Source organism: Podarcis gaigeae (genome assembly GCF_964106915.1).
Source record: "Podarcis gaigeae genome assembly, chromosome: 16".
Lineage (NCBI taxonomy): Eukaryota > Metazoa > Chordata > Lepidosauria > Squamata > Lacertidae > Podarcis > Podarcis gaigeae.
In genome coordinates, this window is record NC_139693.1 from 9914630 (window position 1) to 9975577 (window position 60948).

A 60948-nucleotide genomic window follows, 5' to 3' on the forward strand; every position below is an offset into this window, starting at 1 on the left:
TGCTAGGTTGGCAGGAGCAGGGACCAAGCAACGGGAGCCCACCCCGTCGCAGGGATTCAAACCGCTGACCTTCTGATCAGCAAGCCCTAGGCTCTGTGGTTTAAACCACAGCGCCACCTGCATCCCAATCCAGGAAAGCCTCTGCCAGTCAGTGTAAGCAACAGTGAATTAGGAGGACCGAAAAAGCTTCCCCACCCTGGATTAAACAAACCAGGGAAGTCTGATTTTGCAAACATTAAAAAAAAGAACACAATTTCAAGAGGGTATCGCTGAAAAGAATGACTTGAGTGCACTTCATCTTCCTGGTGTTGAGTGCCTCAGCCCTTTGTATGTTTTTTTGAGTGTCGAGAGAGGCAGGCACTCGTGGCTGGTTTGATTCTTGAGTGGGTGCAGCAAGGCTTGTTGCTAAGGTTGTTTATACACACACACACACACACACACACACACACAAACACATTTATTGTTTTTTTTAACATCATTGCCAACAATAATTTAACGTAACTTCTTATTTTATACAATGTTTTAGACTTCCGTCAACACCTCTGATGATTTCCCCTTCTTTATCACTTATTCTGCATTTCTTAATTTCTCTATTACTCTTAATTATCCTTAACTAATAATTCTCCTCATAGTCTTTCTTGCCATATTTCAGATAACAATAACAATAACAATAACAATAACAATAACAATAATAATAATAATAATAATAATAATAATAATAAATTTTATTTATATCCCGCCCTCCCCAGCCGAAGCCGGGCTCAAGGCGGCTAACAACAATAAACAGTACAAAAGTATAGCACAAACAACACTCTAAAATCATTCATTATAAAATTGATTCAAATCAAGCCACTGGCAACCATTGTGCCAGAGCTCCACGAAGATTGCCGAGGGAGGGAGTCAGGCTGTGCCCTGGCCAAAGGCCTGGTGGAACAGCTCTGTCTTGCAGGCCCTGCGGAAAGATGTCAAGTCCCGCAGGGCCCTAGTCTCTAGTGACAGAGCGTTCCACCAGATCAGAGCCACAGCCGAAAAAGCCCTGGCTCTAGTTGAGGCCAGCCTAACTTCTCTGTGGCCTGGGACCTTCAAGATGTTTTTATTTGAAGACCGTAAGTTTCTCTGTGGGGCATACCAGGAGAGGCGGTCCCGTAGGTACGAGGGTCCTAGGCCGTATAGGGCTTTAAAGGTTAAAACTAGCACCTTAAACCTGATCCTGCACCCCACTGGGAGCCAGTGCAGCTGGTATAGCACCGGGTGAATGTGATCTCGCAGCGAGGACCCCGTAAGGAGTCTCGCCGCAGCATTCTGCACCCGCTGGAGTTTCCGGGTCAGTCTCAAGGGCAGCCCCACGTAGAGCGAGTTACAATAATCCAATCTGGAGGTGACCGTCGCATGGATCACAGTGGCTAGGTCAGGGCGAGAGAGGTAAGGAGCCAACTGCTTAGCTTGGCGGAGATGAAAAAATGCTGCCTTTGTTATAGCTGCAATCTGCGCCTCCATGGAAAGGGAGGTGTCGAAGATTACACCCAAACTCTTAATGGATGGTGCTGGCACTAATTGCACCCCCGCAAGAGATGGGAGTTGCCCCCTCAATCCCATATCGTCCCGGCCCAGCCACAGGACCTCTGTCTTTGAAGGATTTAGCTTCAACCGGCTCCCACGTAACCATCCAGCCACAGCTTCCAAACATCTGGTCAGTGTGTCTGGGGCCGAGTCAGGATGGCCATCCATCAACAGATAGAGTTGGGTGTCATCAGCATACTGATGGCAGCCCAGCCAAAAACTCCGGACAAGCTGGGCGAGGGGGCGCATAAAGATGTTAAAAAGCATCGGGGAGAGTATCGCACCCTGAGGCACTCCACACACCAAGGAGTGGCGCGATGACAATTCCCCCCAAGCGCCACCCTCTGTCCCCGACCAGAGAGAAACGAGCGCAGCCAATGAAGGACTGTGCCCTGGATCCCCACGTCGGCAAGGCGGTGGTCCAGGAGTTCGTGATCGACCATGTCGAAGGCTGCTGACAGATCTAGAAGAATCAGCAGCCCCGACCCGCCTCGATCCAGCCGTCTACGAAGATCATCTGTTAGGGCGACCAGAGCCGTCTCGGTCCCATGACCCGTGCGGAAGCCAGACTGGAATGCATAGTCCTCCTTACAAAACTTCTTGCAGTCCTACTAGCGTAATCTGTTCTTTACAATTACTTTTCAAAGAGTTTGTATCTTTACTCCAGTCTTCCAAGAATCTCTGGTCCCGCAGGTTTCGAATCCTTCCTGTTAATTGGCTTGTTGCTAAGGTTGCAGGTGTTGGAAATATAACAGCAGGGATCCTGCGGCCAGCAACTAAAGGGTTAATTCTGTTGACAGACAGTTAGCCAAGAGGGGTGGTGAAGGAGGAGGAGGTGTTTCCTAACAACCAGCCAGAATGCAGTGCTCAAGCTACTAACCCTGCCCTGGACTAGGCCTGAACCCTAAGAAAGAATACCCCTCCTGCATATTTATATACTGTTTTGTTCACTTTACTTCAGTAAAGTGTGATCCGTTTTCTTTCTCTCTTGACTCCCATCTGCTTTATTCCAGTCACTCTGTTAACAGCAAGATCAAGGCCAGGGGGGTGAGGGAAGAACTGAGGCAGCTGCTTTGTACCAGGTTTAACCAATTGCCCATCAAGCCCAGTATTGCTTACACTGACTGGCAGCACCTCTGCAGAGTGATGGGCAGAAAGAAGTCTGCCCTATCCTTTTTAAAACTGGGGATGTCGGCGGTTGAGCCTGGAACTCCCTACATGCAAAACTGGTTCTCTGCCACGGAGCTTCAAAGTGAGAAATAAAGTCAGGTTCTAGTCCTCATGATTCTGGATTAAAGGGCTGGCCGAAACAGGAAGCTGCCTTATACCTAGCCACAATATGTCAGGATTTGAACCTGGGACCGTCTGCATGCCAAGTAGATGTTCCGCTGCTCAGCTGCAGTCCTTCCCATCAAAGAATTCAAGAAGTCAGTTGCTTGCTTTTTCCCCTTGACCCTAATCAACCACCGGTCGATTTAATGCATCAGCGCTCATGCCAAATAAGCAAATTGGCAACCCTATTGTTCATTATTATTTACTTTACACAAATATACTTTCCTACTGCCAAACCGCTGCCCCCGCCCCCATTGCTTACATAATTAAAAAAAAGGGAATGTTTGCTTTCATTGTTGCCTTGGGAAACTGTGGAACGAAAGCCAGCCAGCCCCGGATCTCGCTTCTTCCCACCCTGAGCATTTTTCGTTCCCGTTTCCTTGTCTATACAATACTGGCTACTGTGTTTTCTTATCCCTGAACACTGCTTTAAGGAAGAAATAAAAATATCGCCCAATTAGGAAGCGCAGGACGTCTTAGCAGGTTGTTGACCCAAGAACCTCCAGCAACAGAGACAGTCTACCTTGCAAGTAAAATTGGAGGGGGCAGAATGAACAAACGACAGAGGGAGGGCTGTGGCCTTCATGTAGCCTGGAAGCATCCAGCTGTCCTCTGTTGGAAACAGGGAGCATGGCTTGATGAAGCATAGCTCTGCCTTTCCTATGGCTGTTGCAACTCCCATCATCGCTGACCATGGCCATGCTGGCTGGGACTGATGGGATCTGGAGTCCAACGGCATTGGAAGAAGGTTTAATATATACCGTATTTTTCACATCTAACCATAAGACGCACCTCGTTTTTAGAGGAGGAAAACAAGAAAAAAAAATATTCTGAACAAAACAGGGGATTTATGATTTTTGTGGTTCATGCTGTGGCCACAGACATGTAATTTGATGGTGAGTTTGGGGTAGCCCAGGGCAAAAATCCTGAGGATCCATGTGGATCCGTGCTTTGTAACTACGTTTTTGCACCACTGCAGCCCCAGGCAACAGTGGGTGCGTGATTTTTTGGGAGCAGGCTGTAGCCATGGATATGCTGTGTGATCTGATGGTGAATTTGGGGTGATCCAATGTAAAAATCCTGAGGATCCATGGGCTTTTACCTTCCCGCTCTCAGGCAGCCTTCTTTATCGCTAGCCTCCCTTATCTCTCTCCCGATCCTACCGATCAGCTGCTTCCTTTCAACACTCCCTTCCCTCTTGTTTGCCTTAGTGCTTTTCCTTAGCTGGAGCAGTTTTTTGCTCCTCCTTTTCTTCTAATTTCTCTCCTCATTGCTTTAGTCTTCCTGTCTCCTCTCCTTGCAAGTTTGCTGTCTTTACCTCCCCGCTCCCAGGCAGCCTCCTTTATTGCTAGCGTCCCTTATCTCACTTCCGATTGCTTGCAATCAGCGGCTTTGTTTCAACACCCACTTCCCTGTCCCCCCCCCAAAAAAAGCATGATCTGCTTTCTGCCCCTGAGCAATTCGGCTCCAGGGACCACATATTTGTTCCATAAGACGCACAGACATTTCCCCTTACTTTTTAGGAAGAAAAAAGTGTGTCTTATGGAGCGAAAAATACGGTAATATACAGCTTGAAGAATGGGAAAGGTTGTGGAATGAAAGGATAAAATTTACAGCCTGCAATGCTTTGAAAGAGAATATGATGAAATTTATGTATAGATGGTATATTACACCAGTGAAATTAGCTAAAATGTATAAGACAAATAATAAATGCTGGAAATGTAAAGAAAAAGAAGGAACATTTTATCATATGTGGTGGGAATGTAAAAAAGTAAAGAACTTCTGGGAAATGATATATAATGAGATGAAAAAGATGTTGAAATATACATTAAAATAAAAAACCGGAAGCATTTTTTCTTGGTATTATAGGTCAGGACATTAATAGGCAATATGTTAATTTGTTTTTATATGCAACAACTGTGGCAAGAGTATTGTTAGCCCAGAAATGGAAACAAGAGGAAATTCTGATGAAAGAAGAATGGCAGACAAAATTAATGGACTATGCAGAATTGGACAAAATGACAGGAAGGATTCGAAACCTGCGGGACCAGAGATTTACAGAAGATTGGAAGAAGTATATGAACTATTTGAAAAGCAATTGTAACCAACAAATTACGCTAGTAGGACTACAAGAACTTTTGTGAGGAATATATAAAGTGCTACAAAGTAGATAAAGAATAGAGATATTGGTTATGAGTTTTAAATGTAACAGGGAAAATAAGAAATGTATACTAAGAGACTAGATTGGAAAATTTTCAGATAGGACTGGCATTTTCAGACGGGACTTTTTTATTCAAAAAAATTGAATAAGATGTAAAAATATGTTTAATTACTGTTGAAAATGGTATGTTAAAAAAACCCACACAAATAAAAATGTATCATATATAGGAAGAAGGTTTCCCTAGGTCTGTCATGAGTTGTGTCAGCTTGCTACCAGTCAGTGTTGACAATACTGAGTCTAATGGGCCAGTGATCTGTCAGCATCAGATGTTCCTGTGATATTTTATTAGGGAATGCGCTCTTGATAGCTGGGGGGCCTCTCTGTGTTTTCGAATGCAATACGCACCTGGGTTTGGAGAACGCAAGAGGCTGTGCTAGGGAAGGGGAGCTGGAAGAATCCAAAGCAGGTGGAACCAGTGGGCCCTCTCCTCTCGATGCTGCTGTACTGCAACTCCAATCATCCCCCAGCCAGCATTGGCCGGTGGTCAGGGATCATGGGAGTTGTAGTCCACCAACATCTCCGAGGCTACAGGGTCTCCAGCCCTGCCCTAGATACATGCCCCAACCAAGCAGGGATCGCACACCAAATGCAGAGGGGTAATATTCTCTTACCTGAAGAACCTCCAGCCATCCATGTGCTGTCAGACTACAACTCTCATCAGCCCCCAGCCAGCGCTGGCCAGGCGTCATGAACGATGGGAGTTGGAGTCCACCGACATTTGAAAGGCTACAGTTCTCCCCATCACTTTTTTTTTGGGGGGGGAGTCTGGCTTCGTAGGATGATCTGTTTGCTTCCTCTCTTCTTCTACTGAGATAGCTCAGGCAGTAGAGCTTGCGGTTCCAGCCCCATGTTGGGCAGAAAGATTCTTGCATTCCAGCGGGTTAGACTAGATGATCCTCCCCCCCCCATTTTTATTGGCTTAAAAAAGAAAAACAGATTATACAGACAGCAAAACAAAGAAGTCTAAATTAACATTGCCTTCTACCAATAAGAAATAATAATAACTTACAATAATGAAAATACTAAAAGTACCTTTACTCCCCCTTTTAAACTTCTATTCTGGTTACAATATATTACTATTCTATAAGAATCTGTCATAGCCTTTGCTGTCCCATATATTATTTTATTCCCAAATTCAACCTAACCCTCCCCTCCTCCCCACTGCTTCCCTTCACCTGTGTGAGATCTTCCCTCATAATATATTTTTTTTCTAGTTGCTTTGATAAAATAGAGTAACTTGAAAACTGTTAAATTATAATTACTTCTTTTGTCCTTACACGCCTAACAATTGCGTATTAAGAGTTCTGCTTTAACACCATATTTCTTCATCTGTTCCCCTATGCATTCCCATTCTGCATAGAATTTTTGATTGGAGCAGCCCCTGATTGCTGCAGTCATTTTTTGCCATCTCGGCAAACTCACAAATCTTAACTTGCCATGCTGTCCTTTGTGGTACTTTTTCTGTTTTCCGATATTTTGCCATAAGTATTCTTGCGGCTTGAATTATGGTGCTGGAGGAGACTCTTGAGAGTCCCATGGACTGCAAGAAGATCAAACCTCTCCATTCTGCAGGAACTCAGCCCTGAGTGCTCACTGGAAGGACAGATTGTGAAGCTGAGGCTCCAATACTTTGGCCACCTCATGAGAAGAGAAGACTCCCTGGAAAAGACCCTGATGTTGGGAAAGATGGAGGGCACAAGGAGAAGGGGACGACAGAGGGTGAGATGGTTGGACAATGTTCTTGAAGCTGCGAACATGAGTCTGACCAAACTGCGGGAGGCAGTGGAAGACAGGAGTGCCTGGCGTGCTCTGGTCCAGGGGGTCACGAAGAGTCGGACACGACTAAACGACTAAACAACAACAACAACAACAAATTCTTGTGGCTGCGGTTATATATAAAAATATATTCCTTTTGTCCCTGGGTATGTTGTTTGTCAATAAACTCAGTAAGTATAACTCTGGTATTTTTGGAAATAGAGCTCCCGAGGATCTTTTGATCTCATGGATCTCGTTCCAAAATTGTCTTACCACCTTATACCCCCACCACATATGGTATATAGACTAGATGATCCTTACGGCCCCTTCCAACTCTACAATTCCATGATTCTAAAGCAAATAATGCAAAGTCCTCAAAAGTTCCTCCAGTGTTCTCTTAACCAAGCAGTGGCGTAGCGTGGGGGGTGCAGGGGGGGGGGCCGGCCGCACCGGGCGCAACATATGGGGGTTAGGGTTAGGGGGCGCAAATCCACGGGTTAGGGGGCACAAATTACTTGCCTTGCCTTGCTAACAACCCACGCTACACCACTGTAACCAATGGAAGCTTAACCAGGCAGCACCACCCATCTCTGGTACTCAAGGAAGCAGGACGATGTAAAATATACTGCAGGGACAGTCACGTTGGAACATCCGTTTGGGCATTTCCCAGAAGGGCTCACATTCTTGTTTACCCTGTCCTACCCCTATTACTGGCAGTGATTTTTGCACCACAGACCCAGCCCTTGGCACTCAATTAATTGCCCTCCCAGCCCACATTTTCTGTGTTTAATGGACTCCTTTCCCGTCTCACCCAGTTACGCACAGGCTGGATTTGACTGGGATTCCTGTCTTGATGGTTCCTGCTTGCTCCTCTTTGCCCCTGATTCCACCAGGCACTGGCAGGATTTTGTGGGGAGAAATTTGACAGGGTGAAAAATGAGTATCAGAAGTGCTTTTTTCACTCTCGTTCTTTTTTGGGGTGACGATTTTTAATTTCGTTTTAGTAAAGGTACCCCTGCCCGTACGGGCCAGTCGTGTCCGACTCTAGGGTGGTGCGCCCATCTCGCTTAAGAGGCCGTGAGCTGGCGCTGTCTGAGGACACTTCCGGGTCACGTGGCCAGCGTGACGAAGCTCCTCTGGCGAGCCAGCACCAGCGCAGCACACGGAAACACCGTTTACCTTCCCGCTATAAAGCGGTACCTATTTATCTACTTGCACTTAGGGGTGCTTTCGAACTGCTAGGTGGGCAGGAGCTGGGACCGAAAGACGGGAGCTCACCCCGCTGCGGGGATTCGAACCGCCGACCATGCGATCGGCAGGTCCTAGTGCTGTAAATAAAAATATGCCCTTTTCCCTTATGGGGTATCCAAGAGCCCAAATAGAGTCCTTACATAGGTTCCCTATTGGTAGGAGAAAATAACAGAGGCCAACCAGAGAATATTGAGAAGCAAAGCAGCTAGTAAGCTTGATCTTTATTGAACTGTTGCAACAGGGTACTCCCCTCATATGCAGGAAAGGAGGAGGACCCAGAACAATGGCCTGCAAGGCCTTATAAAGACTATTGAAATTGCCACCCTGTAGATCAAGACCACCCCCAGAAACATTATGCATACATCACAGAAGGGGTGTAACCTAAGACCACCCCTCAGATACATCCCACCTACATCACAGAAATTTAAATGTTGTTTTTCTCTTGTCCTTGTTTATCTCCTGTCTGGCAGGTTACTTGATTGGATTTCCTGGGGAGCCTGGCCATTCTTTTGTAGTGGTAAAATACTTATTTCCTGAGCCAGGTCACAGGCTCACACCTTGTATCTTAAATGTGTCCTTAAGACAGGATTTGTGAGGAAAGAGACAATGGGGAGACTTTTCCATTTTGACCATGCAGAGAAACATTTGCTCAGTTTAGGAATCAAAATGGTTCCAGGTTGGCTTTCCTGTGCTGATCTATGTACGTGTGGTTATGAACGTTGCCATATATCTAAGACCATAAAATTCCTATCACACTAGGCACTGAGGTTTTACCCACAGCGCCACGTATATAAAACAGGGAGAACAGTTATGACAACAGACAAAAATTGAAAGAGGAAAGGCAAACTATAAAATAGGCCTGTAGGGTGAGTAGGAGTTGCACAAGGGTTAAAAGAATGAGGTCCAAATAAAGAACATGAGTGTTATTCAACTGCCAAGCGTCTTTCCAGATCTGCCAGACTTTTCTTGGAAATGACGGTTCCGCTGTATAAAGGAATGCCAACTCATGTAAAAAGGGTCTGCAGGTTGTAGTCCTTGTCGCAATCTCAAATTAAGAAAATTTTTCTTTGTGATTTCTTTTTTCAAGGCGGGGAGAACTGGGCTTTAAATGTATGGTGTGTACACAGCCCAAAATTGGCTCAAGGGCTGAACTGTGTGGATCAAAGGAAGTTGGCTCCTGAAGCCATGACTGAAAAAAAAGTGGAAATTGGTGTGTGTGTAAATTGAGAGGCTCACTGCCAGTTTCCTTCCCATCTCTCTCTGTGCACACAAACCTATCTTATTCTTTTCTTTCGAAAGTGTCATCCATCACTTTTGCAGTCAGTTGAAATATTAAGTTTCGTTTCCTCATTTTTCCTCCGTTTATTGTTTGCCCAACTGATTCTTGAGGACCCTGCCTTGGAACGGTTGACTGAGGGAAGAAAAAGTGCCTCACACCACGTTGCAAGAGGCAAACTGGAGGCATTTCCCCTCCGCCCCTGCTATTCCACAAATCAGCGTCAGAAGCTGTCTTATGCAGTCAGACCACTGGTCCATTGAGCTGAGTAATGCTTACACTGACTGGCAGCAGCTCTCCAGGCAAAGGTTTCTCCCAACCCTAGCTGCCAGGAGTTGAAGGTGGGACCTTCGATGTATGAATCATGTGCTCTCTCTCTCACACACTGAGTTATGGTGCTTCCCCTAAAAATAAAGCAAGATTCTAGTCCTCATCATTCTACCTCAAGATGATGGGGATTGAAAGCAAGTCCTAGGTTCCTTTTCTCAGGAGAGATGCCTAAGCCCAATGAGGAAAGGTTGTAGCATTTGAGACTTTTTAGTTTAGAGAAAAGGCAAGTAAGAGGGGACAGGGTAGTTTCTAAAACACTTTATGGCCACTGTTATTATTATCATATTAGTATTTTTAAATGCCTGTAACGTTTGCACGGCAAAACAGGCTTTAATTCTATTGCACTTTATCCAGCTTGGAGGTCTGGGGCTCTGGTGGGGGGAAACCCCACAATAACCAGCTTTCTGAAAAGGCCGGCTTTCTTTTAACTTTTCCCAAGCAGGTTTCTAGTCCTTATGGAGAGGAATATAGGTTCGGAAAGTGCGTGGGTGATGCCAGTCAAAATCTTAGAAGTCAGAGATTTGAAACAGGTTTCCTGCTGGAGGAAGGGGGACCCCCCCCACCCTCGATTTCTCTGCTCATCGCTGCTCATTGTCCCTCTCCGTGACTGGGAATAAATTGTGCAAGCTAAGCAGAACAGCAGGCAAAGGTGCTGATCTGTAAAAAAAATACTGATTTCAGAATTTATTTCACATGCTCCTGGGTACAGATTTTGTGCAAAAGGTTGTGAAAACATTTTGTAGCTGGCCAATGGATAGAGGGAGAAAGGTTGTTTTCTGCTGCTCCAGAGAAGCGGACACGGAGCAATGGATCCAAACTACAAGAGAGAAGATTCCACCTAAACATTAGGAAGAACTTCCTGACAGTAAGAGCTGTTCGACAGTGGAATTTGCTGCCAAGGAGTGTGGTGGAGTCTCCTTCTTTGGAGGTCTTTAAGCAGAGGCTTGACAACCATATGTCAGGAGTGCTCTGATGGTGTTTCCTGCTTGGCAGGGGGTTGGACTCGATGGCCCTTGTGGTCTCTTCCAACTCTAGGATTCTATGATTCTATGAGGATTTGCAGCCCTGTGCAACGTGGCTGCGTCATTCGTGGCTCATTCGTGATTTGGGAGCCTGCCAAGAAAACTTTTCCTGGCGCAGATGGGACAGTTGCTTTGTTACACACCAGCTGTTTGATCATTCACTGTTTTTTATCATCTCAGTATGATCTTATTACTTTATGGTCTTATGACCCACAATTTGCCATGTAATTCCTTTTGAAATGGCAAGGGGTGGTTGTATGGGACAGAAATGTGGTCTGCAGGCTTCCAACTGCGTCAGCAAGTTTTTTATTTATTTACAAGCACATCAGGCTTTTCCACTAAGGAGCTCAAAATGGCCAAGGTGGTCTTCAACCCGCCATCCTCCCAACAACCTTGCGAGGTAGGTCAGGCTGAGGAGACAGGGGCTGGTCTGAGGGCAATTCTCCATTCCATTCGCCTTCAGCTTTCCATTCCCTTCTACCCCACAGATAATCGGGGATCTCTGGCCACTGATAATGTTTCTGTTTCTGCCACTCCACCCCACCCCGTCCCTGCTCCACTTACAGGACTGTGCTGGTCAGTAATCACATTGTTCAAAGTTGGAAGGTAAAGGTAAAGGGACCCCTGACCATTAGGTCCAGTTGTGACCGACTCTGGGGTTGCGGCGCTCATCTCGCTTTATTGGCTGAGGGAGCTGGCGTTTGTCTGCAGACAGCTTCCGGGTCATGTGACCAGCAGGACTAAGCTGCTTTTGGCGAACCAGAGCAGCGCACGGAAACGCCGTTTACCTTCCCGCTGGAGCGGTACCTATTTATCTACTTGCACTTTGAGGTGCTTTTCAACTACTAGGTTGGCAGGAGCAGGGACTGAGCAGCAGGAGCTCACCTCGTTGTGGGGATTCGAACCGCTGACTTTCTGATTGGCAAGTCCTAGGCTCTGTGGTTTAACCCACAGCGCTACCCGCGTCCCGTTCAAAGTTGGAGCTATCTCTTTATTAGCAAAAGCATGATCGCCACAGATGTGGTTGAGTGTCAGGCCTAATAAGCAGAGCAGCTTATTTCCGGTAGCCTTACCCTGTGAAAATCAGTTGCCGGGACTGAAATCCCTGCCTTTCCACAGTCGTCAGTTAAGTCTCCTACTCCCCAGGGCTTTTTCCAAACAATTGGAGACTGCGCCTGCGTGCAGCCAGCCTCTGCTCCACTCTTTTCATGCCTCTTCTGGTTCTGGGAGACAAGTGGGGAAGGGAGCTTCTCACAGCGGGTGGGAGAGACACCTGTGACTGTTCACCAGCCTGACTTATCTCCGCCTCTTGGCCTCCCTCATCCCACTCTCCTGCCTCCGATTCTGGACTCCTCTCTGCCACCGACTCTCCCAGCTCACTAAACCCTGTGACCTCTTCCTCTTCCGAAACCTCCTCTTCCTAGTCTTCTCTCTCTGACCACTTGCATCGTCGCCCCACCACCAATCCCAGGGCTCTGAGCCTTCCTCCTTTGGTGGTTTTCCAGCGGGTTTCTCCCGTTCCTCTGCAGCCAAAAAGTCAGTGACACGGGCCCAGAGAAAACGTGGGTTCAGATGCTTTGTGTGTGTCAGCCAAGCCAGTAACAAACTTTGCAGCCTTAGCCAGGTGATAAAAAGAGACCAAATTCTCTCTGAAGTTCCTGGTCCCTACCCCAAAAGCAAAGAAGGCAACACACCCTCGATACCAACGTAGATCCGTTTATTGTTAAATGTTATAAATATAGAATTTGTCACAGAAACCACGGCACTTCCGCTTCCTCCCCACTCCCTCTTTGCCTCCCCCCACAACTCCAAAAGCCTTCATTCACCCAAGAATTTTGAGGTTTGCTGTTGTACAAAACTGTCCACTGAGACACTACCCACGAGCACCAGGATTTGCAGACAGATAAGGCAGTTGCCAAATTTGGCTTTCAAAAACCTCCCCTCCAAAGCATTTACCATTACAACGCTGACTGGTTAGAAACCTGTATGGAGAGGACTGTGGACTTTCTCCTGTACAATGCAGATCTGGAACGACAGCATCCCTATGGAAGCATAGGATTTTTGGAGGGGAGGGGAGAGGTAACCCCAGCATTGAAGCTTAAGGATCCTGGGTTGGCAAGAAAGGGCACACTCTTTTCCTCTCCACCTTAAATAAATATTTCGGGTTAATCTTGTTCCTTCATGCGTCTGGGTTTGACTCCTCTGGAACTCTTTCTGGTTGAGGTGGAGGAAATAAGGTCAAGAAGCACGTTGCCCCTCTGCATTCTCACTTGAGGGGAACATGCTGTAGCTTAAGAACATAAGCAAAGCCCGGCTGCATCAGGGCAATGGTCCACCTAATCCTGTATCCTGTTCTCACAGTGGCCAAGCAGATGCCTCAACAAGCAGGATCTGACCACAACAGCGATTCTCCTCACCTGTGGTTCCTGGCAACTAGTATTCAGAGATGGCAAGGTTGTCTGGAGCAAGGATTGTTCCATGTGTGGAGCAGGATTGTGGGGGAGAAAAGATTGGAGCACTGCTATTTTGATTATTGCACTCTGCCCTCTCCCAGGTTTCACGGGGGTTGAGATTTTGCATCCTAATCTGACAAATCTCCCCCCAAAGGCAGTACATTCAGGTCCCACTATCTGAACACAATGCGTCCCCTGGAAATCGTTCGGGAGGCAAGAGTTCATATAAGGAGTTGGCGATTTCCATTGATTCCTATGGGGGAATTTCTAATGTGTTCCCAGCCATGGAAGTTTGGCCTCTAAAAGCCATAATAAATACAAATTAAACCCATCCCTTAGGAAAACCCTCTGAAACCTTACTAAAATACAGATCGCTACGATTCAGTTCTGTTCCGCAGCCAACCAGCAAAAGGCAAACAAGGAAGTAAAAAATACTCTCTGTTTGCATATCTGAATTTGCAATGTGTATAGCGAGGTTTGGGTAGTAATTCCTCATGTTTGGATAAGTGAATTCTTGCAGAGTGAGCATTTGGAAAGCAGGACCTGCTTATTTCTGTACATGTTGATCTCTTATATTGCAGTTTGATTTTTTTTTTTTACAAAAATCACTAATAGAATATTAATATTAATAAAAATAAAATTAATTAGTAAAAGCAAAAAAGTTCAACTTTTTCATAGTGGTGATGGGGAAAATAGTCTGGAAACTCAGAATTTACAGTTCAGCAGCTTAGGTGGTTTCCTTTCGTCCTCATCTTCTTAGTTAATTTGTCCAGTGCAAGAGAATGTCCCATTGATCTTTTGAGCCTTGCTGAGATCCTTGTGACAGGGAGTTCCGCTGGGCAGAGCATAACATTCCAGGCTTGAGGGACACAGCTAGCTTTGCAAAGCATTCCCTAGTTGTCCTCATTGCTTTGGAGAGGGTTGCTCGCTCACCACACATTTGCAAGGGGTGGACTTTTTTGGCACATCTATAGAAGAGATTCTTTCAGTTGTTGAAATTGTGCTGCTTGTTCGCCTTCAGGCAATTTGAAACTCACCACAGGTGAGTAGGCGAGTGGCTATTTCCAAGGTTGTTTGCAGAACTCATCCTTCCCACATTCACATCGAAGCCCAACAATATCCCTGAATTTACCTGGCTCAGCCAGGTTCTGGCTAACCCCCCCCCCCCTTGCCAAGTCCCACTGTAGGGTGTGCTCCGCCTACAGTTCATCATTGGCCATTGTGGGGTTGGTGTAGGAGAAGGGAGCATTACCATTCCTGGGAAGATTCTGTGGGAAAAACACACAGAGAAAGGAAACGGTTAGTACAATCACCTAAGACATGTAGGAAGTTGTGCTTTGGCACTAAACATCCCCTGCTGAGCGACTAACCATATTCACATATTTGGCTCCAGGGTTGCCAACTTCTCTCTACCGGCTTTGCTCCTCTGCCATTAGTAAGAGAGAAATGAAACAGGAGATGCAATGCTTGCATTGCTGTGCCAGAAAAAGTTCCACCATTGGAATTTCTATCTGTCCAGTGTGTTGTATTCAATATTATTCAAACTCAGGTTGAAGGACGGGAGAGAAAATTGATTCAGTTTGAATTTGAAGCAGAACCTACTGAATTTGGACTTTCCAAAACAATACAAGAATGGAAACACAGCCATTCTTTGAAATCTGTACTTTGAATTCCGAGATGCAATTCTCCAGATAACGTTTACTAAAAATGTCTATATTGTGGGGATATAACACATACAAAATGCATTATATTAGAATAAATTATTTGCAATAATATGTATGTTAAGTCAAAACTGCATGCAAAAATGTGGGTTTTTAAAGGAGAAATTTGTACTAATAAGTTGATGAGTTTTCATGAGGATTCCGTCTCCCTACTCCCCCCGCCCCCCAAAAAAGATCAAACCACAGTAGGAAGGTACGTAGATAACTGAAACTAAGCTTGGAAAAATGAGAAACTGAGAGACTCAAAATGGGCAGGACCATTCATCCCTACTTAAGAGCAGATCCATTGACATGAATGGCCATGAATGGCTAACGGGCATTTCAGTTGATTTAGTTTTGAGTAAAACTGGATACAGCATAGAGAGAGAAAGTAGAGAGATCTACACAGACTTGCCAACAGTTTTATGCGCTCTGATCCTGTGAACATTCAACAGCAACCTGCTTATCTGAAAGGGTTTAAACTGGAAGACGTGGGTCCAAATCTTGACCCATTCACAGACTCGTGGGTTTATAGCTTGGTGGCAACAAAGCCTCCTGGCTATGTAAAACTTCATCCTTCCCGATTTGACGCTGGACTGAATAACTTATGCATGGACAAATTTAGGCTTTAAAATTCTGAATATTAGAATATCCTGTGCTAATTCTATTTACACAGAAGGCTACTGAGACCTTTATCTTGGCAACAGGGAAGTTCAGAAGCGAAAATGTCCAAAATTCTTTTGTGAGGTGTGCCAGTCATCAGGCCCCATAAAAGACGTATTATGCCTTCTGTTCCCAGCAAAGGCACGAGGAGTTATTTTGTCACATAACATTGAAAAGCAAACAAATGTGGCTCTTTGCATGCTGAAAAGGTTGGAACTTGGAGGATATGAGCAAATAAGGGCATATCAGCTGCAAGGTGTACAGGTGAGGCAAGAGGCAAAAATAGGGTACTATTGCAGGGTGGGAAGGCAGATTTTGGATGACGCCACCTGTGGACAGCTTTGCCTTGGTCAGGGCCGGCATGTGTGAAGGCTTCCTGGAACATTGTTAACATCCCTTAGCCTTGCTTTTGAAAACATCTTTGTGAGCGACTTTGAACCAAGGGAACACGAAAATGGGTTGTACATTTAAGCCAGGTGGGCCCAGTTGCAACACAGAGTGCTGAGGCTGCAGCCCGCCTGCCAGCCCTGCCCTTTTGCAGCATTCTCCATTCCACCCAGAAGGGACGCGGGTGGCGCTGTGGGTTAAACCACAGAGCCTAGGACTTGCCGATCAGAAGGTCGGCGGTTCAAATCCCGTTGCTCGGTCCCTGCTCCAGCCAACCTAGCAGTTCAAAAGCACGTCAAAGTGCAAGTAGATAAATAGGTACCGCTCTGGTGGGAAGGTAAATGGCATTTCCGTGCGCTGCTCTGGTTTGCCAGAAGCGGCTTAGTCATGCTGGCCACATGACCCTGAGGCTGTATGCTGGCTCCCTCGGCCAGTAAAGCGAGATGAGCGCCGCAACCCCAGAGTCGGCAACGACTGGACCTAATGGTTAGGGGTCCCTTTACCTTTTACCATTCCACCCACCCCAAACAAAAGGCACTAAGGCTCACTGAACATGCTCTGCCTTTACCCAGTTGTTTATGGGACCCCCGCTCTTTAGGTTCCCCCCTTCCAAAATATTTTCTTTGCAAACCTCAAGGGTCTCCCAAAGGCTGCCGGTGCCTCCATCTTTTGCAAGTGTGGGGAACCTTTGGTCCTCAAGAAATTGATGAACGGCAACTCTCATCATTGCTGGCTGTGGGTCATGCTTGCTGGGGCTGATGGGAGTTGTAGTTCAGCAGCATCGGGGAGGGCAACGGTTCCCCACATGGGTGGCTCTGTCCCGGCTGTGGGTCATGAGCTTCACAGGATGGTCTGATTGGCTATTGTTGGAACATAAGAATGCCCTGCTGGATCAGACCAAAGGCCGATTTAACCCAGCATCCTTTCCTCCACAGCGGTCCATCAGAAAAGGAAGCCCACTGTCAGGGCATGGACCCCAGACCCTTCCTCACTGAAACCCATAAGAGCATCAGAAGGGGCCTCCAAGATCCGACCAGTGGCCCTGTCCTCACAGAGGCCAAGCAGATGCTGCCATAGGAAGCCCCATATGCCCCACGGAGGACCTTAAGGTCCATAAATAGCAAAACCCTAGAGGTCCCGGGCCCTAAGGAAGTCAGATTAGCCTCAACCAGAGCCAGGGCCTTTTCAACACTGGCTCTGGCCTGGTGGAACGCTCTGCCTCATGAGACCAGAGCCCTGCAGGATCTGATTTCTTTCTGCAGGGCCTGTAGGACAGAGTTGTTCCGCCTGGCCTTTGGCTTGGAATCAATTGGATTCCCTCCCCCTCTTTCTTTTTTCCTTTCTCCTTCTGTGTTGGAACTCCTATTTGGGGACTTTTTCTGGCCCACGTAGGACCAGTCTAGATAGTTAGCCTTGGTGAAGACTTGATGTTTTTATCTCCCCCAAAGTTTTTGATTGAGTTCCACTGAAATGAGGCTGCATTTTAATGTTTCAATGTTGTATTTTAATGTTGTTTTTTAAGCTGTAGTCTAATCAATTGTTTTGGTATTTGGTGTTAGCCGCCCTGAGCCTGGTCTTGGCTGGGGAGGGTGGGGTATAATTTATTATTATTATTATTATTATTATTATTATTATTATTATTATTATTAAATCAGGACCTGAGCACATCAGCAGCTGTGCCTCCAACAGGGGAGGTAGAATATAGCCATCGATAGAGTGGTTTAACAGTCAGTCCCAGAAAATTCTGGAAATTGTCGCTCCAGGAGACAAATGGAGGGTGTCCTAACAACTCTTAGCTCCCCAAACAAACTACAGCTCCCACAATTATTTTTTGAGGGGGAAGCCATGACTGTTTAAAGTGCTAAGTTCTCCTTAAAGTTGACCCGTTGGGGAGCTATGTTTGCCACTGCCATCCATTGCAATGGGTTTGCTCTGAGTAGCACAGACACTGGACACAGCCTTCCATGTTCTTCACTTCCCCCTGTTTCTCTCCAGCCTGATACGCTGAGGAAATGGAGAGAAGCAAAGGGCTCGGGTGCATTTCCACCTTTCCCTGTGGAACACTGAGGGCTAGCGCCTTGCTTATCCCATTTTGAGAAGGGAAAAGCCAAGGTGGAGCAAGCTGAACTAAAGGGCCGTGCGCATGCAATTGCCCCAATGTCCAGGGGGCCCAGATCCACCCCACTGATTGTCGCTTCTGCAGAGGGGTTAAAAACACTGGGAGCAGCAGCCAGCTGCTGAGGAAAGAGCTTTGGACGGCGGCCAGAAACATCACAAGCAGCTCAGTGTCGTGTGTAAACATTGCCCAGTCACGAGGCTGGGGAGCGGCCAGGCCAGCTGAGGTGCTGGCCACGTACCCCCAGGCAACCACACCAAGGGCAAAGGGGCTCAGTCCTAGCCTGGGACCACCACCACGTCCCCCCTCTCTGGTCTAACCAGCAATGCCCGCTGTATTCATTTGCAGCAAGGGGACAGGGCAGGAGGGAGGAGGGAGGAGGGTGAAGCCATTGCAGGGACCTGCGGTGCCAGGCTTGACCCTGCTCCCTCTTTCTCTCTCCCCTCCTCCTAGATTTGCAAACAGTCCCAGGGTGCCGAGCTAAATATTTGCTCAACGTCTCCCTGTTTGCTCAGCAGAGCCGCCTAGGGAACAGGACAGATGCACCCGGCTCTGTGGGGAGCGAGCGGGACACGGCGCATGGCCGAGGTGACTTTAGCAGGCCTCTCCCTGCCACATGCGCAATGGCACCCACCCCTTCCTGAGAGCCACCTAAGGCCCGAGAGGCCCTGCTGGGGTCGGTTGGCGCAGGTCGCCTTGGCAACATGGCCTACCCAGCCATGACGGTCACGCTGACCGTTCTCAAGGGTCAGCGGCCTGTCAGGAAGCAGGGGGGGGGGGTGTTATCTGTGGAAGTTCCCCAGGCCTCGGCCTTGGAGGAAGGAAAAAGGTTTCCATGGCAACAGGCCGAAGGCTGCCTCGGGTGCGCTAGGCCGAAGCCTTGGCCGAAGCAGCCGTTGCCACGGTGACCACAGCTGCGGCCTTTCGCACCGGCTGCCCCATTAAAGATTAACTCAGGGGCGGAGGTGGAGGGCAGGGAAACCCGCTCTGGGGTTCGAGGGCAGTTACAGCGTTTTTGTTACAGAGGACTGCTTAGCTCGTGCTTTTTGTCTTAGAGGAAATGCAGGTTTTTTTTAAATGCGTACGCCGAGGCCTGGCTGGGAGGGGGGGGGGGAATTCACAAACAGGTTTCTTTAGGGCTTTCTGGGGTAACCCTAACTGTACCCCTTCAGTGTCATGAAAGATGAGAGGCAGGGGCTTCAGGGTGTCCTCCATCATGACGGGCAGAGATGTTGGCTGCAGGGAAAACCCCTTGATGTCGCTCAGCGAGCAGGGTCTCTGCCCGCAAGGGGACTGCAAAGTAAAGGTTGACATGAGGGAGTAATACAGGGTAGAGAAATGGGTAGGACAGGCAGGGATAATCAGAGGCAAACAACTGACTTGCGGCCCCATCTCACCTGCAAACATGGTGGGGCTTGGGATAGTTCCCATTATGCCCCAACCCCTCCAATTCTTAAGGCCTGACTGGAAGTCTGTGTTTGTTTACCTTCTTCTGTCCAATTTTTCAGATTTTAAGCACCTAACGGGCAGGGGCCTGAACTCCTGGAGTCCCTCTAATGTCAATGTGGGTGGTTTTCAAAATATTATTATTTCAATTTATATCTCGCCCTTCCTCCTGAAGGTGTCCTCCTGAAGGTGCCCAGGGTGAGAATAATAATAATAATAATAATAATAATAATAATAATAATAATACACACACCATTCTGAAGACATCTGAAGGCAACCCTGTACAGGCAAGTTTTTAATGTTTGATGTCTTTTAATGTGTCGGACGCTGCCCAGAGTTGCTGGGGTAGCCCAGTCAGATGTACAGCATAATATTATTAATAATAATTCTAAAAACAGTTAAAACTTTCTAACAGCATTTACAAACAGTCCCTCAGACAGTGACCCCAGGGTTGCCAGGAACAATGTCTTTCAGCCATCAAATGCCTGGGTGAACAGGAATGCTTTTAAATTGTTCCTGAAAGCTACCAGCCGCACCTCCCCAGAGCCCCACATAAATAACACTTGTGACAAGTAGGTGCCATGTGGCAAATTCATGCCTGCCTGCATGAAACCATTAACTATTTCTATGGGGCTTCTTTTTTTGGGGGGGGGGAGGAGAGGAATTAGATTAGAAGGATATAGGTGGGGGAGGCACTAGGAATGGAAACAGAAACTGAGCTCGATTGACCAAGGGCCTGACTCTGTATAAGGCAGCTTCCTCCATTCCTATTTCATAGAATTGTAGAATTAGAAGGGACCACAAGGGTCATCGAGTCCAACCCCCTGCAGTGCAGAAATCTTTCAACCAACATGGGGCTTGAACCCATGAACCTCAGGTTAAGGGTCTCATGTTATACCAGCTGAGCTATGGTCTCAGCCCTGTGTTTAGAATCATGAGGCCTTTCTTTTTGAGGGAAGGGATGTAGCTCAGGGATAGAGCATCTACTTTGCATGTAGAAGGTGCCAGGTTCAATTCCCTGCATCTCTAGGTAGGGCTGCCAGTCAGTGCAAACAACACTTAGCTAGATGGACCAACGATCTGAGTCGGTATAAAACAGCATCCTGTTTTAATCAGCCCTTCATTCAGAAACTTAAGGACTAGAATCTTTCTCTTAAGGGAGAAAGGCCACAGCTCAGAGGAGAGCATTTGCTTTGCATCTCCAGACCCCCTGTCTGAAATCATGGAGAGCCGCTGCCAGTCAGTGAAGACAATATTAGGCTAGATGGACCAATGGGCTTATTCGGGGGCATGGCAGCTTCTAACATTCCTATGTACTATGTCCTGGGTCACTAAAGAGCACCCCAGGATTTGGGTTGGGTGAGTGACTCTTGCTCACCTCGCTGTATGGGTTAGGCTTGCTTCCGGGGGCAACGTATCGCCCGTGTGTGTGGTACGTCGGGTACTCACTCATGACGTGGTAGGAGTCTTGGTTGCTGAGCAAATCAAGTTTCCCTCGGTGATTCCGTCGACACCAGTAGATGATCTGGAAGGGAGTGAAGAAGAGTAAGTGTAAGGAAAGGTCATGTTGCTGGGAGAGATGGATTGGGAAGGTGAGAGAGAGCTCTGAGAGGAGGGGGTTGGACTAGATGACCCGTTGGTCCCTTCCAACTCTACAGTTCTAGGACTCCAAGTTCTACTTCTGAGTAACAACGTATGACAGAAATGGGGAGCCTATTTTCATCAGCGGGCTGCATTCCCTTCTGGGCAACCTTCCGAGGCCGACATGCCGCTAGTAGGTGGGGCCAAAGAGCTATTAGCAATCAAAGGGTATTAGCTAGGGTAGCTAAAGGAAGCCTCCAGCTCCAGAGGCACTCTACCTCTGAATGCCAGTTGGGAAAAAGTAACAGCTGCTGCTATTGTTGCCCTGTTTGTGAGTTTTTTGGAGGCAGGCGCTTGGCTGCTGTAGTGGAAAACAGGGGGCTGGATTAAATGGGTCTTTGTGGCCTGATCGAGTAAGGCTCTTCTTAAGGCTCTTTAGCCACAGCAGCTCAATGGCACTTCCATGCTCCATGGCAGTACCTCCAAAGGGCATATACTGGGGTGGCAAGGAAGACAGGAGGGTTGACGGGACAAGAGATTTAGCTCTATGTTTCATTTTACCCAATGCACGATGGTGCATACGCATTCTGACAATCACACTGTTGTTCTGTGCAATGGAATTTGCAACATGCACACTAATTTGCCTCATTTATTCTTGTTATGGCAATGAGGACTAGAAATCGCCAGGCACGTCTGATTCACTACTGAGTAATAAATAGGATGCTAAGCTAGATAGACACGAGGCCTGATCCTGCAGGTTCTTTCTTATGTTCCCCATGTCTGCCAGGTGGTCCATTGGCTCTGCCCCAACCACACCCACTAGTCTTGCACCTCTGGCTCTGAGTCTATATAGAGCCAGCTCCCTGAGTCTCCAGCCGCCTGGCGGGTTGATGTAGCTGGTGGCGGAGCTGTTGTTTTGGGCCCAGTGGGTCTGCACCTCCACCAGCTTGGTTTTGAGAAAGAAGGCTGAGAGACTTACCAGGATCAGGAAGGCGATGAGTGCCAGAAGAAGAAGGATGCAAACTAAGACGAGGAGAGCAATGCCCCAGCCTGGGACAGTCTCTGGGTGAGTGGTTTGGGTGGTTGTAGTTGAGGTGGTTGTTGGGGTGGTTGCCAGGGGGGAAGTTGCTGTTGAGGGTGGGGGGTTGGGGGGTTCCGTGGCGTCTGAGGTCACTGGAAGATAGCAAAGAATCCCATTAATAACCCACTTTAGGGAAACACCTGAGGGATTTGTGGCTGATGAAAAAGAGACATGCCTGTTGTCCTCTTTGGGGATTGGTAGTAGAGGTGGGCAAGATTTGATTCAATTTTCAGGATTCCATACGCCTTTGTAACCGAAAGCCCCCTTCATTGCATTTCACCATCAGCCATTTTCCATTTCATTCAAGAGCAGTTTGTTGATCTCTGTCCTCCTAGCTATCTGAGGGTGTTGTTGATGTCCCACCCCCTGTTTTATTGTCCCTTTCTGTTTTTTCTTTGGACACTGCAGATCCGTGGGGGGAGAGGTGCCCTCCCCAGCTGCGGCAGGATCAGCCTCTGGAGAAGCCCAGTGAAGCAGCTAAGACAACCTTAAACCTGGAGGAATGGGTATGAATGGGTGTCTCAAATGGGAGTCCCCTCCATGACCATTTTGGGAGGAATGGAAAATTTGTGGGGAAGATCCATGGCTCATCTGCGTTTTTTGGTGTGTTTTTTTTAAAAATATTTTTATTAAGGATTTTCTTGTTTTACAGAAGTGTAGTGCCTCGTTTTTTTTTCTTCTTCTTCTTCTTCCATGTAACGTTTTTACAAATCCGTTTCATTTGTTGAGGCATTAGGGGGAGAAGAAAACAGAAAGAAAAAAGAAAGGGGGGGTGGGGAGAGGGAGGATGGATGGGGGTGGGGTCGGGTGGCGGTGTTTCTATTATGTTTAATGTATGTAGAGTTTGGTGTCAGCGTTGCTTGTGTTGCTCACTTGTGTTCCTTTGGTGGTGAGAGAGGTTGGGGTTGGCTTAGGGTGTGATTGTTTGCTTGTGATTGGCTGTAGTGCATTCAGATGGTTCCAAGTTCAGTCCCTGGCATCTTCAGGTAAGGCTGGGAGAGACCCCTGTCTGAATGGAATACCCTGAAGGATTATGGGAATTGTACTTTTCTAAAGGTGCTGGGAATTGTAGCTCCCTGTGGTAAAGTACAGTACCGAGAATCCAGGGGCGAGGTGGGGGAGATTTGCTTAAGTGTTTGGTGTTTAACCATTAACAAGGATTTCTGCCTGTAAATGACACAGTCCTCGCTCTCCTCCCACCTTCCAAAGTGAACCCTATGCTCCTTCCAGATCTGTTCCAGAAGGCCATGGGAACCCGAGAACAGTTTCAGGAGGGATGTGAGGAGAGGAGAGTGTCCCCCTGCACAAGGAGAAATCCTCATGCTGATGGAGGAAAAGATCTAGCGCTATGCTTGAGTCCACCCAACGGCCTTGAAATGTATGGTGCATTCTCTGCTTTGAACACCATGCCGTTGTTTTGAATAATGCAATGTGCAATGAGCATACTAATCTGTAGAAGCAACACTGGGTGCTAGAAACCTGCCTAGACTTCCAGGAAGGGAATTCTGTGTCTCAAACTGCACGAGGGGCTCTGAGTCTGGTGTCGCAGACACAGCCCGAGGGATGCTTTGCTGTAGTACCCAGCCCCCCACTATTCATCCTTCAGCCCTTCACCTTTAATCTGAGTCAGGTTGAGACCCTGCCGTTTGTTTTCAGGTGCGTCGCTCAGAGCAGTGCGGACCTTATCGGCGGAAACATCTGCACTATCCTGGAAGCGTACTGTTGTATCTGCCAGCACTGAACCGCTTCTGTACGTTAGAAAGGGAAAAGAGAAGCGTTGGCGGATCTGGAACTGCAGCTTCACAGGCCCACATTCCCATCACTCAGCAGAAGAGCAGCTGCTTTGCATGCAGAAGGTCCTTGGTTTAAATCTCTGGCTTTGCCAAGGAACGCAACCAGAGAGGATTGTTTTCTGCCTGAGCATCAACTGGCATGAAACCAGAATTGTAGAGGTGGATGGGACCTCAAGGGCCATCTATTCCACCCCCCTGCAGTGGAGTCATGTACATGCTTAGCAGAAACACAGAGAGACACAGGAAGCTGCAGTATACTCAGCTGGACCCACAACCCACCTAACTCAGGTGGGTGCCCTCATTTAATCCCCCTTCCATACCTGAAAGAATTCACCGTGTATCCTAGATATTTCCCCTCATCAGGGCATCCTGTGCAGTTGAAAATGTCCTCATACTGCGGAAAGAAAAGGGTAGTACGAATGTTGTATTATGCTATTAACTCTTTTTCTGAGACTTGTGACATGGCTGGGATGAAGTCAGCCTTCTCACTTTCTGTTTGCCCCACCCCACCCCACAGGAAAAGAAAGGCACAGAGGAGAACGTGTGGGGTAGCAGGGACGAGGGGGAATTGAAGACTGCATATAGGGGCTGACAATCCCCAGGAAACTGCATCACAAACCTGGAAGCCCCATAGCTCTGCAGTGGCACAGAGATATCTGCCCCATTCTTTACAGATGAGCAGGCCCCAGCCCACACCCGGACTGAGAGGCTGGGGGGGCAGCATTCCCTCCCCTGCGCCCCCTACCCCAGGGGGGTGGAAAGGCCAAAGAACTTACCATCTTCTCGATTCTCTTAGTCAGGTTGAGGTATGCTTCGGAGGACGGATTCGACAAGTCCTCAGTATAATTCATTGTGATGTGGTAAGTGATGGTGAACGTTTTCTCTTTGGGGGGCTTAGGTGTGTTTGTCTTTGAGGTGGTGCTAGTCGTGGTGGGAGAAGGCGTCGTTGGCGTCTCCTGCTCGGTCACTGAGGTGAAAGGAAAAAATCTCAATAGGACCCCTCCCTGAAGGAAAAGATTTGTGGCGGAGGAAGAAGAGGCAGGCCTGCTGCCCTGCTCAGGGATTGTGCCTAGAGGTGCTCAAGCTTGGGTTGGAGTCTTACTTTCAGGATTACGGGAAGCCCCCTTCTTTGCATTTGTCCCACTCCCAGCCCTTTTCAGTTCCATTGATCTACATCCCCATACACAGTCACCTGCAGGGATTATTGAAGTTTGAGCATCTCTTTCTGCTCTTTTATGGGCACCACCTGAGCAGGAAGCAGATCAAGAGGTGCCCCCGAGCTGGAGCAGGAGGAGCCCCCGGAAGGAGACCCAGAAGCTGCCTCCACAGTCAAGCCTTCTAGCCCACCATCACCCCGTAATGGAAGGAATGTGTAGATAGGAACAGGTGTTTCCGGTGGGAGTCCCCTCCATGTTCTATACTCCTCTGCCTTTGGGGAGGAATGGGAAATCTGTAGGAAAGACCCATAGCTAACTGGGTAGATCATCTGTGGTAGAATAAGGTGGATTCTGCAACCTCACTACATCCCTCAAGCTGTGTACCCACCATACGTTTAAATGCATGGGTTATCTTCAAGGATCCTGGGTACCAGGGCGCTAAGGATGCTGGGAATCATGGCTCACTGGGTAAAACATCTGTAGTAAAATAAGCTGGATTCTGCAACCTCACTACATCCCTCAAGCTCTATATCCACCATACGTTTAAATGCAAGGATCCTGCAAAGCGGTTCGCTAAGGATGCTGGGAATTATGGCTCTGTGAGCGCTCAAACACTGTTCCCAGGATACTTGGGGGCAAGCTGAAGTGGCCGGGATGCAGCTATTGCGTTCTGTCCTTGCAAGGCTTGCTGCTTGCTCAATAGGACATTTCCCTCTCTCCTCCCTCCCCAAACAAGTGAAGCCTGTGCCCTCTCCAAATCTGCTCCAGAGGGCTGGGGGGAACCCCCAGAATAGTCTCAGGAGGGGTGCGGTGAGGGGAGAGCATCCCCCTGTGCAGGGAGAAATCCTTGTGCCAAGAGATGGAGAGGTTTAGTGCTACTTTGGTGTCCAACCAAAAGGCCTTAAATATTTGGTGTGTTTCCTGCCAGAGTGTCATGCTGTTGTTTTGCACAATACAATCTGCTGTGTGCATATTAATCTACAGAAATCATCCCAGTTTCAGCAGTGAGGGCAGGAAACCTGCCTAGACTTCCAGGAAGGGAATTATGTCTCTCAAATTGCACGAGGGGCTCTGAGTCTTGTGTCGCAGACACAGCCCGAGGGATGCCTTGCTGTGGTATATAGCCCCCCACTGTTCATCCTTCAGCCCTTCACCTTCAATCTGAGTCAGGTTGAGACCCTGTCGTTGGTCTTCATTTGCGTCGCTCAGAGCAGTGCGGAGCTTATCGGCGGAAACATCTGCACTATCCTGGAAGCTTACCGTTGTATCTGCCACCACTGAGCCATTGCTGTACGTTAGAAGGGGAAAAGAGAAGCGTTGGCGGATCTGGAACTGCAGCTTGACAGCCCCACATTCCCATCACTCAGCAGAAGAGCAGCTGCTTTGCATGCAGAAGGTCCTTGTTTTAAATCTCTGGCTTTGCCAGGGAACACAGCCAGAGAGGATTGTTTTCTGCCTGAGCATCAACTGGCATGAAACCAGAATTGTAGAGGTGGAGGGGACCTCAAGGGCCATCTATTCCACCCCCCTGCAGTGGAGTCATGTACATGCTTAGCAAAAACACAGAGAGACACAGGAAGCTGCCCTATACTCAGCTGGACCCACAACCCACCTAGCTCAGGTGGGTGCCCTCATTTAATCCCCCTTCCGTACCTGAAAGAATTCACCGTGTATCCTAGATATTTCCCTTCAGCAGGGCATCCCGAGCAGTTGAACACGTCCTCATACTGTGGAAAGAAAAGGTAGTACGAATGTTGTACAGTGGTACCTCGCAAGACGAATGCCTCGCAAGACGAAAAACGCGCAAGACGAAAGAGTTTTCCGTTTTTTGAGTCATTCCGCAAGACGAATTTCCCTATGGGCTTGCTTCGCAAGACGAAACGTCTTGCGAGTTCTTGAGAGTTTGTTTCCTTTTTCTTAAAGCCACTAAGCCGTTAATAGCCGCTAAGCCGCTAAGCCGTTAATAGCCGTGCTTCGCAAGACGAAAAAACAGCAAGACAAAGAGACTCGCGGAACGGATTAATTTCGTCTTGCGAGGCACCATTGTATTATGCTATTAACTCTTTTTCTGAGGCTTGTGACATGGCTGGGATGAAGTCAGCCTTCTCACTTTCTGTTTGCCCCACGCCACCCCACAGGAAAACAGAGGGACAGAGGAGAATGTGTGGGGCAGAGGGACGAGGGGGAATTGAAGACTGCATATAGGGGCTGACAATCCCCAGGAAACTACATCGAAAACCTGGAAGCCCATAGCTCTGCAGTGGCACAGAGATATCTGCCCCATTCTTTACAGATGAGCGGGCCCCACCCCACCCCTGATCTGAGAGGCTGGGGGGGCAGCATTCCCTCCCCTGCGCCCCCTCCCCCAGGGGGGTGGAAAGGCCAAAGAACTTACCATCTTCTCGATTCTCTTAGCCAGGTTGAGGTATGCTTCGGAGGACGGATTCGACAAGTCCTCAGTATAATTCATTGTGATGTGGTAAGTGATGGTGAACGTTTTCTCTTTGGGGGGCCTAGGTGTGGTTGTCTTTGAGGTGGTGCTAGTCGTGGTGGGAGAAGTCGTCGTTGGCGTCTCCTGCTTGGTCACTGAGGTGAAAGGAAAAAATCTCAATAGGACCCCTCCCTGAAGGAAAAGATTTGTGGCGGAGGAAGAAGAGGCAGGCCTGCTGCCCTGCTCAGGGATTGTGCCTAGAGGTGCTCAAGCTTGGGTTGGAGTCTTACTTTCAGGATCACGGGAAGCCCCCTTCTTTGCATTTGTCCCACTCCCAGCCCTTTTCAGTTCCATTGATCTCCATCCCCATACACAGTCACCTGCGGGTGTTGCTGAAGTTTGAGCATCTCTTTCTGCTCTTTCTATGGGCACCACCTGAGCCGGAAGCAGATCAATGGGGACAGGGGCCCCCCAGCTGGAGCAGGAGGAGCCCCTGGAAGGAGACCCGGAAGCTGCCTCCACAGTCAAGCATTCCAGCCCACCATCACCCCAAAATGGAAGGAATGTGTATGTAGGAAAGGGTGTTTCCAGTGGGAGTCCCCTCCATGTCCATTTACCCCTCTCCCTTTGGGGAGGAATGGGAAATCTGTAGGGAAGACCCATAGCTCACTGGGTAAATCATCTGTGGTAAAATAAGCTGGATTCTACAACCTCACTACATCCCTCAAGCTCTATACCCACCATACGTTTAAATGCATGGGTTATCCGCAAGGATCCTGCAAAGCGGTTCGCTAAGGACGCTGGGAATTATGGCTCTGTGAGCGCTCAAACACTGTTCCCAGGATACCTGGGGGCAAGCTGAAGTGAGCGGCATGCAGCTATTGCGTCCTGTCCTTGCAAGGCTTGCTGCTTGCTCAATAGGACATTTCCCTCTCTCCTCCCTCCCCAAACAAGTGAAGCCTGTGCCCTCTCCAAATCTGCTCCAGAGGGCTGGGGGGAACCCCCAGAATAGTCTCAGGAGGGGTGCGGTGAGGGGAGAGCGTCTCCCTGTGCAGGGAGAAATCCTTGTGCCAAGAGATGGAGAGGTTTAGTGCTACTTTGGTGTCCAACCAAAAGGCCTTAAATATTTGGTGTGTTTCCTGCCAGAGTGTCATGCTGTTGTTTTGCACAATACAATCTGCTGTGTGCATATTAATCTACAGAAATCATCCCAGTTTCAGCACTGAGGGCCGGAAACCTGCCTAGACTTCCAGGAAGGGAATTATGTCTCTCAAATTGCACGAGGGGCTCTGAGTCTTGTGTCGCAGACACAGCCCGAGGGATGCCTTGCTGTGGTATATAGCCCCCCACTGTTCATCCTTCAGCCCTTCACCTTCAATCTGAGTCAGGTTGAGACCCTGCCGTTGGTCTTCATTTGCGTCGCTCAGAGCAGTGCGGAGCTTATCGGCGGAAACATCTGCACTATCCTGGAAGCGTACCGTTGTATCTGCCACCACTGAGCCATTGCTGTACGTTAGAAGGGGAAAAGAGAAGCGTTGGCGGATCTGAAACTGCAGCTTGACAGCCCCACATTCCCATCACTCAGCAGAAGAGCAGCTGCTTTGCATGCAGAAGGTCCTTGTTTTAAATCTCTAGCTTTGCCAGGGAACGTAGCCAGAGAGGATTGTTTTCTGCCTGAACATCAACTGGCATGAAACCAGAATTGTAGAGGTGGAGGGGACCTCAAGGGCCATCTATTCCACCCCCCTGCAGTGGAGTCATGTACATGCTTAGCAGAAACACAGAGAGACACAGGAAGCTGCCCTATACTCAGCTGGACCCACAACCCACCTAGCTCAGGTGGGTGCCCTCATTTAATCCCCCTTCCGTACCTGAAAGAATTAACCGTGTATCCTAAATATTTCCCCTCAGCAGGGCATCCTGTGCAGTTGAAAACGTCCTCATACTGTGGAAAGAAAAGGGTAGTACAAATGTTGTATTATGCTATTAACTCTTTTTCTGAGGCTTGTGACATGGCTGGGATGAAGTCAGCCTTCTCACTTTCTGTTTGCCCCAAGCCACCCCACAGGAAAACAGAGGCACAGAGGAGAATGTGTGGGGCAGAGGGACGAGGGGGAATTGAAGACTGCATATAGGGGCTGACAATCCCCAGGAAACTGCGTCGAAAACCTGGAAGCCCCATAGCTCTGCAGTGGCACAGAGATATCTGCCCCATTCTTTACAGATGAGCGGGCCCCACCCCACCCCTGAACTGAGAGGCTGGGGGGGGGGCAGCATTCCCTCCCCTGCGCCCCCTACCCCAGGCGGGTGGAAAGGCCAAAGAACTTACCATCTTCTCGATTCTCTTAGCCAGGTTGAGGTATGCTTCGGAGGACGGATTCGACAAGTCCTCAGTATAATTCATTGTGATGTGGTAAGTGATGATGAACATTTTCTCTGTGGGGGGCTTAGGTGTGGTTGTCTTTGAGCTGGTGCTAGTCGTGGTGGGAGAAGGCGTTGTTGGCGTCTTCTGCTCGGTCACTGAGGTGAAAGGAAAAGATCTCATTAGGACCCCTTCCTGAAGGAAAAGATTTGTGGCGGAGGAAGAAGAGGCAGGCCTGCTGCCCTGCTCAGGGATTGTGCCTAGAGGTGCTCAAGCTTGAGTTGGAGTCTTACTTTCAGGATTACGGGAAGCCCCCTTCTTTGCATTTGTCCCACTCCCAGCCCTTTTCAGTTCCATTGATCTCCATCCCCATACATAGTCACTTGCGGGGGTTGTTGAAGTTTGAACATCTCTTTCTGCTCTTTCTACGGGCACCACCTAAGCAGGAAGCATATCAATGGGGCGAGAGGGGCCCCCCAGCTGGAGCAGGAGGAGCCCCCAGAAGGAGACCCGGAAACTGCCTCCACTGTCAAGCGTTCCAGCCCACCATCACCCCGTGATGGAAGGAATGTGTAGGTAGGAGTCTCCGGTGGGAGTCCCCTCCATGTGCATTTACTCCTCTCCCTTTGGGGAGGAAATCTGTGGGGAAGACCTATAGCTCACTGGGTAGATCATCTCTGGTGAAATAAGTTGGATTTTGCAACCTCACTACATCCCTCATGCTCTGTACCCACCATATGTTTAAATGCAAAGGTTATCCGTAAGGATCATGGGAAGCGGTTCCCTAAGGATGCTGGGAATCATGGCTCTGTGAGCACTCAAGCACTATTCCCAGGATACTTGGGGGCTAACTGAAGCGGGTGGCATGCAGCTGTTGCGTCCTGTCCTTGCAAGGCTTGCTGCTTGCTCAATGGGACATTTCCCCCTCTCCTCCCTCCCCACACAAGTGAAGCCTGGGTATTCTCCAGAGGGCTGGGGAGAACCCCCAGAGCAGTTTCAGGAGGGGTGTGGTGAGAGGAGAGCGTCCCCCTGTGCAGGGAGAAATCCTTGTGCCAAGAGATGGAGAGCTTTAGTGCTACTTTGGTGTCCAACCAAAAGGCCTTAAATATTTGGTGTGTTTCCTGCCTGAGTGTCATGCTGTTGTTTTGCAAAATGCAATTTGCTGTGTGCATATTAATCTACAGAAATCATCCCAGTTTCAGCAATGAGGGCCGGAAACCTGCCTAAACTTCCAGGAAGGGAATTCTGTGCCTGGAGCTGCATGAGGGGCTCTGAGTGTTGTGTCGCAGACACAGCCTGAGGGATGCCTTGCTGTGGTTTATAGCCCCCCACTATTCATCCTTCAGCCCTTCACCTTCAATCTGAGTCAGGTTGAGACCCTGACGTTGGTCTTCTGTTGCGTTGCTCAGAGCTGTTCTGATCACTTCGGTGGAAACACCTGCGCTTTTCTCGAACTGTACTGTTGTATCTGCCACCACTGAGCCATTGCTGTACGTTGGAAAGGGAAAAGAGAAGCGTTGGCGGATCTGGAACTGCAGCTTGACAGCCCCACACTCCCATCACTCAGCAGAAGAGCAACTGCTTTGAATGCAGAAGGTCCTCGGTTTAAATCTCTGGCTTTCCCAGGAAACGCAGCCAGAGAGGATTGTTTTTTGCCTGAGCATAAATTGGCATGGAATCAGAATTGTAGAGGTAGAAGGGACCTCAAGGGCCTTTTATTCCTTCCCCCTGCAGTGGAGGAACATGCATGCTTTGCAGAAACAGAGGAAAAGAAGAAGTTCCTATATAGTGAGCTGCACCATTGGTCCACCCAGTTCAGTATCATCTGCACTGACTGGAAGCAGCTCTCCAGGGTTTTAGACCGGGGGTCTTTCCCAGCCTTACCTGGAGAAGCTGGGGGTTGATCCTGGGACCTTCTGCATGCCAAGCAGATCCTCTGCCACTGAGCATTCTGCATTCTGGCCCTGGAATGTAGTGCTTGGCTGTGTTGAGCACTCCAAGGCACTTCAATGTTGTACAACGTTTTGTGGAAATACATCTTCAGTGCCTGGCCCGAAAGAAACAACCCTGAAAGACTTTCAGTAGTGGAACTTGCTGATTCAGAAACTGTTTCACCCCTCTTTGTTAGGGTTATTGTGGAGAGAGCCACCTATCAACAATGCTGTGGCCGTGGATTTACTGCACATTGGCATGGGGTTGCACTAGGTGACTTTTCAGTTCCCTCACATCACTATGATTTGTACCGGTGGTGGTGCAGAGAATTCATATTCAAAGTGGAAATGTTGGATTTGAAATGTGGCCGTCCAAATGTGAGTGGAGAAACTGTATGTTTCAGACCAAATTGTGTACGAGTGGGTGTAGACAGATGCCACATCCAATAAATTTTGAGCTGAAATTATTCCATGGCATGTTTGTATATCAAGAAGCATGATTAATGTAAGAAAATAAAGACACAACAGGTCTTTGTCTCTTATATAGAGAATGGCTCAAGACCACAGTATCTCAAGGATTGCCTCTTCCCATAGGAACCAACCTGGACCCTTCGATCATCATCTGAGGCCCTTCCTCTGTGAGAGGTTGACTAGGCTTGTGGGATGTTTTCCCTAAGTAGGTTCACCTGGCACCTTCATTACATATATTTAAGCTCCAGGCAACAATATGCCCCTTATCTTGGGCCTTTGGTTAATTAAAAAACCATCTATCTCGCCTTTTCAATTTTTCTATTGCTTTTGTTTGTTAGTATGTTATGTATTTTTGTGGTTTTATATTGTAAACCACCCTGTAATCCCAGGAGGAAGGTACACAACTTATCTATCTATCTATCTATCTATCTATCTATCTATCTATCATCATCTATCTATCTATCATCTATCTATCTATCATCTATCATCTCTCCACATCATCCATTTACAGCAAACTTATACCACACTGAAGAGACGTAGATTGTCCCAAAGAATCCTGGGAGTTGCAGGTTCTTAAGCGTGCCAAGAATTGTTAGGCAGCTCCTGTTTCCTTCGCAGAGCTAAAATTTAACAACCAATCCCTCTCCCCAAGGAAATCTGGGAATTGTAGCTCTGGGAGGAGAAAAGGGACTTCCAAACAGCTCTCAGGACCTGTAACAAACTACAGCTCCCAGGATTCTTTGGAGGAAGCCATGACAGTTTAAAGTGACATTGTAACACTTTAAATGGAAGATGTGGATTTGAACAGAGTGCGGTTGGGATTCATGTGCAGAAGTGCACACGCCAATTTGGTGGCTTCCAACACATATAAATATCAAACATTCTTTGCTTTCATGTTTCTGTGTGGCTGTGAAGTACTTTACAGGGCACTGGGCAACACTAAAGGATATTGAAGAGCATGGTGAAGGTATTTTTTAAGCTTTCAGCAGCAAGCGCTGTATTTTGCAGCACTACGGAAAGAGGACAAGCTGTTCTGAATGAGACCCTTGCAGTCAACGTAGGGTTGGGAGCAGGTGGGTGCAGTTAAGCTGCTCTTGTTTTTGTGAGAACCAGAAAACCCAACATGACACTTTTCACCAGCCCTCATTTAATCCACCTTCCATACCTGAATCCGTTCACAGTGAATCCAAGATATGTCCCATATTCAGCAGCACACGTAGAGCAGTTGTAAATGTCATCATACTGTGGAAGAAAGGGGAGGTACGCATTTTGTATTAGGTGATAAACTCGGTTTCTAGGGCCCAATCCTTGACTGGTTCTGCCCTCCCCTGTGATACAGAGTCACAGAGGGAAAAGTGTGGGGCAGCCATAGCTAGAGGAGATCGCACATGGAAAGGGGTTTACAATCATCATTAAGCCAAGGTCTAGAGGGACCTTAGATGCAGCTCCCCGACTCCTCCATAGCTCCGGGGAAGGGGATGAGCAGGCCCCACCCCTTCACCATACTGAGAGGCTGGGGGGGCAGCATTCCCCCTCCCCTGTGCCCCCTCCCCCAGGGGGGTGGAAAGGCCACAGAACTTACCATCTTCCCGATTCTTGCCTTCAGGTTCTGGTACGCTTCGGAGGACGAATTCCTCAGGTCCTCAGTAAAATCCATTGCGATGTGGTAAGTGATGGTGAACTGTTTCTCTGTGGGGGGCTTAGGTGTGGTTGTCTTTGAGGTGGTGCTAGTTATGGTGGGAGAAGTCGTCGTTGGCGTCTCCTGCTTGGTCACTGAGGTGAAAGGAAACGATCTCATTAGGACCCCTCCCTGAAGGAAAAGATTTGTGGCGGAGGAAGAAGAGGCAGGTGTGCTGTCCTGCTCAGGGATTGTGCCTAGAGGTGCTCAAGCTTGGATTGGAGTCTTACTTTCAGGATTACGGGAAGCCCCCTTCTTTGCATTTGTCCCACTCCCAGCCCTTTTCAGTTCCATTGATCTCCATCCCCATACAAAGTCACCTGCGGGGGTTTTAAAGTTTGAGCATCTCTTTCTGCTCTTTCTATGGTCACCACCTGAGCAGGAAGCAGATCAATGGGGTGAGAGGGGCCCCCAGCTGGAGCAGGAGGAGCCCGCGGAAGGAGACCCGGAAGCTGCCTCCACAGTCAAGCATTCCAGCCCACCAGCACCCCACAATGGAAAGAATGTGTAGGTACGAACAGGTGTTTCTGGTGGGAGTTCCCTCCATGTCCATTTACCCCTCTCCCTTTGGGGAGGAATGGGAAATCTGTGGGGAAGACCCATAGCTCACTGAGTAGATGATCTGTGGTAAAATAAGTTGGATTATGCAACCTCACTACATCCCTCAAGCTCTGTACCCACCATACGTTTAAATGCATGGGTTATCTGCAAGGATCCTGGGAACCAGGTTGCTAAGGATGCTGGGAATCATGGCTCTGTGAGCGCTCAAACACTGTTCCCAGGATACTTGGGGGCAAGCTGAAGCGGGCGGCCTGCAGCTGTTGCGTCCTGTCCTCGCAAGGCTTGCTGCTTGCTCAATGGGACATTTCCCCCTCTCCTCCCTCCCCGCCCAAATGAACCCTTTGCCTTCTCCAGATCTGCGCCAGAGGGCTGGGAGGAACCCCCAGAACAGTCTCAGGAAGAGGGGTGCGGTGAGAGGAGAGCGTCCCCCTGTGCAGGGAGAAATCCTTGTGCCAACAGATGGAGAGGTTGAGTGCTACTTTGGTGTCAAACCAAAAGGCCTTAAATATTTGGTGTGTTTCCTGCCTGAGCGTCATGCTCTTGTTTTGCATAATGCAATCTGCGGTGTGCATATTAATCTACAGAAATCATCCCAGTTTCAGCACTGAGGGCCGGAAACCTGCCTAGACTTCCAGGAAGGGAATTCTGTGTCTCAAATTGCACGAGGGGCTCTGAGTCTTGTGTCGCAGACACAGCCTGAGGGATGCCTTGCTGTAGTACCCAGCCCCCCACTGTTCATTCTTCAGCCCTTCACCTTCAATCTGAGTCAGGTTGAGGCCCTGCCGTTTGTCTTCAGGTGCGTCGCTCAGAGCAGTGCGGAGCTTATCGGCGGAAACATCTGCACTTTCCTGGAAGCGTACTGTTGTATCTGCCAGCACTGAGCCATTGCTGTACGTTAGAAGGGGAAAAGAGAAGCGTTGGCGGATCTGGAACTGCAGCTTGACAGCCCCACATTCCCATCACTCAGCAGAAGAGCAGCTGCTTTGCATGCAGAAGGTCCTTGGTTTAAATCTCTGGCTTTGCCAGGGAACGCAGCCAGAGAGGATTGTTTTCTGCCTGAGCATCAACTGTCATGAAACCAGAATTGTAGAGGTCGAGGGGACCTCAAGGGCCATCTATTCCACCCCCCTGCAGTGGAGTCATGTACATGCTTAGCAGAAACACAGAGAGACACAGGAAGCTGCCCTAGACTCAGCTGGACCCACGAACCACCTAGCTCAGGTGGGTGCCCTCATTTAATCCCCCTTCCGTACCTGAAAGAATTCACCGTGTATCCTAGATATTTCCCCTCATCAGAGCATCCTGTGCAGTTGAAAACGTCCTCATACTGCGGAAAGAAAAGGGTAGTACGAATGTTGTATTATGCTATTAACTCTTTTTCTGAGGCTTGTGACTTGGCTGGGATTAAGTCAGCCTTCTCACTTTCTGTTTGCCCCACCCCACCCCACAGGAAAAGAAAGGCACAGAGGAGAATGTGTGGGGCAGAGGGACGAGGGGGAATTGAAGACTGCATATAGGGGCTGACAATCCCCAGGAAACTGCGTCACAAACCTGGAAGCCCCATAGCTCTGCAGTGGCACAGAGATATCTGCCCCATTCTTTACAGATGAGCAGGCCCCAGCCCACACCCGGACTGAGAGGCTGGGGGGGCAGCATTCCCTCCCCTGCGCCCCCTACCCCAGGGGGGTGGAAAGGCCAAAGAACTTACCATCTTCTCGATTCTCTTAGTCAAGTTGAGGTATGCTTCGGAGGACGAATTTGACAAGTCCTCAGTATAATTCATTGTGATGTGGTAAGTGATGATGAACATTTTCTCTGTGGGGGGCTTAGGTGCGGGTGTCTTTGAGCTGGTGCTAGTCGTGGTGGGAGAAGGCGGTGTTGGCATTTCCTGCTTGGTCACTGAGGTGAAAGGAAAATATCTCATTAGGACCCCTCCCTGAAGGAAGAGATTTGTGGGGGAGGAAGAAGAGGCAGGCCTGCTGCCCTGCTCAGGGATTGGGCCTAGAGGTGCTCAAGCTTGGGTTGGAGTCTTACTTTCAGAATCACGGGAAGCCCCCTTCTTTGCATTTGTCCCACTCCCAGCCCTTTTCAGTTCCATTGATCTCCATCCCCATACACAGTCACCTGCGGGGGTTATTGAAGTTTGAGCATCTCTTTCTGCTCTTTCTATGGGCACCACCTGAGCAGGAAGCAGGTCAATGGGGCGAGAGGGGTCCTCCAGCTGGAGCAGGAGGAGCCCCCGGAAGGAGACCCGGAAGCTGCCTCTACAGTCAAGCATTCCAGCCCACCATCACCCCGCAATGGAAGGAATGTGTAGGTAGGAATGGGTTTTTCGGGTGGGAGTCCCCTCCATGTCCATTTACTCCTCTCCCTTTGGGAAGGAATGGGAAATCTGTCGGGAAGACCCATAGCTCACTGGGTAGATCATCTGTGGTAAAAGTAGTTGGATTCTGGAACCTCACTACATGCCTCTTCCTGTGTACCCACCATATGTTTAAATGCATGGGATATCTGCAAGGATCCTGTGAAGCGGTTTGTTAAGGATGCTGGGAATCATGGCTCTGTGAGCGCTCAAACACTGTTCCTAGGATACTTGGGGGCAAGCTGAAATGGGCGGCATGCAGCTGTTGCGTCCTGTCCTCACATGGCTTGCTGCTTGCTTAATGGGACATTTCATCCTCTCCTCCCTCCCCGCCCAAGTGAACCCTGTGTCCTCTCCAGATCTGCTCCAGAGGTTTGAGGGGAACCCCCAGAGCAGTTTCATGAGGGGTGTGGTGAGAGGAGAGCGTCCCCCTGTGCAGAGAGAAATCCTTGTGCCAATAGATGGAGAGGTTTAGTGCTACTTTGGTGTCCAACCAAAGGGCCATAAATATTTGGTGTGTTTGATGCCTGAGCGTCATGCTCTTGTTTTGCATAATGCAATCTGCGGTGTGCATATTAATCTACAGAAATCATCCCAGTTTCAGTACAGAGGGCCGGAAACCTGCCTAGACTTCCAGGAAGGGAATTCTGTGCCTAGAGATGCATGAGGGGCTCTGAGTCTTGTGTCGCAGACACAGCCTGAGGGATGCTTTGCTTTAGTAGCCAGCCCCCCCCCCCCCGTTCATCCTTCAGCCCTTCACCTTCAATCTGAGTCAGGTTGAGACCCTGCCATTGGTCTTCTGTTGTGTTGCTCAGAGCAGTTCTGATCACTTCGGTGGAAACATCTGCGCTTTTCTCGAAGCGTAGCGTTGTATCTGCCACCACTGAGCCATTTCTGTACGTTGGAAAGGGAAAAGAGAAGTGTTGGCGGATCTGGAACTGCAGCTTGACAGCCCCACACTCCCATCACTCAGCAGAAGAGCAACTGCTTTGAATGCAGAAGGTCCTCAGTTTAAATCTCTGGCTTTGCCAGGGAACGCAGCCAGAGAGGATTGTTTTTTGCCTGAGCATAAATTGGCATGAAATCAGAATTGTAGAGGTAGAAGGGACCTCAAGGGCCTTTTATTCCTTCCCCCTGCAGTGGAGGAACATGCATGCTTTGCAGAAACAGAGGAAAAGAAGAAGTTGCTATATGGTGAGCTGCACCATTGGTCCACCCAGTTCAGTATCATCTGCACTGACTGGAAGCAGCTCTCCAGGGTTTTAGACCGGGGGTCTTTCCCAGCCTTACCTGGAGAAGCTGGGGGTTGATCCTGGGACCTTCTGCATGCCAAGCAGATCCTCTGCCACTGAGCATTCTGCATTCTGGCCCTGGAATGTAGTGCTTGGCTGTGTTGAGCACGCCAAGGCACTTCAATGTTGTACAACGTTTTGTGGAAATACATCTTCAGTGCCTGGCCCGAAAGAAACAACCCTGAAAGACTTTCAGTAGTGGAACTTGCTGATTCAGAAACTGTTTCACCCCTCTTTGTTAGGGTTATTGTGGAGAGTGCCACCTATCAACAATGCTGTGGCCGTGGATTTACTGCACATTGGCATGGGGTTGCACTAGGTGACTTTTCAGTTCCCTCGCATCACTATGATTTGTACCGGTGGTGGTGCAGAGAATTCATATTCAAAGTGGAAATGTTGGATTTGAAATGTGGCCGTCCAAATGGGAGTGGAGAAACTGTATGTTTCAGACCAAATTGTGTACGAGTGGGTGTACACAGATGCCACATCCAATGAATTTTGAGCTGAAATTATTCCATGGCATGTTTGTATATCAAGAAGCATGATTAATGTAAGAAAATAAAGACACAACAGGTCTTTGTCTCTTATATACAGAATGGCTCAAGACCACAGTATCTCAAGGATTGCCTCTTCCCATAGGAACCAACCTGGACCCTTTGATCATCATCTGAGGCCCTTCCTCTGTGAGAGGTTGACTAGGCTTGTGGGATGTTTTCCCTAAGGAGGTTCACCTGGCACCTTCATTACATATATTTAAGCTCCAGGTAACAATATTCCTCTTCTCTTGGGCTTTTGGTTAATTAAACCATCTATCTCGCCTTTTAAATTTTTCTGTTGCTTTTGTTTGTTAGTATGTTATGTATTTTCTGTTGTTTTATATTGTAAACCACCCTGTAATCCTAGGAGGAAGGTACACAACTTATCTATCTATCTACCTATCTCTCCACATCATCCATTTACAGCAAACTTATACCACACTGAAGAGATGTAGATTCCCCCCAAAGAATCCTGGGAGTTGCAGGTTCTTAAGGGTGCCAAGAATTTTTAGGCGGCTCCTGTTTCCTTCCCAGAGCTCAAATTTCCAGTGTGGTTTAACAACCAATCCCTCTCCCCAAGAAAATCTGGGAATTGTAGCTCTGGGAGGAGAAAAGGGACTTCCAAACAGCTCTCAGGACCTGCAACAAATTACAGCTCCCAGGATTCTGGGTGGCTTCCAACACATATAAAAATAATAATAAAACATCAAACATTAATAATAAAGCAATCTGATCCAATACAAAAAACTCAAAATAACTTTAAAATAAACAACTTGTATCAAATAAAGCAATATTCAAGAATTCATTCAAATCTAATAGTAAACAGTAAAATTAAATGTAATAATTAAACAGTTTACACTTGGTTGGCATTGGGACCCCTTTACTGCTCTTGCCTTCAATGAACAGAGCTACCAACCTAGCCCTGGCAGCTTGCTTTCATGTTTCCATGTGGCTGTGAAGTACTTTACAGGTAATTGGGCAACACTAAAGGATATTGAAGAGCATGGTGAAGGTATTTCTTAAGCTTTCAGCAGCAAGAGCTGTATTTTGCAGCACTACAGAAAGAGGACAAGCTGTTCTGAATGAGACCCTTGCAGTCAACGTAGGGTTGGGAGCAGGTGGGTGCAGTTAAGCTGCTCTTGTTTTTGTAAGAACCAGAAAACCCAACATGACACTTTTCACCAGCCCTCATTTAATCCACCTTCCATACCTGAATCCGTTCACAGTGAATCCAAGATATGTCCCATATTTAGCAGCGCACGTAGAGCAGTTGTAAATGTCATCATACTGTGGAAGAAAGGGGAGGTACACATTTTGTATTAGGAGATAAACTCAGTTTCTAGGGCCCAATCCTTGACTGGTTCTGCCCTCCCCTGTGATACAGAGTCACAGAGGGAAAAGTGTGGGGCAGCCATAGCTAGACGAGATTGCACTCAGGACTTCCGGGTTGGCGCCATCGCCGAATGGCGGACTCCCTCCGAGCTCCGGAGGGAGCCTGCTCGGCAGGGGCTGGGTTCTACCGCGCCGGCGACGCGGGGACCCTCAAAAACCATGGGCGCTGAAACCCATGGGCATGGTGACTCGGCGGGCACCGTTTGCGCCCCCCCGACCCGCGAAGGAGCCTTTTTAAAGGCTACGGAGCGGGTGACAGGGGGTGGTGGTGCTATGAGTCCTCCGCTTCCCCTGCCGAGCGAAGCCGCATGCCATTCGACGGAGAGCGCTGACTTCTTCCATTGAAAATTTGGACTTAAAAGAATAACCCGTGAGTAATTGGAACTTGGATTAAAAAGGGGGAAATTTTTTAAAAAAAATTCGGAGCGAGCGGGGGAGGTGCAAAAAGGAAGTCAACCTCCCCCCTGTTGTAGAGGAGTTAAAGCAAAGGATTAGACAACTAAGATCGAGCGCAACCTTATTTTGATAAAGTTATTAATTTCGCGATGGAAAATTATAAGACTGGGCTGGAGGAGAAAAGTGGAATGTGAATTAAAATGCAACACCCCCCCCCCCGGAACCCCGGGAGCGATCCGTGAGAGCGCCGGGAGAGGAGAAATAGAGGTTTTGACAGCTGTCAAAGGAGCTGTCAAAGCGGAAGAACAAAAAGAGAACTTTGTTACGACGACTTTGCCGGTTACATTTGTTACAAATTGGATATAAATTGTTTAAAACAAGGAATAACAAGTTACTTTGACTGTTGGGTGTGATCTGGAAGGAAACTGAGTTACTATAATCCCTCTAGAGGAGCTGTGGGACACTACAAGTATTGCTGGCATGGAATTTGAATAGGACTTTTTATCTCCTGGGAAACTGCAGAAATGGAACACTATTTTGTCTACAGAGGTCTATACACTAAAGGAGACAATAGATTTATCTATTGAAGAATGGAAGGGACTTGACGTAATGTTTTGTTCCTGAATAACAAAGCCTCTGCAGAGGAATTAGAAGCCTTTGGAATTAGAACATTTGTGCAGGAGAGCAGGGGGAAAAAAGGAGGAGAGAGATCAACAAGAACAACAAGAATAATAAGAACTGGACAAAGTTGGAAGTGGGAACATTTGGGACATCCAGATTTGAAAGGTCTAAAGAAATAAAATTGGAGTTTTTACTCTTAAACACAAAGATCTGGATGGAAAAAATGGACCTTTTTGAGACAGACTCCTTCCAAGATTGGACATTCGAAACTAAAGATGACCAAAAGACGGCAAAGACTATTAAAAAGACGGCAAAGCGGACTGGTGAAGGACTATGGCTTAGATGTGGGAGCTCCAGGACGACAGTAGACATTGATGGACATTGGGAACGCAACCGGGAAAGGGGGGAGGGAAATTTGGAATCCAAAGGGTGTTAAATTATATCTTATTCTTTTTTCTATTTTCTTTATTCTAATCTGTATTGCATATTAAAGAGGGGAACTCGTGGAAGGGAACAGGTCGATTTTAGGGGATGGGAAAATATTTTTAAATTGGGTCAATGATAATAAGTTTAAAACTTGGGGTAAGTATTTGCTGAATTTATTTGAAAGAATTGGAATACAAGAGGGGGAGGGGAGGGGAAGTCCTGGAAAGATGCCAATGAAAATAAGATTTTAAATTTGGATGTTTTTCTTTTTCTGTTATATTTGAAAATCTTTAATAAATATTATTTAAAAAAAAGAGAGATTGCACTCAGAAAGGGGTTTACAGTCACCATTAAGCCAAGGTCTAGAGGGACCTTAGATGCAGCTCCCCGACTCCTTCATAGCTCCGGGGAAGGGGAGAGATACCTGCCTTACTCTTTACAGATGAGCAGGCCCCACCCCTTCACCATACTGAGAGGCTGGGGGGGCAACATTCCCCCTCCCCTGTGCCCCCTCCCCCAGGGGGGTGGAAAGGTTGTAAAACTTACCATCTTCCTGATTCTCGCCTTCAGGTTCTGGTACGCTTCGGAGGACCGATTCTTTAAGTCCTCAGTAAAATCCATTGCAATGTGGTAAGTGATATTGAAATTCGTTAAAGGGGGGTCAGTCGGGGCTGCTGTTGGGGTGGTCCCAGGTGGGGAAGTTGATGTGGAACTTTGGGGTTCTCCTGAGGATGTGGAGGTTTCTGTGGATTCCTCTGTAGAGGCGGTGGAGGTTTCCGTCTCATGGGATTTTGTGGTTCCCTCAAAGGTGGTTGCTGTTGTGGAGGATTCTGTAGGGGATGTTATTGGTGGGGTTCCAGTTGTGGAAGTTGCTGTGGAACTTTGGGGTTCTCCTGAGGATGTGGGGGTTTCCGTGGATCCCTCTGTAGAGGCGCTGAAGATTTCTGTCACATGGGATTTTGTGGTTCCCTCAAAGGTGGTTGCTGTTGTGGAGGATTCTGTAGGGGATGTTATTAGTGGGGTTCCAGTTGTGGAAGTTGCTGTGGAACTTTGGGGTTCTCCTGAGGATGTGGGGGTTTCTGTGGATCCCTTTGGGGAAGGGGAGGGGTTTTCTGTCCCTTGAGAGTTCATGGTTTCCTCACCGGTGGTTGGTCCTGTGGAGGAATCTTCTGTTGAAGAGGTTTCAGACGTGGTTGCCGGTGGGGAAGTTATTGTTGAGGGTTCAGAGTCGGAGGTTTCTGTGGCGGTCGAGATCACTGGGAAGATAGCAAAGAATCCCATTAATGACCCACTTTGGGGAAACACCTGAATGATTTGTGGCTGGTGAAGAAGAGGCCTTCCTGTTGTTCCTGTACCCATTTCCTAGACACATGTCCCAACCTATCAGGGATCACACATGAAATGCACTTAGGTGTAAAACAGGGATGGGGAGCCTGGACACTGTTATACTCCAACTCCCATCAGCCCCTGCAGCCAGCATGGCCAGTGGTCAGGGATGGTGGGAGGTTGTAGACATTCTGGAGTGCCACAGGTTCCACTTGGCTAGGATGGCACATTCAAAAGAACGGTTTTGGGTAATCAGTCTATTTTTCTAACGCTGGACTGCTTCCAAAAATCCTGAGGAAAATACCAGCTGTGTATAGTCACCAGGCCAGCTGCCTCTTTGATAGGCGCAGGGAAACTTAAAATACTAGGCAACGAGTGAGCATGTGCAGCCAAGTCCAGTCCAAACTGTAAGGGATCTCAAGGGCAGGGAGATATGACATAGGCAAGGAAGAGTGACATCTCTTTATTGATCTCTGCCCTGTGCTTGCTTCTGTAGGAGACTGGCAGATGGCATGCACAAAAACAGCCGCGTGTGGCCAGCATCATCCTGGAGCCTTCCCCATCCGCTGTGAGTCTGGAAGTGGCGTTATTTATCCAAAGAGCATTCAACCCATGAGTTTTGCTCCAAAAATCCTTCTGCTTTTAACATGCCTGGCCAGGCCTTAAGAACTTAAGAAGAGCCCTGCTGGATCAGGCAGAAAGAGACCATCTTGTCTGGTGTCCTGTTCTCATGGTGGCCAACCAGATGGGAACCCCACAAGTAGGACCAGAGTGCAACAGCAACTCTCCGCAGTTGCAGTTCCCAGCTGACTGGTATTCAGAAGCACATTGCCTCTGGCAGTGGAGGAAGATGGCCTTGAAATGGCAGGGGTAGTTTTCTTTTTAGAGGACACAACAAACAGTCCAGGTTTGGACTGTTCTCTGTTCTTTTATTTAGTTCTGTCCCTTAAAAAAATACTAATTTAATGAACACCTTCCTAAAATGGACACTGCAACGAAATGCTGCAGCGCAGAGTACTCCCTGGGTGAGCCATCCATGACCCTCTTCCAGGATACACTATTTCTGTGGATGGGAAACTGTTGGGACGCCATCCATCTCCCATCAGGCCCAAGCAGCATGGCCAGTGGTCAGGGATGATGGGATTTGGGAAACTGGAGGCTCTACAGGTTTCTTACTGGTGGTAAAAATACAAAGGCAGCCAAGGTGATACCCTCCAGGTGTCAGGCTCCAGTTCTCATAACCCCCATGCTGGCAGCTGGGGATGCTGGGAGTTGTAGTCCAGCAGCATCAGTTGCATAGCTCAGTTGATTAGAGCATGGTGCTGATAACGCCAAAGTTGCAGGTTCGATCCCTGTAAGGGACAGCTGCGTATTCTTGCATTGCAGGGAGTTGGATTAGATCAGGGGTAGTCAGCCTTTTTATACCTACCGCCCACTAATGCATCTTTTCTCATATTCGTGATGATCTGTTATGTCTTATTACGTTGTTGCTATTTATTGCTTGTGAACCTCTTTGAGATTCACTCGATTGAAAAGTGGCCTAGAGATACAACAAATCAAATAAAAGATTGGAAAAATGAGAACTCTACATTCTTGAAGAACTGCAAATTTCAAAAGACTCTGGGTTTCGGTTTGCCAATTACTGTGGAAAGTGCAAATTACAAAACTTCACTTTTGAATGCAAACTGAATTTGCATTGCTTAGCCTTAGCATGCAGAATGTCCCACATTGTTGTTGAATAAAAGGTAAAGGGACCCCTGACCATTAGGTCCAGTCGTGGCCGACTCTGGGGTTGCGGCGCTCATCTCACTTTACTGGCCGAGGAAGCCTGGGTACAGCTTCTGGGTCATGTGGCCAGCATGACTAAGCCGCTTCTGGCGAACCAGAGCAGCGTACAGAAACGGCATTTACCTTCCCGCTGGAGCGGTACCTATTTATCTACTTGCACTTTGACGTGCTTTCGAACTGCTAGGTTGGCAGGAGTGTTGTTGAATAGGGTGTCCCTATAAACAAAAAAAATTCCTTCCAGTAGCACCTTAAAGACCAACTAAGTCAGTTCTTGGTATGAGCTTTCGTGTGCATGCACACTTATTCAGATACCTTTTTGTTTTGACTATGGCAGACCAACACGGCTACCTATCTGTAACAGGGTGTCCCTATTTTCACCATAGAAATGTTGGAAGATATGCAAGACCCCCCAGTCTAAAGCCCTGGAGAGAGGCTGCCAGTCTGTGTTGACAGGGCTGAGCCAGATGAACCCACGGTCTGAATCAGCCTCCTGGGCCTTTGTCATTCCCCCTTTCCTCCCCCACACAAAGAATGCTGGATTTTTGGGGTTTTAAAAAAATCTTCATCCAGTATCACTCCGAGAGGAAAACAATCATGGTGACAGGCTTTCAGCAGGAAGTTTAAGGGGCATGCACTGATTGGAAATGCAGGACGATGTCTGCCCCGAAACTTTTGCAGGCATAAAAAACAGGACAGAAAACAGGGTCACGCATAAAGAGGCGGAGCTAGCTGCTCTGGCACCTGAAGTGTCGCACATGGCGACAGGGTGAGTGTCCCGGGGGGCACAACGGCCAACGCAAGACCCCCATGGCAGGCTGCTTCCTGGATGGGGGGGGCCTGCGCTGCTTTGCCAATAGCCTTCCTCCCTTCCCACTTCTTTTTGACAGCTCAGGGGAGGCTCCCCCCGCCCACGAAGCAGCCCAGGTGTCATCATGGAGGGGGATGACATATGCATGCTGGGTCGGTCCGCCCCGGGTGTCATCACTGAGGGGGGTGACATTCGTTCCACCCGCCCGCGACTCCCAAGCCTCCCCTGAGCTGTCAAAACAAAGGGGGGAGGAGGGAAGGCCTCCAGCAAGGCGGTGCAGCTCCCCCCTCCCCCGACAGCTCAGGGTAGGCTTGGGAGTCGCGGGTGGGCGGCACGTCGAATGTCACCCCCCTCAGCGATGACACCTGGGGCGGACCACCCCCACTGCCCCCTTCCTCCGCCCCTGCACGCATAACGGCCCTGGTGATCATCATGAATGCACAAAAAATGACACCTGTAGGGGGCACTAGGGAGGCTCTGAAGAAAGCAGTGGGAAGGGGAAATCTCCCCACAGCCCCACAAAAAGCAGCCTTTGCTTTTTCCTTAGTTGAAGTATTACAGCCCTAATAGACAACCAGCTGGTAGAGCTTCCACGTCCAGGAGTACTGTACCAGAGGAAAGCTTGTTTGTCTTAACAAGGTTTGTTATTGACACACTCCCACATCACACTCCCAGTTTGGGTTGAGTCAGAATTTGTTTCTCCCCCTCCTCTAAAGGGAGGACTGTTCTCCTTATCGAAAAGCCTTCCTCCTCCTCGCAGCAGGAAAATCTGTTTGGTTTTGGGATCGGTCTGATTTACAGCCCTTCCTTCTCTTTTCTCAGGTGTCCCCATAGACATCCCTGCACTCCTGCTTTTTCATTAATCTACAGTGTGTGTGTGTTTAAAAATGGATGGAAGTCCACATTTAGATATGATTGAAATGCATTTTTCTATTAAATATACGTTGGGTTGCCTCCAAGTAGATTCCGCCTAACGTTGCCATATTTTAAAGAGCAAAAAAGAAGACGTATTTGCTGACTTCCACTTTTAACTATGGATCACTATGACAACTCTACCCATGAAAAAGGGGATGTGTCCTGGAAAAAGAGGACATATGGCAACCCTAATTTTCTCACACTAGACATGTTTAAATTAACCAACCTAAGTCATTCCTGTTTATTAACTTTAATGGGCTTACTCTGATTAGGATTTAGCACTGGCTACAACCATCTCAACTTCCACATTTCTAAATACATTTTCTTTCCAAATAGCATTTTTAAATGACTCTTTTTTTAGCCGAAACCTGCATGCCCACATTCAGGGAAGTGCGAAACTCGATGGATCGCTATGTTCCGCTCCTCTCGTGCCTTAGGGATGTGCATTAGAGCTGGCAAACACCCATAGCTCAGGAGCAGAGTATTTACTTTGCATGCAGAAGGACCCAAGTTCCCGGCATTGGCTGGGAATCTCTCCTGCCTGAAACCCTGGAGAACTGCTGCCAGTCAGTGTAGGCATTGCTGAGCTAGATGGTACGAGGCAGCTTCATATGTTCCTGTTTAAAAGCAGCCGTTTGTTCAAAACCATGAGGACTAGAATCATACTATTATATTTAAAAGAAGGGCTCCAGGGCAGCGGCAGAGCACATGCTTTGCCTGCGGAACACCCCATATTTAATCTTCAGGTAGGGCTGGAAATCTCTCCTGCCTACAAACCTGGAGAGCTGCTGCCAGCCCGTGTAGGCAACACCAAGCTAGAAAGACCTGCTTCCTAAGATCAAATTCCTTAAGGAACCCTAATTATGCCTCCATATATATATATATATATATATATATGAGTAAAAAACCCCGCCTAACCTAAGCAACAAAGAGACACTTTAAAGCGTTGGCACCTGAAGGCCAACAGATTTATTGTAGGATCAGTTTTCCTGGAAAAGAGGCCAATACTTTAAAAGGCCTCTGCCCACTCTCCCATGCCCCTGATTTGTTTTCCTTTCATCTACATTCCTGTGCTCAGGAACGATAACAAATGAGCTGGAGATTAAAGTGATCTCCTTACAAAACTGGACCCTCTCCAGATCTCATTTTTAAAAAATTGTACGTTTATGATTATGTTGGTACAGGGCTGTTATACGGGATTCCACTCCCAGTCCCGGCTGCACCTGGAAGAGTTTCTGAGCAGACAGACTGCTTCATTCCCCCATTTGTACACATCCTGTAACTTCACCTGCTGAAATCCTGCAACTTTTTATACCACAAATGTCTGCATTTATTTTATTGGTGGAATAGCTCAGTCGGTAGAGCACGAGGCTCTTAATCTCTCTCTCTTTTTATATGAGGCTCTTAATCTCAGGGCCATGGGTTTCAGCCTCACATTGGGCAAGAGATTCCTGCGTTGCAGGGGGTTGGACTAGATGACCCTCGGGGTCCCTTCCAACTCTAGGATTTCGTGATTCTGCCTAGGGCCCCTCTGGACACCAATCCCATGTTAACCAGGAAGGGCTGAAGACACTTAGAGGCCCCAAGCACTGAAATGATTATGTGCCCCCTCACCATATGCGGTTCAAAATACAAACAATGCTAAACCGTAAAATAAAATCTGCAAAATGACGCAAAACAAAACACAGATTTACGATCTGATTTCCTCGCAGTATTTCGATCACTGGTAGTAGGACACCCCCCTGGTTTTGTGGGGAATAAGTAATCAAAAGAAAGCAAAAAAAATGCAGAAAAGAGAGGGAAGGAAATGTAAAGAAGTCCAACCAAGTCTTGATTTTTCCTGTGGTGACTTCTTCAAATGTCAAATTCTTCCCCCCCAAAAAAATTCCTCCTTTTCTGAGGTGCCCCTGATTTGCTGGTGCCCTAAGTAACCCAGCACTGCTCCCAGCACGGGGGCAAGCATTGCAAAACAACTAAGCAGAATGATGTCCGGACAGCCCAGTATAAATCCACAGCTAATGAATTATTATTGCGGCAATGACATGTAGCAGGATACATCCACCGAAACACCCCCCCCCCAGCCTGAAGGAGCCTCAGGTCTTAACCTCGAGGACTCCACAACATCCAGCCCACCTCCACAGAGAAAGAGCATGCCGTTCCCTAGAATAACGACTCTCCTTCCTTCCACCTTCTCCAGCCACACCCGTCTGCCATTCTCCCTTTCCACACACCTGCTAAAGGTGCCCAACACCCCTTTGTTATCACCTTGCCTGACAAAAGTCCAGCACAAGATTTGCCACGGGGTTTTGCCCCTGCCCGACAATATCTGTGGGGCTGATCACCCTCCCCATTCGCCTCCCCCCCCGAAGCTCCAAGCCACCCACTTTGCCATCTGCTCACCTGGGCACAATGCCAGGAGCATCAAGGCCAGGGCGACCGTCTGCAGGATATTCCGTTCCATGGCGAGGATCCGGGGATGTGGGGTGGACAGGTGTCCGAGGCACACTTCCTCACGGGCTTTTGTAAACTCCCAAGGCAGGTCGACCGAGCAGCAGGGCGATCAGGGATTGCCAGCGAGCGCCTCCAGGTAAGAATTTATAGCCGAAGCACCTGAGCACAGGTAAGGGGCGGGGAGGAAGGCCACCTCCCACAGGACTGGCTGGGCTGAGCACTCAGAAGGAAACACGGGCCCCTGGGGAGCTGTTTCCTTGAAGAGAGAAAAGGCTGCTCCTTTCCTGCCTCACCTGTTTTCGCACTGGGGAAGGGAAGGTTTGCTTTCAATTTAGGGATGCCTTGTGGGGGAGTCATAGGGGAGCTAAAATACGGGAGAGGTCAAGAGCTGCAGCACGCTGGGAGCTTAATTTGAATACTAAAGCGACCCTGGAAAGTGTTAGATCCCAATTCCATGTCATTATTCTAGAATAGAAAGGGACATAGATCAGTGGGAGAGCATCTGTTTTGCATGTTGAAGTTTCAATCCCAGGGAGGGCTAGGGATGCCTGAATGCCTGAATACCTGTGGTTAGCTAGATGTCCCCGTGGTCCTGCTATAAGTCAGCTTTAAATCAACCCTCTTCTCCGTACCTTGAGGACTAGAATATTGCTTTATTTTAAGGGGGAAGTCCAGAGCATTTGCCTGAAATCCCGGAGAGGCTGCTGCCAGTCAGTGTAGAAAACACCTAGCTGGATGGACCAGTGGTCTAACAGGGTAGAAAGAAGTTTCCTGTATTCCTAATGGGTGAGGGAGAATTCCAGCTCTGTTCTTATTTAAAGCAGAGTTCTCAATTCATACTTCCCAAAACAACAGGTGAACCAAAATACAGTCTTCCGTCGGAATTCACACTTCTCTTGAAGCGCCGTTCCCCAGCCAAGTAATGTGTGCAAAGAATGTACATGCTAGGGTAAAGTGTGCGTAAGAATGTATATCTTTGTGAAAATACAGTGGTACCTCGGGTTACAGACGCTTCAGGTTACAGACGCTTCAGGTTACAGACTCCGCTAATCCAGAAATAGTACCTCGGTTTAAGAACTTTGCTTCAGGATGAGAACAGAAATTGTGCGACAACGGCACGGCAGCAGCACGAGGCCCCATTAGCTAAAGTGGTGCTTCAGGTTAAGAACGGACCTCCAGAACAAATTAAGTTCTTAACCCGAGGTACCACTGTAACACACGAAAGTGCATAGGAGAACCCGGGATCTCTGTGAGGAGAATAGGTGTGTCTCCCAGCCACCCTCAGCACCCTTAACTCACTACAGTTCCCATGGTTCTTGGGGGAATCCATGACAGTATAAAAAAGATGTATCACCTTTTAGAAGAAGAAGAAGCGTTTGGATTTGATATCCCGCCTTTCACTCCCTTTAAGGAGTCTCAAAGCGGCTAACATTCTCCTTTCCCTCCCTCCCTCCCTCCCAACAAACACTCTGTGAGGTGAGTGGGGCTGAGAGACTTCAGAGAAGTGTGACTGGCCCAAGGTCACCCAGCAGCTGCATGTGGAGGAGCGGGGAATTGAACCCGGTTCCCCAGATTATGAGACTACCGCTCTTAACCACTACACCACACTGGTTCTTTTAATGTCTGCTGTGGATGTGGCAAGCAAGACCCAGGTACAAGGGTGGGTGGGGATCACAAAAGCAACTTTGGAGCGGGGAGGGGGGGATCCTATGGGTGGGTGGGGCGGGAAGCCTCAAAAGAGCTCAACCAGGAGAGTTGATCCTACTCAGTGGACATGAAGTGCTGGCTGGCTGTTGGAGGGGGCAGGTGTCCGGGAATGGAAAACCAAGAGGGAAGGGAAACTCAATGGAGTATCCTGGAAAAGGGCACGTCCAGCTGGACTCCAACCAGGCAAGCAAGAGCTGAAGTAGACAGTCAAAGTTCAAGAGCTTAGTCCAGCCAGGCAGAGAGCAGGTTAACAACCAATCCCTCTTCGCGGGAAACCGAGAACTGTAAATATGAGGTGGAGGTGGGGTTTCCTAACAACTCTCAGCACCTGTAACAAATGACAGTGGTACCTCGGGTTAAGAACCCCACTACCCCTATATTTTATTCAAATTGGCACCCCTGATTGCTGTTAAGGGTGCTTAGAGTTGTTCAGAAGTCCCTGTTCCACACTCAGAGCTACAATTTGCTGAGTGGTTTTAACCAGGGCTTTTCTTAGCCAGAAATCACCAGAACTCAGTTCTGGCACCTCTCAGGTGGGCACCATTGCCATTATAAGAGAACATGGGGGGTTTCATTATGACTTCTGGCACCTCTTTTTCTCAAAAAAATAGCACTGGTTTTAACAGTCAATCTTTCTTCAAAGGAAACTCCTGAGAACTGCAGCCCTGTGAGGGGAAGGAGGGGTCTCCTAACAACTGTCAGCACCTTTAGCAAACTACAGTGGTACCTTGGGTTAAGTACTTAACTTGTTCCGGAGGTCCCTACTTAACCTGAAACTGTTCTTAACCTGAAGCACCACTTTAGCTAATGGGGCCTCCTGCTGCTGCCACGCCGCCGGAGCACAATTTCTGTTCTCATCCCGAAGCAAAGTTCTTAACCTGAAGCACTATTTCTTGGTTAGCGGAGCCTGTAACCTGAAGCGTATGTAACCCGAGGTACCACTGTACAGCTCCCAGGCTTCTTTGGGAGCCATTTAAAGCATATCGTAGCGCTTTAAATGTATGGAATGAACGTGTCCTGAGAGAAACTGAAACTGATAGATTCATCCATCTCGAAAGGTTTTTTTTGGCATGCCACCCTTTTCATTAGGCCTGACAAGCCAAGGAGGAAACCCCGTTCTCTCTCTTTCTCTTTCTCCCTCTCTCTCTCCCCCCATTAGGTCACCACCCCTGTTTGCTAAGAGGGAGAGGAGGAGGATGCCAGAGCGGGTGGAGCTGGTGACATCACTGTCGCCACGGAGGGCGTAACCAGGGAAGGGATGCTGTTGCCAGGGTACCTTGGATTAAAGCAAAGAGGTGCCTCAGGCCTGCAGAGCAGGTTTAGCAGACAGGGAATCAAACCCACCCGAAAACACACTGGTTGTCTATTGCTTCTTGATGGGAACTGAACCCATGGTGTTGAATTGGATCTGCAACAGGCTGTCGTCACATTAAACAGTTCTTGTTTTTTATTATTCACATTTGCTTGCCTGTTTCCCCTCCCCAAGCATTTCGACCCAGACCCTCCAGGAGGAGGAGGAGGAGGAGTTTGGATTTGATATCCCACCTTTCACTCCCTTTAAGGAGTCTCAAAGCGGCTAACATTCTCCTTTCCCTTCCTCCCCCACAACAAACACTCTGTGGGGTGAGTGGGGCTGAGAGACTTCGGAGAAGTGTGACTGGCCCAAGGTCACCCAGCAGCTGCAGGTGCAGGAGCGGGGAATCGAACCCGGTTCCCCAGATTACGAGTCCACCGCTCTTAACCACTACACCACACTGGCTCTCAGGACAGTTTCTGTAAATCCAGGACTATTCCTGGAGAAAAGGGACAGTTGGAGGGTCTGAATTTTGCATTCCCGCCAAGCATGAAAATAGGTTCCAAGGTTCCCACAACCCCTCCAACAAAGCTTTGGGCTTTAAAGAGCGGGTTTTTGAGGTGAAATCTCCAAAGCAAAAAATAAATAAAAGGCCACTCAGACGCAGAGCTTTCAATGGCGGACTGTTCCTTGAAAGAGGAAAGGTGAGTGTGGCTAAGCCCTCAGTTACAAAACAACCACGGGGGCACACAGAACATTTGACGCACCCTGAAAGGTCAGCAAAATGAAAAGGACTGAATCTTAAAGAGAGATGGGCCAACAAAAATGTTTACCGTCTGCGGTATCTCATTTCATTGTAGAAGGGATTAACGTAAGGACCTGCTGGATCACGCCCAAAGGCCCAGCTAGTCCATCATCCTGTCCTATCATCCTGTCCTCACAGCAGCCAATCAGATTCCACAGGCCGGTCGTGGAAGCAGCAGCCATCCCTCACCGCTACAGACCCTCCAAGTGTCCCTATTTTCCAGGGACAGACCCGGATTTACAGAAGCTGTCCTAGTTTCCAATTTGATACTGGAATGTCCAGCTTTTCCTTAGGACATCTGTTTTCTTTGGAGAAATGTTGGAGTGTATGAGGTTATGCAACCCCTGAGCCAAGGAGATAAGAAACTATGAAACCTTTATGATATCTGTATAGGGAAGTTCTTTTAAATGTTTAATGTTTTATTATGTTTTAATATTTGTTTGAAGTTACCCAGAGTGGCTGGCGCAACCCAGTCAGATGGGTGGGGTATTATTATTATTATTGACTAGGGCGTCCCTATTTTCATCGGAGAAATGTTGGAGGGTATGTCGTTACCCATAAGAACAGCAGAAGTGGCTTCCTAGATCAGCCCAAAGGCCAAGCTAGTGATCCATGTTCATATTAGGAGAAGTTAGCACTGAAACGCTGACGGATCTTCATTTTGCTTTAAAAAGCAAAATCCCACAAACCTCTGCTGCAACGTGGAGAACTGAATATGAGATTGGGAAAAATAGAAAACCTGAAACAGACAGATTTGCCCATCCCTTGTGAACTTCTCTAATCTCCCTTTAAGGCAACCATCCTCTAAGCCATGGGTAGGCAAACTAGGGCTGGGGGCCGGATCTGGCCCAATCGCCTCTTAAATCCGGCCCGCGGACGGTCCGTGAATCAGCATGTTTTTACACAAGTAGAATGTGTCCTTTTATTTAAAATGCATCACTGGGTTATTTGTGGGGCATAGGAATTTGTTCATTATTTTTTTAAAAAAATACAGTCTGGCCCCCCACAAGGTCTGAGGGACAGCGGACCGGCCCCCTGCTGAAAAGGTTTGCTGACTAAGCTAAGAAGAAGAAGAAGAATTTTATTATTTGTACCCCACCCATCTGACTGGGTTGCCCCAGCCACTCAGGGTGGCTGCCAACAAATATAAAAGCATAATAAAACATCAAGCATACGTCTAGTACCATATTTTGTTCCCCTGACTGTTGGCTTTTTGAAGGCATATTCCCAGCTGCAGTTTGAAATGGGATTACACCCCTGTAACATTTGGAGCAACAGATAAATCATATTTGAAAGTATGCCAGAGATGCAAAAAGCACAGTGGAACATAAAAATGGAAGAGGGGCCTGTTGGATTAGCCTAGTGGCCCATCTCGTCCACATCCTGTTCTCACCATGGCCAGCCAACAGGAATCCCTAAAGCAGGACCTGAGCCCGGCAGCAACTCTCCCCAGCTGCAGTTTCCAGCAACTGGTATTCAGAGGCACAATGTCTTTAACCAGGCATAGGCAAGCTCCGGCCCTACAGATGTTTGGGACTACAATTCCCATCATGCCTAGCTAACAGGACCAGTGGTCAGGGATGATGGTAATTGTAGTCCGAAACATCTGGAGGGCTGGAGTTTGCCTATGCCTGCTAACAATTGCTGCAATTATCCTATGTGGTTGACCTGTAGTTTTGCACTAAAATACTGGAAGATTTTGCTCTGACAGTCAAAGCAAAAATATCAAAGTAGGAAGTTCCCTTGGATCGATTATGATTATGATTATTCCACCCAATACCTGCAGGTCTCAGGGTGGCTCACAACTCAAAGTTACAGTATACAAAGTATACAGTAATACAAAATACATAATAAAAATAAATAAAGCATTACTGAAGTACATGTCACCTATCATAAACAGAATATAAGGAAGTTACATCTTATCTGTAAACACCTGCAAGAATGTTACGGGCTCAAAACTGGAAAGTTGCATCACTCCCTTATTGGAATAAATGGCTTCATAAAGTATTGGACTTGGCTATAATGGCAAAAGTAGCATCTAAAAGTAAGAATGGCAAGTGGCTATAGAAACCGCCTTGAGATCTACGGATGAAGCATGGTATACAAATAATAATAATAATAATAATAATAATAATAATAATAATAATACTGAAGAAACTGGTGGGCTCTTACACAATATTGCCAAAAAAATTATTGCCTCCTGTGAAAGCAAATTCCAGTGGGATTTATTTTCTTGCAGAATACCATGAGCAGGAATAACTTCTTCTGGAACAGCTTTCTTGATTGTTCTTATAATTGTCAAATGATTGAATTGAAAAGAAATGAAATGGGATGCTGGACTCAGTAGGATTTTTCATTTTCTGCCCTTTCTGTTTGGCCAGCAGGGGAAATGATCCTGGTCTCCGTTTTGGAAACATCTTCATTAACCTCCGTTGGTCTTGGGAACTGCGCTGCAGCCCTGCAGGTAAGATGTGTCAATTCCACACTCTTTATCACTCCCAGCCCAAACAACCAAGGGCTGCATGTGTGTCTGACCCTGACAGAGGGGGTTAAGGTGATGGGATCTCAAAAGTCAGAACTGGAGACTGCAAGGGCCTCTCTGTACGTTGATAAGCAGAGTACAGCTTGCTGTTTGTAGGTTGCTTTAGTTCAGTGTGGTTTTGTTCCAATGTCCAAGCCTTGCCGAGACTCTTTCCCCATTGCCTTGCGTCTCCGGGAGCTGCTGAATGTTGCAATGTGATAGCCTTCGCCCTCATTGCAGCCAGGGCATTGCTCTAATCCCAAATTGCAACAGGGACCCCCACACACCCTCCAAATGTCCCAGTTTAGGGATGCCCTTTGTATTCTTTGCTGGAACCAGAGCCGTCTTTCCCATAGGGCTTAGTGGTGCATTGCGCCAGGGTGCTGGCCTCTCAGGGGCGCCCAGTGAGTGGGGGAGCTGCGCGGCTTTGCCAGTGGCCTCCCCTTTCCCCGCACACCTGCCAGCTGCGCCCCGTCAACCATATGGCTGGTGGGCATGCAGCTTCCTTCCCAAGCCTCCGTGAGAGGAGAGCAATCCCTGCAGAGAGCCAGTGTGGTGTAGTGGTTAAGAGCGGTGGACTCGTAATCTGGTGAACCGGGTTCGCTTCCCCGCTCCTCCACATGCAGCTGCTGGGTGACCTTGGGCTAGTCACACTTCTCTGAAGTCTCTCAGCCCCACTCACCTCACAGAGTGTTTGTTGTGGGGGAGGAAGGGAAAGGAGAATGTTAGCCGCTTTGAGACTCCTTTGGGTAGTGATAAAGCGGGATATCAAACCCAAACTCTTCTTCTTCTTCTTCTTCTTCTTCTTCTTCTTCTTCTTCTTCTTCTTCTTCTTCGGATGGAAGCTGCACCCCCCCAACCATATGGCTGGCCGACATGCAGCTTCCCTCCCAACCTCTGGGGGATTGCTCTCCTGCAGCAGCATGGGGGAGAGTCTCCCCCCCCATGGCTGGCAATGTGCAGCTTCGCCCCACCCATCCATGGTAATTTGGGGGTGCAGGGCAGATATTTGCACCCCGGCACCACATCTGCTGGAACCTAAATCACAACAGGAGACTCCTATGTGCTTCAAATCTCCCATCTTACCAGGGAAACACCCTGTTTTCTGTGCCTCGCAACAGGGGACTCTTATGTCCTCTTGGGTTTCATGTTACAGAGGCAAGGGAACGCTGAATGTGGTCAGACATGCACTCTGGGCTTTAAGAAAGCCAATTTCAAAAAAGCTTAAGGAACTACAGTGGTACCTTGGGTTACATACGCTTCAGGTTACAGATTCCGCTAACCCAGAAATAGTATCTCGGGTTAAGAACTTTGCTTCAGGATGAGAACAGAAATCGTGCTCCGGCGGCACAGCGGCAGCAGGAGGCCCCATTAGCTAAAGTGGTGCTTCAGGTTAAGAACAGTTTCAGGTTAAGAACGGACCTCCAGAACGAATTAAGTACATAACCAGAGGTACCACTGTACAGGGTGAGAACCCATGGTCAGAAATACTCCAAAGAGAAGGGAGCCCAAGATGGAGGGGAGTTTCTTAAAGGTGAAATATTGAAGTCACAAATGCAGACAATTCCAACAAGAAATAAAAGTGGGAGGCATCTAAGGAAACCGGTGTGGCTGCATAAGGAGCTTACAGACTGGCTGAGATTTAAGAAGGGCATGTCTGCCCCACCCCCATGCCCCACCACTGCCCAGCCATGAAAATCTGAGCTATAAACATAATTATGGACTAATGTAATTTTATGGAGTGGGGAGGAATTGTCTTGGAAGAGTGTCATAAAACCTGTATGCCTTCGTACCATTGCTTATTTCCTGCAAGTTCCTGTCTCTTTGCAAGGGATGGGGGAGAAATTTAATTTAGTTTGCATTTAAATGCAAACCTGCTTAAGTCGTACTTTTTGACACAAGATGCGAACCGCAATGCAGCCCCTATTCGAAATCCGCACTCCTCAGAAATTTTGCAGCGCAGTTCTCCAGCCGAGTAATGCATATGAAGATGAATATGTTAGGAGACAACATGCATGTATTAGTTGATTTTTTAAAAAATATCTTAATGAATATAACCTACAAAATGCCATATATTATGCAGAAATGTCTTTGCTAAAAAGGGGGGGGGGGTTATCGGGCACAATGGAACTCAAGGTACTTATGAATTTTCATGAGGATTTTTTAATTGCAAATTTATAGGTGTTGATGTTTATTCTTCCAGGCAGTACAAGTCTCTTGGCTGCTATAAAGGCACACAAAATCCTTTTTCATTCTTCTGCCGTTAATCCCCACCCTACAGGAATATAAATTAAAAGTACAGCAAGTATAAAAGGATCTCACTGGTACAAAACTGATACGACTTCATGAGGACTTTTTAAAAAATTAATGAATGTGATGGGAAACTAGAACTAGGACAAAAATGGGAAATGGATAAGGGCAGGTCTACTTGACCTGATGCAAATGTTTGTGCATGAATACCAAGACACTGCAGGGCCAACAGCTTCCCACATCACAACCTGGGGAGGTTGCAGTCCCCTTTGTTTAAATGTACAAATTCACATCTTTATCTGAGATTCCTGGAGTCCTCCTTCATGCAGCAGAGAGCTAAACTATGGAACTCACTTCCACAGGAGGCAGTGATACAGTGGCGTTGCAAGGGGGGGCGGTGTGCCCCAGGTTCCATGTTTGGGAGGGTGACAAAAAGGCACCCCGCGGCGTGCTTGCCCTGCCACCCGGGCACGACGGCCCAAGCAGCCACTGCGCCACCGCAGCTACATATGGAGGATCCTCCATTCGCGGCTGCAGCCGTGAGCAGAGGATCCCACCTCCGTCCGTATGGCATTTGGGTGCCGCTGGTGGCAAACCGCTACATACAACGCATGTGTGGTGTCGCACGCATGCGCTGTGCATAGTGACGCCACACATTCACTGTACTGGCGCTGCCCGTGAGCCGTATGGATGGCGGTGGGATCCCTCCGCCGCCGGCAGGAGCCACTTATGGCGAGCCGGGATGGGAAGCTCCCGCTTTGCCGCTTTACATCGAGCCAAGGAGGGAGCACCCCGGCAAAGCGGCATAGCTCCCCCCTTCCCCCAACGGCTCGGGGTACAGTGGTGCCTCGCAAGACGAAATTAATCCGTTCCGTGAGGCTCTTCGTATAGCGGTTTTTTCGTCTTGCGAAGCAAGACCATTGATAGCTTAGCGGATTAGCGCTATTAGCATTTTAGCGGCTTTTAGCGGCTTATCAGCTTAGCGGATCAGCTGATAAGCGGCTTAGCTGCTTAGAAAAAGGGGGGGGAAGGGGGAAAAAACCGCAGGAAATCGCAAGACATTTTCGTCTTGCGAAGCAAGCCCATAGGGAAATTCGTTTTGCGAAGCGCATCCAAAACGGAAAACCCTTTCATCTAGCATGTTTTCCGTCTTGCGAGGGGTTCGTCTTGCGGGGCACCACTGTACTTGGGAATCGCGGGGGTGGGGTGCAGAGGCGTAGGAAGGGGGGCCGGACATTCGCCGCCCACCTGTGATTCCCAAGCCTATCCCGAGCTGTCGATGTGGGTGCGGGGTAACAAAAAGATTTCTGCACCGGGTACCACCTGGGCTTGCTACGCCACTGCAGTGATAACCACCAGCTAGGGTGGCTTAAAGAGGACTGGACAAATTCATGGAGGAAGAAGTTATTGATGGCCAGAGGCAGTAATGCTTTCCAGTACCAGTTCCTGGAAAACGCAGGAGGGCAGAGGGCTTTTGTCTTCGAATCCTGCTTGCGGTTTTCCCACAGGCATCTGGCTGGCCACTGTGAGAATGGGATGTTGGACTAGATGGGCCTGATCCAGCAAACACTTTTTATGTCCTTATGGAAGTGTTTCACTGCTGCTGGACGAGGGCAGCAATGACCATGTTGGGCTGAGGGTGGCCTGGCACTGACAACCTCTATCTGTCCTCGGGGGACCTTGCCCAAAAGGTGCCCCTCTAAATCGTGCCCAGATTTGCCACCTAGGGCAAAGCTCTCAGGCCGCCTCATGGCTGGACGGCCCTTATTTGCTCATCCAGCCTCTACGGAGCATACAAAAAGGGTACATTTGTGGGAGGGGGGAGGTTATTGTTCACGTGACGCAGTAGCTACTTATAGCATTGCTGGGAACAGGAGGTGTAAAATGTCTTTCATGGCTTTGTGGCCGGCACGCCCCACGGAAGAATTTTGGACACTTTCTCTACTTCCTTATCACCTAGATAAAATATCTGTGTGGCTTTGTATAGCTGTTGCCACACCTTGATAGAATTTTCTACTGGGCTACCAGTAACCATCCACCCTCCGCTCTGTTCAGAATTTCAAAGCAACGTCCCTTCTCAGGTAACTGAATTGGTCCAGCACCCAATCAAAAAGCCTCTTCCTTTGCATCGGGGTGGGGGAATCTTTTTGCAAAGCTGCATCCCATGCTGGACAGCCCTCCTGAGAGCTGCATCAAATGCAAACTTTTCTCTTTGTACGGTAGGCCACATAGCGCTCTCTGCCCTGCATCCTGGCAAGCGAAGTGGCACGATCGGGGTTTAGAGGCACATTCCAGCCAGGCAGGAACACTCAAGGAGGATGAAAAGCAGGGCTGGTGAAGGGTGTGGCCTGGGGAGAATCCTGAGGGCCAGGTGGAAAGGCCTGGAGGCCCCTCACCCCTTTCTCGCACCAACTGTACGATGGCCAATGATGACATGTGAAATATACTCGGAGTCGAGAGTGGATTTCATGCTCTTTATTCAGCTCATAGTGGTGAGGAGGAATGAAAGTCCCTCCAAAGTATCTGCTTTATATACATTATTTACACAATGGGATGTACGTGATTGGCTAATTCTGGAATTCTCCTGTAGGCCAATCAGGTATTGGATTCACTTCCATCTGGAGCTGGATTGGGTGGCTCCTGCAGACCAATCATACTGCTGCATTCTGAATCCTATTGTTCTAGGACCAATCAGACTGCTGCATTCTGAATCCTATTGTTCTAGGACCAATCAGACTGCTGCCTTTTGGATCCTATTGTTCTAGGACCAATCAGACTGCTGCACTTTGGATCCTATTCAACTCAGTACATAACAACATGTAAGAACCAGGGGCATAGGAAGGGGTGTGTGGTGGGGGCGGTCTGCCCCAGGTGTCATCCCTGAGCGGGATGACAAAATCCCCCTGGTGGATCACGTCGCCGCGCTGGGATCGGCCCCCCCCTGGCGGATTGGCCAGCCCCATGGGTGGCTCGCCCTGCCCCCGGGTGCACGACATGTGTGCTGCTCAGGGTGTCCTAGCTCCGCCGCTGGCAAGAACCATACTTCCCACACCTCTATGGAAAAGGCAGCTTCTGGTGAGAAAACAGCATACCCTCCAAAATTCCTCAGATTAAAATAGTGACATTTCTCACTCCCCACCGACTGACCCTCCTCAACCCCCAATTTTTGCCCCCCCCCCGCTCCCTGCAGAACATTTCCTATCAGAAGATGGGCAAGTGCCACCGCCACTGCGCCAATGGGGCACAGCACAGACTCCCTCCACCGTCCTAGAGAAAGACCCGCTTAATCCCAGTATTAGTTAATTTTTTATTTCAGTAGATTTATACAAAGAAAAGCACACAGCAATACAGTGGTACCTCAGGTTAAGAACTTAATTCATTCTGGAGGTCCGTTCTTAACCTGAAACTGTTCTTAAACTGAGGTACCATTTTAATGGGGCCTCCTGCTGCTGTCGTGCGATTTCTGTTCTCGTCCTGAAGCAAAGTTCTTAACCCAAGGT

General features: G+C 48.3%; 1 protein-coding gene and 2 long non-coding RNA genes across 13 annotated transcripts; 2 read left to right on the forward strand and 1 right to left on the reverse strand.

The window, feature by feature from the left end:
- Nucleotides 1–12447: 12447 nt before the first annotated feature.
- On the reverse strand, nucleotides 12448–49187 carry MUC1 (mucin 1, cell surface associated). Of its 9 annotated transcripts, none has more exons than XM_083715577.1 (22): nucleotides 48821–49186; nucleotides 42130–42839; nucleotides 39959–40035; nucleotides 37681–37814; nucleotides 36267–36457; nucleotides 35812–35885; nucleotides 35313–35446; nucleotides 33902–34092; nucleotides 33485–33561; nucleotides 31272–31405; nucleotides 29885–30075; nucleotides 29427–29500; nucleotides 28928–29061; nucleotides 27520–27710; nucleotides 26778–26851; nucleotides 26279–26412; nucleotides 24744–24934; nucleotides 24288–24361; nucleotides 23789–23922; nucleotides 22073–22266; nucleotides 20962–21037; nucleotides 12448–14468 (listed from the first exon to the last, which is right to left on the reverse strand). In XM_083715577.1, exons 1-22 carry the CDS (start codon nucleotides 48879–48881, stop codon nucleotides 14449–14451), a joined length of 3270 nt encoding a protein of 1089 aa, XP_083571703.1. In that variant the 5' UTR covers nucleotides 48882–49186; the 3' UTR covers nucleotides 12448–14448. The 9 variants fall into 9 exon arrangements, with proteins under 9 accessions (XP_083571703.1, XP_083571702.1, XP_083571710.1 ...); XM_083715576.1 differs by having other exon boundaries at nucleotides 20891–21037; nucleotides 48821–49181; XM_083715584.1 differs by lacking the exons at nucleotides 36267–36457; nucleotides 37681–37814; nucleotides 39959–40035 and having other exon boundaries at nucleotides 20891–21037; nucleotides 48821–49187.
- LOC310833554 lies at nucleotides 17993–35449 on the forward strand. Of its 3 annotated transcripts, none has more exons than XR_014558784.1 (3): nucleotides 17993–18654; nucleotides 22583–22680; nucleotides 35355–35449. It is a non-coding gene; the product is annotated as an uncharacterized lncRNA (long non-coding RNA). The 3 variants fall into 3 exon arrangements; XR_014558786.1 differs by lacking the exons at nucleotides 17993–18654; nucleotides 22583–22680 and adding exons at nucleotides 33899–33985; nucleotides 34380–34508; XR_014558785.1 differs by lacking the exons at nucleotides 17993–18654; nucleotides 22583–22680 and adding an exon at nucleotides 29069–29394.
- Nucleotides 48938–56028, forward strand: LOC310833555. The gene is made up of 3 exons (XR_014558787.1): nucleotides 48938–49007; nucleotides 51738–51873; nucleotides 55059–56028. It is a non-coding gene; the product is annotated as an uncharacterized lncRNA (long non-coding RNA).
- The last annotated feature ends 4920 nt before the right edge of the window (nucleotides 56029–60948 follow it).

Bases quoted from the DNA above. Each gene is read 5' to 3' on its own strand.
- MUC1 (XM_083715576.1), bottom strand. From the start codon at position 48,881: ATGGAACGGAATATCCTGCAGACGGTCGCCCTGGCCTTGATGCTCCTG. The intron at 40,036-42,129 runs GTAAGTTTTACA...TTTCTTCCACAG, and splicing joins AGGCGAGAATCAGGAAGATG to TATGATGACATTTACAACTG. The intron at 31,406-33,484 runs GTATGGAAGGTG...TCCAACGTACAG, and splicing joins TTCACTGTGAACGGATTCAG to CAATGGCTCAGTGGTGGCAG.